The sequence below is a fragment of the Pleurodeles waltl genome, chromosome 2_1 (genome assembly GCF_031143425.1).
Source record: "Pleurodeles waltl isolate 20211129_DDA chromosome 2_1, aPleWal1.hap1.20221129, whole genome shotgun sequence".
Classification (NCBI taxonomy): Eukaryota; Metazoa; Chordata; class Amphibia; order Caudata; family Salamandridae; genus Pleurodeles; species Pleurodeles waltl.
Window position 1 is genome coordinate 557,731,885 of NC_090438.1, and position 72,089 is coordinate 557,803,973.

Sequence of the window (72,089 nt, forward strand, 5' to 3'; positions counted from 1 at the left end):
CTCCACTCCCAACCCCCCTCCATCTACCCGTCCCAGTGTGTCTAAAAAACTTTTCCTGGCTAACATCGACCTCTTCCCTACACCTCCCCCCATCCTTCCTCTAGGGCCAGGCTTTCCAGGTTCCAGCCCAGCACCTCAGCCACCACATCCCCAGGCACAGTGGTGCCAGCAACTGCAGGGTCATGGAGTGCTCCAACCATCAGGGCTGCCAGTGTGCCACGGAGCGAGGGCAAGGACATTCCGCCACCTGCCAAGGTGAAAAAGGTGCCCACATCCCAGAGGCAGAAGCTGAAAACACCTGCCACCAAGGGGTCAGGGAAAACGAAAGGGGATAGTGACAAGACAGCTGCGCCACCATCAAAGGAGGGGAAGGGCCAGCAACTGAAGGGCAGCTCAGGAGAGGGCATGGTGGCACCGACTGAGGGACCAGTGTCACACCTTTTGTCCACGTCAACGCCACCCTGTACGGCGGAGAACACTGCCACCTACACCGCCACCTGCACCGCCACAGACCCCGTGCCAGCACCGCTGCCACAGACCCTGCAGCCAACACTGTCACCACAGGCCCCGCCACCAGCACCGCCGCCACAGACCCCGCAGACAGCACTGCCGCCACAGACCCCCGCCGAGACTGACACCACCACAAGCACCACCAGCGGCCCTCGACATCCTCAGACAGTGGCACCACCGCAGACATGGCTACCATCCCCAGTGGTCAGTCGTCCGATGCTGGTGGTGAGTTCCAGGACCCTGGGCAGCTTCCATGAAGCATCACTGTCATCACAGTTGTCACCTGCATCTGGAATGCAAAGCCGCAGCAGTGTGGGGTATGTCTCTGCCTCCATGGCGTATCATGCTACCTGTACCTCAGCAATCTCAGGCACACACACCCAGGCGAGTGTATTGTTCCAGCCACACTGCACTTGGAGCACTCTGGTCACCAAGCCCCCTCCAGAACCAGTGGAGAGATACATCCACTACCTCAGTCCTTGGCAGGATGAAGCACTCTGGGCACCATGCCCCCTCCAGAACCAGTGGAGTATCACATCCTCTACCTCAGTCCTTGGCAGGATGAAGCACTCTGGGCACCATGCCCCCTCCAGAACCAGTGGAGTATCACATCCACTACCTCAGTCCTTGGCAGGATGAAGCACTCTGAGCACCATGCCCCCTCCAGAACCAGTGGAGAGATACATCCACTACCTCAGTCCTTGGCAGGATGAAGCACTCTGGGCACCATGCCCCCTCCAAAACCAGTGGAGAGATTCATCCACTACCTCAGTCCTTGGCAGGATGGAGCACTCTGGGCACCATGCCCCCTCCAGAACCAGGGGAGATTCACATCCACTACCTCAGTTCTTTGCAGGATGAAGCACTCTGGGCACCATGCCCTCTCCAGAACCAGTGGAGACTGTTATCCACTACAGAGACTGTGGCTTTGCACTCCCCAGCAGTGGGCAACCCACCCACTGGAAAGACTTGAGAGACTGTGGCTTAGCACTCCCCAGGATAAAGCAGTGGGCAAACCACCCACTGGAAAGACTTGAGAGACTGTGGCTTTGCACTCCCCAGGATAAAGCATTTGGCAAACCACCCACTTGTAAGACTTGAGAGACTGTGGCTTTGCACTCCCCAGGACCACACTGTGGGCATAGAGCACCCTTGTGGAGCAGTGGCGTTGTGTGTTCATCAGGCTGAGGTGTCCCCCTCCCCCTGAGGTGCCTGTATATTTTCTATGTGATGCCCCTCCAGTGTTCTCTCCGTTTGGAGTCAGGTATCTAGTGTGGGCCTCGCCCATGCATTTTGGGCCCGGTGGTCCTCGGACAATGATTGGTGCACTATCTGGACTTGTGTATTTGGTGTACATAATTGTATATGCTGGATTTTGCATTTTGATAATGATATTTCACATGATTACATTTGTTCAAATCATTTCCTTTTGTCCTTGCGTTCTTCCAGGGGGGTGGTGGGGTGTATATATGTAATGTTGCAGCATGTGTTTGTGTGTATGGTGTTGTGGGTGAGGGTGGGGGTGTTGCGTGTGTGTGTCACTCTCTTTTCCCTTCCCCCTCCCCTGTGTTGTAGGTGCAGTACTCACCGTGGTCGTCGCTGCTGTCGTTGGAGCTCCTGATAGAGGAGCAGGAAGACCATCGCAGGCAGTATCTGCAATTCGGGCTCCATGGCGTCCTCATTCCTTGTGGGGTGTGGAGAGGTGAGTGTTTTCCATTCTGTGTACTGTTTCCGCCGTGTTTTTATTCGTGTTGGTTTCTCCCCGGAAAATGTGGCGGATAGGCCTGTTGTGATAGGCTGGGCGGTATATTGTCTCCCACCTGTCTGTTGGCGGTGTCCGCCGCGCTGTTTGTTTGTACCGCCGTGGCGGTCAGAGTGTTAAAGTGGCTGTCTATGTTGGCGGTTTCCGCCATGGTCGTAATCCCATTTTTTTTTTCTGCCGGCCTTTTGGCGGTATTACCGCCGCTTTAACACCGACCGCCAGGGTTGTAATGAGGGCCGTAATGTAGCCTACGTTTCGACCCTATATCAAGACATAAATCATTGGTGAGTCATCCTCAGGACTGAATAATTCTTCTAGCCGGAAACACAATTTTTTTAAAATGCCATGGGAGTTTAGGCATATACTTCCCCCAAGTTGACCTAATTTGTGTTTATTAGTATTTAAATTACCCAGGTCTAAGGGTTGTATGGGTTTGCCTCATTTGTTATAATAATTGCCCTGATAGATTAGGACAGTGGAGGGAAACTGGCAGTGCTGGCGGTCTGACCAAGGTAGAGCCACCATGGTCATAATGTTGCAGTCTGAAATGTTGGGACCACTGCTTTGGCAGCGGTCATACGGCCACCGCAGCCCTGGTGGTTTGAAGACTGCCAGGCTCGTAATTAGGCCCTTTGTCTTGATGGCACCATGCTAATCCTATGCTTAAAAATCTTTGTTAGAAAAAAAGACGTTTGAGGTGAGCAAATATAGGGGCAGATTTATACTTTTTGACCCAGAAGGGCACGCTAAAGCAGTTTTGCGTCAAAAAGGTTAGCACTGACTATCGCCATTTTTTAACGCCACCCGGGCGTCATATTTATGCCATGACGCTGGGTGGCACTAACAATTGGTTAGAGTCATTTTTTCCAACGTTAACCATTGCACCTTGTCTGAAAGCAAAATGATGTTAATGGAGATAAAATGACTCTAATCCGGTTTACAACATGTAAGTACGTCGCAAAATTAAAATGTACCATTTTTTACCACAATAGCATCAAAAAGAGATGCTAACGGAGAGAACAGGGCAAAGGAGACCCAAAATGGAGCCAGGAAGCCAGGAGAGACCTCAGGGAGACCCCATTCAACCAGGAAACAGCCAGGAGGAGACAGAAAAGACCCATGGGAGGGAGAAGAAAAAGAGGAAGTGTCCCTTCAGCGCAGAGGAGCATGAAATACTGGTGAGAGAGGTGACAGACCATCAAAATCAACTCTTCGTCACCTTTAAATTGCCAACTGGAAGGAGAGAGGCAATCTGGCAGCAGATTGTGGATGAGATGAACAGTGTGGCAGAGGTCAGGAGAACTGCTGGCGTGACTGCAAGCAAAGGACAAAGATAAAAATGGCATGGAACAGGAAGGCAGCACTGCAAACTGGAGGTGAGAGTCCAGCACCACAAGAGGACTTGGACGATATGGAGGAGATGGTTGCAGCAGTCATCCTAGAGGAAATCATCACAGGAATACAAGGACAGGACAGCGCAGAATACTAGGAAACACCAGAAATTCAGAGTAAGTTGCATGGGGGAAATATATGCTAAAATGTTGAGTGCATGAAGGGGGAGGCACATAGGACTCATACAATGCATGTCAAAGGAGCACAGCGGGACACAATGCACATTAAGCAAGTTACACCATGCTGACGTAAGCTACACATTTACCTAAGCCTTGGTAGAGCAATACACCATGACACATACACAATCTGGACATATTTTGAACACCATGTCTAAATACCTACATGTACCTATGCAGCACATGGGCTGGATTGCATGTATAATCACTGTGCCACTGGTAGTGACATCACAGTATCCCTTGCATGTAGTCACATCAACACCACCAACTCGACCAGGACCTCGGAGAGCAGGTAGTCAGTCAACGCCATTCCTGGGGGTACTTCATAGAGGTGTCCCTTGCAGTAATACCTTGCAACTGCCTTACCTCATTGCCCAAACATATGTGTGCTGCATCTCACAGCACACAAGTCATTGCAACTGTCCCAACAGTACCCAGGCATGTGCCAGTAGCACCACCACACCACACAACGATAACACATTCACATGAGGCAGCCAACCCTACATCATGCAGTCAGGGTGTCTCCTGGGTGCATGGAACAACGAACTGAACAGGCTCTGGGGAAATAGCAGCTGGGCCAGCATCATTGGTAACATGCCACTACACAGATCAACTAAAATGAAGTAGCGAAGTCACAGGCAGAACCCACAACTACTCTGACACAACCATGTCAGATACACGGAAATAGGGAAATAAACACACATATACAACACATCAGGTCTGACTGTAAACATTATGGCGGATAATTCCACATGGACAACCGGGGGATGGTGCATGGGCAAGTCGGGTGTTGGTAAGACTGCCAGTGTAGTGTACCCTTTGTATTTGGCAGTATAAGCCACACGTTGGGATGGCACAGGGAATCTGTCTGTTCATGGTAGCTCTGTGGGGCACTTAGTAAACATTGTTGATGGATCAAATAGAGTCAGTGCCAGTTTTGGGCTGCATTGGGAGTAAAAGGACACGCTGCATTCAGCCCTGCAAATCAGGCAGGGGAAAGGGCAAAGGGTCAGGGTAGGGGAGCCCATGCAATGCCCTTGCCAAGTGCATGGGTTGTGCAGGGGCACCCAGGGCCACATCACATCAGATCACATCACCAACAACCATTTCATGGGGGTTACACCAACATGAAAAGGCTGGTGGAAATGCGGAAACAGACCTGGAGGGTAGTGTTGAACGTAACACTGGTCTGGTGTCACAGGACAGATGCCATAGCCAGTCTGTAAGCTGCTGGAAACCTGCCATGTCCAGGCCATTGGCCCATGGGGCTTTCCACATTGACAACAGTTCCAACTACCAGCTATGCTATTGTGGGTGGTCAAATACACAATGACAGTCAAGTGCCCCTTGGACCAATGCACATGAAATGAGAACTTGCTTCAGGCTCTGACCTAAGTACAACTCCTGTTAAATGGTTATGTCCATAGACTAATTTACCATCAGGCACTGTCACATACAGAATGATGTACACATTCAAAATGTCATACCCATACTGCCCATCCCTTGGTTCAACCCTGTGCTTCTGTCAAATGAGCTGTACTGTCACCATGCTGTACACATATATCATAGTGCAAGGAGGGCTGCATTGATGGGGAGGACATAGGTGTTTAGTAAGGCAAACACACCTACACAGTCAGGAGATGAAACTGAACTCTGCCAGGTCCATGAGTGCCATGCAATGTAGCACACAAACACAAACAACAACATGAGGAACCACCGATGGCAACAAGATCATAGTGTCCTGGCAATGCCATCCCTGGGGCAAGGTCTCAGCACAGCATGGGTGTATGTGAAACATGTAAGATTGTGACAGGTGAAAATTGCCATGTGTGGTGCTGTGGCATGAGCACAGCAACACCCATTGCAAGGCCTCACTATTCAAATGGTTGCAAAGGGAGGGTAGAACATGAAAAGATGGAGTCAAGCCACAAAAAGGATAGACAACACACTTAGAAGAGATGATGCAGCCAATTGTGGCAACTGGCTTCCATTCATGTGACATGCAGGCGGGGCATAGGGCTGTAGACTGCATCTATGATGTATGGGAACGATACTTTGGAACTAAGGGGCGCATCAGTGATGCTCCTGTGGTGCTAAGCACTGCACCGTATTGACAAGGTGGTGTGAAGCCACTTTTTGTGGCTGAATGTCACCTTGTAAATACGGCCCCTTCCTGACCATCACTTTGCGTGGAAGGTGGTGCAATGGGTGTTGCTGTGGGCGTGCATTTTGATGCTGCCTCAGATAAATGGAATTTTGTCAACTTGATGGAGGGCCAAAACTCTTATGCCAGCCCCAAGGTGTTCCTTCCTGCACATAAACAATCATTTGTAAATTACGTTTTGGCTCTTCTGTGTGTGCTGCATTCTACAGCTCACACAGAAGTGCCAAAGCGCCATTAGTGATTGTTACTGTGCAGGAAGGGACACCTTCACGCAAATTAACAATCACAACCCCTCAACGCATACATCCTTGCATGATGGTGCAAGGATGCCTGCGTTGGTGCTGGCAGCTGACTTTTGCACCAGCACAGGGGTGCCCCGTATTCACTTACATATGCCACATCCTTGTGTTACCAAAGTGATGCAGTGGGGCACTGCGCTGCACCTTTTTTGTATAAATATGGTCCTAATATGACAATGAGGCTCAAATATCAAGTCAGTGACGTGGCTTGTCAACCACCACAATACAGATAGATTGATTTTACACCATCTCATTGCAGAGGATGATGGCTCTTCTGCGGATCTGCCTGTCCTGGAGTACCATGATGACTTGGCTGACCAGCTGGCAACTATCAGCAAAGAGACCCTTTAAGAAGTCCTTATAAACCTCCAAACATTACCTCCAGTCGCAAGGAAGAGTATATATGTAGCAGACATCCCACAGGCCCCACTTAGCACCCCAAAAGTAGGACCTGCCAGCACCGACACAGCAGAGGACTCCAAGGACCCAGGCACCAGCTTTGAGGGGACAGTTGTTCGGAGCCTAGCAGGAGCTGGTCAAGGAGGTGTTGGTGGGGATGCAAACTATGGCAGCCAGCCTTGATGGGATGTGGAAGTGCATGGTAATGGCAACAGAACAGGCTGTAGCCAGCCGACGTACACACTCCCCAATGCGTAGAGTCCAGGAGTGTCTGGGGGACATAGCTGCTGTCATGAGGGAGAGGCCACAACAACTGCCTTCCCAAACTGGCATCATCGTGCTTGAGGACAAAATGGACTCCATGCACAGGGAAATTGTCTCCCTCAGGGCAGACATGGCTTCCTACCACAAGGTTGTTGCAGCTATACTTGAAACTCAGCAGCTCCTTCATGCTGCTGTGATGCCATATGTAGTGCCATAGATGGCAGATGCCGGGAATTGGGAGTTCGCATCTCCAACCACTGAAGCGTGTGTGGCCTCTCTACCTCTCCACTACCACCATCAAGGGTAGAGGAGGCACCACCCACATCGGAGGATGAAGATGTGGAACAGATCATCTTCACCCGTAGGAGATCCAAGAGCACCAGCCCATGCCACATGGGCAGTGTTTTCCTTTGTCCTGTGCTTCACATCATGCCCTTGTTAGCACTGCTGCAGATATGCACTCTTCATCAACACATTGATTGCCTTTCTGCTATGGACTGTAATTGCCTCTACCTTTCAATTGGCAATTTATGTTTGCCTGCACTGAAAGACACTTTACCCAAACATGTCCCATGACATGTCCCTCCACCCTGGACTTGTGTTGTGTCACAATTGGATGGATTCCACAAATGGGGTCACAATCCTGGACATTGTAAATATTGCACTATTACACTTATTAATAACAGCACCAACGCAACCAGCATATTTTTGTGTGGTGACACATCTACTACGCCTGGGAATTGAGATGTGTGTAACATGTCTCAAGTCACAGAGTGTCAGTACAAGAGTGCATGAATATGTGGGCACATATCTATGCACATGGTTACTACATGATGAACATCGATGCTGGTCTCATCCCCTACAAGCAATTCACTGAGTATGTAAAACATGTTGAACACATTGATGCTACACCCACTAGATACGGCAGGAATGGCTGTGAAACTGTTCTTGGGCAATATCGTCAGCTGAGAGTGCCATTAGAACACATTGGTAGGAAACAGAGGGACTCAACCTCATCTGTAATTGCCACTGGTCAGTTTAGCAGGATAAGAATGAAATGTAGGCTGTAGTGAAATGTCCCACAGTGCCCAACAATCCGACACAAAACCCATACAATGACAGCTGAATTACCACACTTACCCATCCTAAACATGGTCAACATAGTCACCTTGAGTGGTGGGTACACTAGATGGCAGATGCGCAGACAAATAGATGTGTTGTAGTTGCCAATGTGAGAGCTCAGTTATAAGACAGTGATGAACAAGAGAGGGATCTGGAGGCAGGACGGAATCCCTAGGACAACACACAGGGGGTCATTCTGACCCTGGCGGTAATTACCGCCATGGCGGAGGTCGGCGGTAGCACCGCCAACAGGCTGGCGGTGCACCGCTGGGCATTCTGACCGCAGCGGTTCAGCCGCGGCCAGAAACGGAAAGTCGGCGGTGTACCGCTGACTTCCCGCTGCCCTTGAGAATCCTCCATGGCGGCGGAGCGCGCTCCGCCGCCATGGGGATTCTGACACCCCCTACCGCCATCCTGTTCCTGGCGGGTCTCCCGCCAGGAACAGGATGGCGGTAGGGGGTGCCGCGGGGCCCCCGTAAGAGGGCCCCACGAAGAATTTCAGTGTCTGCTTTGCAGACACTGAAATTCGCGACGGGTGCAACTGCACCCGTCGCACCTTCCCACTCCGCCGGCTCCATTCTGAGCCGGCGTCCTTGTGGGAAGGGTGTTTCCCGCTGGGCTGGCAGGCGGACTTTCGGCGGTCGCCCGCCAGCCCAGTGGGAAAGCCAGAATGACCGCCGCGGTCTTTTGACCGCGGAGCGGTCTTTCGGCGGGAACCGCTTGGCGGGCGGCGACCGCCGTCCGCCGCGGTCAGAATCACCCCCACAATGTTCAATGTACACCTGTGGGAAGACCTTGAGACCCAAGCATATGACACATGAAGTAAGGGAGTACCCAAAATGTTTTAATTAGATTTAAAAAATAATTAGGAACACCTATCCTAACCTAACCTATCCTATACTAACTATACATAACCCACAACAGACCCTAACTACACTATGCTACACTTACCTAACACATTTAATGACACACCCTAAATATTCGCCCCCAGCCCTCTTATATCACAAGAAGCAGGCAGGACAAAATAAACTAAACTACACATTTACTGCCTATTACTAAACAATTACATTTTTTTTTTTTTTTCCATTTTTTATATATTTCTTTTGTAAAACACATAAAAGCCTCAACATCACCACACACCCACATAGTAAAATGTAAAAAGTAGAAACCCCGCTCCCCAAACCTACTTATCCTAACCAACCCACTAACCTAATCTAACCTACAACTGACCCTCTAATACCCAATAAAAACCTAGAAAAAATAAGGAGAGAGGGGACTGAACTTGGGAAGAGAGACATCATGCCATTCAGAGGTTGGCCCTCTTGAGTTTCCTCTTAATGTATTTCAGTGTCTTTGTGTTCTTGGCCACCTCCTTCTCAATTGAGTCCAACTTATTGAGGACCTGTGTCACATCCCTCTGTAAGTCTCTGATGGCACTCATGTCAATGGCAGTAAGTGTGGTACAGATGTTGAGGGAGCAGCAGCTGGAGCAATTGTGATGCAGCTGTGGCCCCCATGCCCGGCTCTGGTGCTTGGTCCACCCAGTGTGGGCAGTGTGGGTCTCTTTTGGCTGAATGCCCACCACTCACAGGTGGATCGCTCCGAGCGATAGTGGCGTGCCATCCTCCTGAACCCAGATCCCACTGCCAATATGAGCCGATAGTGCACTGCCCTCTTCTGAAAGGCACGGAGTTCCTCAATTTTCAGGTTGGCAGCTGTTAAAATGAGACAGGCAACCATTGTGTGGAGTATATACAGATAATCAGCTTACTATCTACATTGATGTGCACATGCACTCCTACTCACATTCTGGATGATGCAATGGTCCTGATGGATGAAACGACAATGCTGTCTGAGCACCATATCCATGAAACCATAGCCACCCACAACAAGATTAGGAAACAAATAAAATGAGATGTGCTTTGATTTTGTACCATATGTAACAATGCAAAGGCAGCGTCAACTTCACATAGATCAGGGCCATTATTCCTCATCATCTGTGTTTATTTTCAAACATACATCACCACGAATTTGTATCTGTTATTGGCAATATGGGAGTATGGGATGCAGTTGGTAACCATAAGCGGTCAGTGTTGATAGGTACACATGCAAGCCTGATAAAAATTACTGTCACCGACACTGTGAGCATCACATCTACCTACAAATTTGTTGTTCCCACCCACTGTGCCTCAGGGGGGATGCCCATGCAGATCATCATCTCATCTGTTCAGGTCATCTACCAAGGCTTGCCCACTTATACATGGAGTCAGGGAGTTGACCATATGTTAGGTGATGACAACTAGGAAGCTGGTATCCATAGGTCTATCACATCTACATTCATGTGTCCAGGTGTAGACACCCATCAATACCTGATCAGTCAATGCCATTCCTCACACACCCATATCCATGCCAGCACACAATTGGACTTGACCTGCATGCACGCCTATTTCATTCCCTACAAGTGTCATATAAGTGGAGTACAATATATGTGGTACCATGCTGGGGGACAATTGCTCACTTAGTCCTACATGTACATTACAATGCAGGGATGCACCAATTTGTCTACAAAAATGGTGCATCACTGTGTTGTCAGAATGACAGTGTGTCCCAGTGCCATTATTATCACAACGTTCCACATGTAAGTCACATGTGGGCCTACGTGTGGCTCGTCATCACCTTGTTTACACAGTGCTGCCCACTGAGCGCCACAAGCCTCACAAGATATGACTCTCTGCATGTGCATGGGGAAAACTTAAATGTGACACAGTGTCACTATCCAGCCCACTTTCTGATCATTTGACAGCTTATTTCTTCTAGCATAGCGTGCAACACACATGAATCACTTACACAAAACACTTAGTGGGGCATTCTGACCCCGGCGGTTGGCGATAATATGGCTGTAAGTACTGCCAACAAGCTGGCGGTACTTACCGCCATAATATGACATTGGTGGGTTGGCTGAAGCCAATCCACCAATGTAACACTTCGACTGCCACGGTAGTAACAGCCACCGGGCTGGAGATATCGATCTCCAGCCCGGAGGCCGTCACTCTCCCGCCTGCAGGATTATGACCCCACCTACCGCCATGGTTTTCATGGCTTCCTTAACGCCACAAAAACCATGGTGGTAGGTACTATAAGTGACAGGGAATGTGGTCTTCCACCCCGCCCCCTCCAGTTAGTCTCCCCCACACCTACCTCTATAAAGCCTCCCCACCCCTGTACATTCATGGCCACCCTTCACAGAGATGCATTCACACTCTCATTCCCATATCCATCCACGCATGCATACATCCATTCACACACACATCTGCACACACCTTCATACATACACGCAGACATGAATTCACATAATACAACAAACACGCATGCACACTTCCATACATGCACCCACACATTCAGATCACAACACACACCTGTATCCATGCACACACAAACATTCACACACACACCCACACACAACACCACCCACCTCTCCTCCCCTGTCGGAGACTCGACTTACCTGTGTGCAGGGGGTCCTCCGGAAGGAGACGGGAAGGGGTGCTGATTCCACCAGCCATATTATGGGTCTACTGGTGTGGCGCTGTTGTTGGCAGCAACACCACCTTACCGCCATCCGCCGGCATGGCCACAGACAGATTCCCGCAATTCTTCTTGCCGAAATCCGGCTGTGGTCATAATACGGAAGATGGCTGGTAACCGCGGTGATGGTCTTTTGGCGGCCGTCACCATGGCTGTAGGCAGTTTTTACCCCAATTGTCATAATGAGGGCCTTAATCACTACAAAGAACAGACAAAATCACACTTACTGGATACATCTGGGTCCTCAAATCTTGCTACTTCGCCTATGGTGTAGGGGGCAGGTCCACCTGAAAAATATGGATGGAAAACCATGGTTAGTATTCATGTCATGCATATGTATGTATGTGTGACAACAGTGTATCCACATATGTATGGCAGTCAGTACTATGCATTAGTCATGGTATGTGATTGTGAATTGTGTTCACTTATGTGCTGTGTGTAGTTGTCTTACTGAGCATCACATTTCAGACAACATACATAGCTCAGGCATTGTTGATGATAGCTGATAAATGCTATCTGGAAAATGTTACCTGGCAACTGTCTCCGTATGTTGATCTTGACTATATGGATGACTTGTGTATGGACTACACACATGTCTGACATGTGTACATATTTGGTACATACTGTGATTTACATACTCTACCTACATTCTAACCATATCATGTATTGAACACAATAGACAGTTGAAAGTCATTACATTTTGCAGTGTAGTAATAATTTTTGTGTGGTGGACCTGCAGCCCTAGCTGCATATTTTCTCATCCATTCTGACGTGCATTCCACAGATGTGTGAGGTCATGTGTACCCTGTGATAGGATTGTGCCCCATGGCAGTGGCAGGAGTGATTTCCATGGATGTACTGCACAGAATCCATTTCTCCCATTGCTTGTCATACCTGGGCTAATCATGTAGACCATTGTCACCATTGATGTCCTCCCCTCGTCACACATGCTCCATGCAGGCATTGCAAATCTCATACTGAGTTGTGTTAATGATCTGTTCAAACATTACAGTCTCACCACATTTGACATCCACTGCCTCATGTGTGGGCCTCTTGTTTACCTCCTATTTGGACATGTTGTAGTTGTGTGTGATGAGCTATTGTTGTACAAATTGGCAACATGGATGTAATTAATAGGTTGTGGTCCATAGATTATGTCCTTCAGTTGTCACAGTCAAGTGATGAGGCTAATTGTGATGTGTGTGATGTTAGCAGTTCACTCTTACACTTCACATGTCATGTTGCTACAGTACTCTTCAGATTTGTGTTTGTGACATGCTCCTTGAGGTTTGACTCACAATCCTGAGTTAAATGTTTTAGAGATTGAAGACACCAAAGCCAGATTGTGTGAATAAGTGAGTTGTTTATTGACAAAACCTACAAGGTGAGTTACGTGATTATTCAGTGAAGAAGTGTTCAACAATGTGCAGTCTACAGTGTATCCCAGCAGCTGTGTTGTGCTATCCTCCCTCATTTTCTTCTCCACCACCCTCCTCCTCTTCCTCAGGCAGGTCATCAGCCTGCTCATAAAAGGAGACATTCATCCGCACACAAATGTTGTGAAGGATGGCACATATCATGATTATCTTGCAGACGATGTCTGTGGCATATAATAGGCTGCATCCTGGGATGTCCGGATACCTGAATATGGACTTCAGGATGCCAAATGTCCTCTCCACAATAGTCTGTGTCCTACGATGGCCTGCATTATATGCACGCTCTTCACGCTCTGCTGCTGTGCTTAGGTTGGGAAATGGGGTCATTATCCATGGCTGTTTGCCATAACTCTGATGCGCTGCAAAATATTGAAAGGAGTAAGTTTTTGTTAGGGCTTGCAACAGGTATGTCATTTAGCATGGCAGTTGGTATTTAGAGCTTTCTGTGGCTCATATTTATTTGTGCTATGGTGTGAGTCCTATCCTTGTGTAACGTTTCCTCAGCACTAGGTTGTTGGACATGACAATCTTGCGTTTGGCTCAAGTACCTGTGATATATGATTTGTATTCCACACTGATGGTCATTATGTATGTACCATGCGTTGTGTAGTGCACCTTTGTATCTGTGTGCTATCACTTGAGGGGACATGACACATCATCACAACACAATGGGGTCAGATGTGGTGGCAACATGGTAGCACTACAGAGCCTGGATATCCCATCCCTTTTGACAAGTGTCATTGCAGATGATGTGTGGCACTTAGGGCCTTTGAAATTGGCCAGTGAGAATGCACATCATGTCTCCAAGATTGGCTGCACTGTCCTACAACATTTTGATTATGCGAAAATGCCCCATGTGTGAATGTTACTTGGCAACCCTTTGTTGTCCCCTGCTCCAGTTGCTCACGTGCAGCTGGGCACCAACACTACATACCTTGCACCAGGGTACCTGCTAGATGCCTTGTGGGGGTGGATGTATCTGTGCAGGACGGTCCACCACCCTGTACATATGCTATTTTGATTGCCAATTGGCTCTTTCTGTGTGTGTAGCAGTATGCAGCATGCAGTGGTGCCACATTCATCTGAATTTATAGCACAGTCTACTTCCTTTTTGCAACCTGCATACAGCACCCCTGGGGTGGTGTTCATTGTTGACACTTCCTCAGGTTTTAGGTGACTGCTACATGTGAGTCAGCATCCTCATGCTATGTATCTTGTTGTGACAGACCTGCAGCAAGAAACTTTACACACACCCTCCACACTACATACAGCATGGGAGGGTGGCCAATTTACAATGTGTCTTCAAGCCATTATGAGATGGTCATCTGCCAAGTTGTATATAAGGTGCAGGCCATGACAATGGAACTGTGGGCTATTACATAGGCCCCTTGGTGTTCCAGAGTGGCAGCTAATGTTTGTGGCAGCCATGAGGTGTCCAAGGGTGTGCATCTCATTGTCACAGGACGATCAACATAACTATCAGTGTCTCTCTTATCTTCCAAAACATCAATGTGCATTTATTGTGCCAACACATATACAGTGCTGCCTATGGGATGGAGCTCAGCTACTTAGTGAATGTATCCCCTGGCACAGTCCATGTGAGCTCAGTGATGTCCTGTTTTCTCCCTCTGGGTCCCACTATGACATCCAGGATCTGCACTGTGTGATAGTGGCTCTGCCCCCTGTTGGGCCATTTATTGTATCTGGTACAGATATGATGGTGTTGTGAGTCAGTGATTGTTGCATGTGAGGTTGCACTACAGTAGGGGTGGTATCACTTCTCACACATATGGCACATGGTATGTGATGGGCATTAATCTTGTATTCCTATGTGTGTGAGCCAATGCATCAGGCAGATGTCTCTGCACACTACAGGTAAGTTAGGTATGTGTTGATGAGATGCAGTTGATATAGGTGTAAGTTGTGTGGGTTTGATATTTGTTCTGGCAGTGATTTGCATGGCATGACTTGATGCATTTGTGCCTATTTGGAAGGTACATGACATGGGCATGGTGTATGCCATTGACATGTCTGTGCTATTCTTTGTTTGGTGTACTGTGTGTGAAGTGTACGTAGTAGGTAAACCGGTGGGCACTTGTAGTGGTCTGTGTAGTTCTGCTAATAGCAAAGGGTACATGTCTATACCTGTCCTTCTTGTGGTGTGCCTGTCAAGTTGTAGATATGTTACATACATGTGGGTGTATGTATTTGTGTTGTGCACTGATTGTGCTGTACGCAGCATGGTGCATATGTGTTATCACCTGCAGATGTGTGTTTCCCTGGCCATGTGTTACGGTAGTGGTGTATGTCTTGTGCATCCGACAGGGTTGGTTTGTTGTGTGTACATTGCTAGATCTGTCCATCCTGGAATTGTTCATTGATCCTGCTGTGCTGGAATATGTAGGCATAGACAATCCCAGAATACTTGACCAAAATGTTTATGAATAGTCCCCAGTGGTCCACTATGCACTGCACATTAATGGAATGCGTGTGCTTGCAAATCCGGTATAAGTGCTCTGTTGTTGCAGGTGGTACAAGCTGGACATGGGTGCAATCAATTGCACCGAGCACATGCAGGAAGCCATGGATTTGATAGAACCCCTGTTTGTTCTCCTACTGCTTTTGCTGGATGTTGGGGAAGCTGATGTGGTGGGGTGTCAGGGAGATGATAGCGACTAACACCTTTTAGCAGGAATACGGAGAACAACAGCTTTGAGACACCAGCAACCAGTGCACCCATTGTTTGGAAGAAAACACTTGTCAGCATGTGCAGGACAGCGAACAGCTTTGTCATAGGTGGTATGTTGTGTGGGGTCTGCAGGCTGGCTGTAATTTGTGACTCAATACGGTGCAGCAGGTGAAGAATGGCTTGCCAGTTCAGTCTGTGGGTCCTAATGATGTCCAGGTCTCTGAAGCCAAGGAGGGTTGTACTGGTTCCGAAGACCCTCTCATGCCTTCTGCAGTGCCTTTGCGGGCCGAGTTGTCATGGTGGAGAGTGCAGGAGTTGTTGCTGTCCTCCGCACCATCTAGCTAGCTGGATGATGATCACCTCCATCTTCTCCTGTGGGTTGTAATGTTGCTTCTGTGTGTTTTCCTTAAGTAGTGGTGTGTTTGCCTAGTTTTAACTGACCCAGGCATTAAAATTTGATGCAAATCAGTGTTAACATCCTTTTTGGGGTCTACCTCCCTCCCGTGCGTCTTTTTGCCCGGGTGGATAAATACAGCGCTAGGGTGTTTGAGCCATTTTTTGGACAGGAACGCCTACCACGCATCTCATTGACGCAAGGAGGGTTCACACATCCGAAAAATGACAGTAACACCAATATTTTGACGCTAGACGTGTCTAGCATCAAAATATAAATATGGCATTGAGTTTGCGCTGAATAGGTGTAAAAAAATGATGTTAATTTAGTGCAAACAGAGTATAAATATGCCCGTTAGTGTGTTTCGCCGGTGTTGCAGGGTGCTTCTTACTGGAGCTGCTCTCCACCTAAACTTGAGAACTTCCCAGAGCTCTCCCTTCTTTTTTGCATAATAATTGCTCTAACCTTCAAAGTTTTTTTTAATTAACTTATACTAGGTGCTGCCTTGTGTATAGACAAAGCTAAACTTCTCTTATGAGCTAAAGTAATAGTGAAACAGCTGTAAGGGGTGACCTTTGCTCGTTCCAGGTTGGCTTGGGTGGTATTGTAGCAATCCAAAGTTGTAATACTGTGCCTTAGAGTGGTGAAAGGCTTTTGTCGTTTCACAGCTCGGCAAGGATGGCTCTGAGCCAATCCTATGCTTAAAGATTTTGCTCTATAAATGGCAAAAGCCTTTGTCCCTTTTTAGCTTGGCATGGATGACACTGTGATAATCCTATGCCTAAAAACTTTGCAAGAAAAAAAGACCTTTGAGGTGAGCAAATCTAGTGGGAACTACCCAGAGTTCTTCCTTCTTCTTTGCATATATATAGCTATTATTTTTTTTGATAAACATCTTTATTGATTTTTTTCTTGTAACACCTTAATAAAAGGTCCCATCTAAACCATCAATATGTAATCATTGCTTTATTCTAGACAGGGCTCCGATAAACCATTCCCTTAATACATTGTATCTCCCAAGGAATTCCACGCAGAGCTATCAACTCCGTGCTCGAAAGGCTGTTCATTATCAGACGTCACAAACCCCTTTCCATCTACCCCACACTTTATTATATTTGGCTGGAAACACTCTCATCTCATAGACCAGCTTTTCATGTTGGGCACACCAGTCCACCCCCAGCCTCCACCAAGCAAGCGTTGGCACTGCCTCTGAATTCCAGCTGGCAGCTATGTAACGTTTGGCCAACAGGCATGCTATTCCCAGAAAGTCATGGTCCGTTCTGCTATTCCCTAGTCCCTCAAGGACACCGAAAAGGATTGGCAAAGGGACCATCTCTATCGCTACCTCTATCACTTTAGAAAGTTTAGCGGTCACTGCCCACCATTAGGCTTCTATAGGTGGGCAAGCCCACACCATGTGATAAAGGTCTAAATTGAGTAGTGAGCAACGGGGGCAGGCAGAGTTGGGCTGTAGACCCACCCTTTGAATTCTATCGGGGGTGGGGTATGCAGCATGCAATGGCTGTCGGAGCTGCAGGGATTTGTGAAACTGGGTCTTTGAGCTGGAGTAATGTTGTTGCAATTCCTGAAAGGACAGCATGTGAGAGCCCGTCCAGACATCTCCCAGGAGTGAAATGCCTATGTTATCCCACTTGTGGAACCCCTCCAAAGTGGAGACTTCATGGAGCCACATCCCTCACCTCAGTGGGATCTGCTGGGTGAGGTGTGCCCACCACCCCATTTCTTGCTGTGCCACCCTCTACCCCATAAGCACCATCCTTCCCACTTCATGAAGCTTTTTGGGTAGGGGGCATCATACAGCAGCCCGATGAGCTTTGGGAAGCCCATTGTCTGGAGTTTGTGCTGGTATGCTGGGTGTGTTCACCCGCCTCCTAGCCAGTCCTTAAGTACCAGAAGGTGTCTGGCTAAATAATAGAGGTATCAGTTGGACATTCCAAGCCCCCCTCCATAAACGCCGTGCTGGTGGGAGTTATACCACATAAATTGCTGTGACGTGGAGTCCATTTCACTGGGGAACTGATAGGGAAAGTTCTGGAGAAGATAAAGGAAACGGGGAAGGATCATCATCTTATACAGAGCAATTCTGCCCAGGACATTAAGGGTAGGGTCTGCCATCTCTTAAGGTCTTCTTTGATTTTCTGGGTAAGCAGTGAGAGGATAAGACACCATGCCAACTGAGGCAATAGGGCAACAGTGATACCTAGATACCCAAAACTATTATGCCAGATTGGGATATTATATTGCCAATCATAACAGTCCCTCGAGGGGTGCAACAGGAGCAGTACTGATTTGTCTGGGTGAAGCACTAGGCCCGAGCCCTTAGGGAACAGTTTCATTAACTGCAGAAACCGGGGTCCACTACTGGCTGGGTAAGTCAAGTAAACAATGATCTTATCTTATGATTTTCTGGCAGTGGTTCCATCACCAGGGCAAAAAGAAGTGGGGATAACAGGCATCCATGGCGGGTCCCCTGGCAGATGGGGAAGGGGTCTGAAACCACTCCAGTATCCTGCACTCGCGCAGTCGGGTTAGAATAGAGGAGCTGGACCAACCTCCGGTATCCAGGGCCAATCCCTGCTTTTCTGAGGACTTGGAAGAAATTCAACCAATTGACTGTACCATAGTGTTGGAAAATGGGTTATTGGTAAGGGCAGGTAAGTACCTACACTTAGCAATAGGCCACTAACCTCCACTTAGGTCCAGTCAGGTATCAGTAAATTAAACCTAGCTCAACCCTTGGTAGCTTACCAATAAGCGACATGGCTTAACTTAGGAGACAAAGGGGGTCATTCTGACCTCGGCGGTAAAATGCCCTTACCGCCGGTCAGAAGACCGCCATAACACCGCCGCGGCCGCGGTCAACCGCCACGGTCATTCTGACCCATAACGGCCAAACCTCCAAAAATCCGTCCTCCACTGCAGCCAGCCACATCGGCGGGCAGCGATAAACTGGAGATGACCAAACCTCCACCGTCACGCCAACAGAAATACGCCCATGCCATTACGACCCACGAATCCACACGGCGGTCATTCAAACGCGGTATTCCATTGGCGCTACACACCGCCGCGGTCAGAATACACACACATCACCAAAACACAGCCACATTGGACAATTTGAAAAACACACACCTGATACACATACACACACCACTCCCACACAATCAACCAACTATAAAACACACAGCCACATCACCCACAAACCCCTGCGACCCCAAATACTGAGAGAAGGAGAGAGAGACACAGCAGACAATCCAAAGGAAGACACACTGAGGCACACTACACCATCACACACACCACATAGTAGCACAAAGCACCACTCACCAACACACTCCTCATCACATACACCACCCCACACCTCACCCACACCACCCCATGGCACCCCAAAGGCATCCACGATTTTCGGACCAAGAACTCCGGGTCATGGTGGAGGAAATCCTAAGAGTGGAACCCCAGCTCTTCGGCTCGCAGGTGCAGCACACCAGTATAGCCAGGAAGGCGGAGCTATGGCAGCGGATCGTGGACAGGGTCAACGCGGTGGGACAGCATCCCAGGAATAGGGAGGACATCCGCAAAAGATGGAACGACCTACGGGGGAAGGTCCGGTCGATGGTCTCGAGGCACAACATCGCGGTCCAGAAGACTGGCGGCGGACCCCCACCCACCCCTCCCGAATTTACATCGTGGGAACAAGACGTCTTGACCATCCTGCATCCTCAGGGCCTCGCAGGAGTAGCCGGAGGAATGGACTCTGGTAAGTCCCATCTCAACTACTATATCCCCCACATCCCACCAGCATGCCAACCCACACCCCCACCCTCACCCCCCAACCCCCCAGCACACATCCTTCCTGACAATGTCTCACCAGCACAACCCACCCATCCCAACACCAACTCCTGCATGCCAACACAAACCATGGGCACCCATCACCTAAGCATGACCACTGCACTAACCTCTCCCCCCCACTAAATACCCTCACAACACCTCCCTCCAGGGAATGCCTGCACTGGGGGACAAGGGCACCCACAACACGCATGCTATTGCACACACAGAAACAATAACCAAACTCTCTTACCCCATGCAGGACCCGAACGACAACACACCAGCCAGGAGGGTCCAGAAGTGTCCATCCCACCACCGGAACAGGCCCACACTGAGGATAGCAGCTCTGTCGACAGTGAACCTGATGACCAGCCCGGACCATCGGGGACCTCTGGGCAGTCGGTTCCCCTCACCCAGACACAGGCCACACCAGACCCGACCCCCTCTGCCGACACCAGCACAGCTCCCACCCAGCGGGCCCATGCCTCTGTCTCTAGGACAGCTCAATCAGCGGTGTGTCTGCCACTACAGGGCACCCAGGCTAACCCGACACCCCAACAACAACAGGGACCTGGGGGCAGTGGGAGCGGGCACACCGGCCAGGGGACAGAGGCCGGGGGAAACCGGGCAGCTCGGAGGGCTGCTGTGCGACAGGGGGGGGGAGGAGAGGCCCAGGGAACCCACTCTCCAAGAGGCCCTCACCACCCTCATGGGGGCCTACCACCACTCCCAAGAAACGATGGCGACGGTACTGGCCAGGTTCACTGAGATCCAGGCACAGCAGGAGGAACGCTACATGGGCTTCAGGGAGGAGCTGAGAATCATCGGGACCGCAATGGGGACCATCGTCCTGGCCCTCCACAGGATAGAGGACGCGTTGCGGGACCATGGTGCACCACACAGGGCCCCTGTCACTAGGCCGGACCAGGAACAGCCTACCACCTCCGCCGGCGCTAGTGGACAGGAGGTCCCAACACCTCGACAGCCCCCCAGAACCCCACCTCCTGCTGAAGAACAACCACCCCGTAAGAGGAGCCTGAGACCAAAGAAAAAGACAGAGTAGGATGTCAAGACCCCCGCCAGCAGGACATACCCCCTCAAGTCTTCCCACTGTCCCACATTGCCACCCTGTCCAACCATGAACTGCCTATGCTCCATCCTTCCACAGGCAAAAGAACAATGCACCTGTGAGACTGAGAACTGGACTCTGCCATGGATATTCCTCCACCCCCACCCATCACCCTTAGAATCACATGTACCGGTATCTAGCACTGTAAATAAATCACTTTTTGCACACAAACCTGTTTTGAGTCATGCTGTATTATTAACAAAGGGATAACATATTACTGTTCAATTTCTGTCCTGTCAATTAGTCATGACAACATACCAATGTCAATACGCTGTATTTCATGGGCGAACCAAGCAGAAGTCAGGTACTGAGTCAGACAGCACTGAGAAGGGAAGGGAAAGGCATAAATTAATAAAAAACATCTGTGGGGAACTACAGAAAGTATAGATGCAGGAGGCTAGAAGCAATTGTGAAATGGCGTGGGTGATTCTTACCTGGGTGTTACTGGAAATACTGTTGTATCACTCTGTCCCTATTGTCTGTGTCGTCCTCAGAGTCTTCCTCCTCTTCACTCTCCACAGGCTCCACGGCTTCTACAACACCACCATCTGGACCATCCTCCTGCAGGAAAGGCACCTGGCGTCGCAAAGCCAGGTTGTGAAGCATACAGCACGCCACGATGATATGGCACACCTTCTTTGGTGAGTACATTAGGGATCCACCAGTCATATGCAGGCACCTAAACCTGGCCTTCAGGAGGCCAAAGGTTCGCTCAATCACTCTCCTTGTACGCCCATGGGCCTCATTGTAGCGTTCCTCTGCCCTTGTCCGGGGATTCCTTACTGGGGTCAGTAGCCACAGCAGGTTGGGGTAACCAGAGTCACCTATTAGCCACACACGTTGTCTCTGTAGCTGCTCCATCACATAGGGGATGCTGCTATTTCGCATCACATACGCGTCATGCACTGACCCTGGGAACTTGGCATTTACATGGGAGATGTACTGGTCAGCCAAACAGACCACCTGGACATTCATCGAATGATAATTCTTTCTGTTTCGGTACACCTGCTCATCGTCTTTTGGGGGTACCAAAGCCACATGGGTCCCATCAATGGCACCAATGATGTTGGGGATATGTCCAAGGGCATAGAAATCACCCTTCACTGTGGGCAAGTCACCCTCCTCGGGGAAAATGATGTAGCTCCGCATGAGTTTCATCAGGGCAGACAACACTCTGCTCAAAATCTTAGAAAACATAGGCTGAGACATTCCAGATGACATGGCCACTGTGGTCTGGAATGACCCACTGGCCAAAAAATGGAGGACTGACAAAACCTGCACCAGAGGGGGAATCCCTGTGGGTTGGCGGATGGGGGACATCAGGGCTGGCTCCAGCTGGGCACACAGTTCATGGATAGTGGCACGGTCTAGTCGGTATCGAAGGATTATATGGCGTTCTTCCATTGTCGACAGGTCCACCAGCGGTCGGTACACGCGAGGATTCCTCCTTCTCATCCCAAGTCCCAGCGGACGGTGCCTAGGAAGGACAACATGGAGCACAGAGTCAGCCAAACCACAGGTACGTACAGACAGCTTGCACAGTTAAAGAATGGCAATGGGTTGAAAGGCGTGTATGTGTGGCAATGCAAGGCCTAGGCCTGTGTGTCGCAGTCAAAATTAAGCCATGTGGGCCCTTGAAATGGCGGCTGCCTGACCTGTGAAGTGGGACAATGGGATGTGAGGTCACTGCGCTGGCGGGGCACACCGTGGCGGTAGGCGGTCGAAGACCGCGGCGCAAAGCCGCATTTGTTAACATTGAAGCCTATGGGTTTCAGGAGCCAATAACGAAGTGCGCCGGCGGTCGCGGTACGCACCGCCGCGGCACGCACCGCCGCGGACGTGACCGCCATTTTCTATCTGCTTAATCACTCGAGACCTGATCATCCACAGGAGAGGACCTATACTGCAAGTGCTGCTGTGACCTCGGTCTGGAAGATACAATGGCTGCTGTGACTGGGGAAAGGGCCCCTGCCTTCACGTCTGAAGAATTGGACAAGCTCGTGGATGGGGTCCTCCCCCAGTATGCGCTACTCTACGGTCCTCCAGACCAACAAGTGAGTACCCCGGGTGCTAATGGAATGGGCTATGCCTGTGTGGATTGGGGTGGATGTAAGTTGGTGGGGTGGGGTGGGGGGCGAATGAGGAGTGCAACGCCCGACAGATGAGAGCATGTGCCATATGGCAAAGTGGGTGGGGGGGGGGCAATTACATCTAACATGCAGGCCATTGATGATTTCCTCCTTTCCACCCTGTACATGTCTAATAGGTCAGCGCCCATCAGAAGATCGATATTTGGCGTGCCATCGCCAAGGAAGTCCGGACCTTGGGGGTCCACAACAGACGGGGCACCCACTGCCGCAAGAGGTGGGAGGACATCCGCCGCGGGACAAGGAAGACCGCAGAAACACTGCTGGGGATGGCCTCCCAACCTAGGAGGGGTGCCAGTCGCACCATGACCCCCCTGATGTCCCGGATCCTGGCGGTGGCCTACCCTGAATTGGATGGGCGCTTTAAGACATCACAGCAGACACAAGGGGGTGAGTATCAGCACATTCTCCTATCTTTCTGCGCAGTGGAGGCGTCTGGGTGGGGGAGGAGGGCTGTGGGTGACATTAGGCCAGGGCGCTTTCTGTAGTGTAGTCCTCTCCCTTAGGCATGGCCCTGTGCCCCCGGCCCCCACCTCTGTAGGGTGACAAGTACAGCCATTGAAGGTCCAGCATCTCCCATGTGCGCGTTTGACGTCTCTTGGCCTGTTGTCTTAGTCAGTAGTACTGAGTAGTGTACCCCGAATGCGCGGCTTAGTGCATTAGGCACCTGTGTCTGTCCTCTTCGCCAACGGTGTTGACATTGCATGCACTCAACCTGGTCTTCTTTTTTCTCCCACCACCCTTTCTCTTCATCTTCTTGTGCATGTGTGCATTAGCATCATCAGGCGGAGGAGATATGGCATCGGAGCACGAGGGAGCTGCAGGACACAAGGCCCCGGTGGGCCCAGGAACAGACACCGAGGGCACCAGTGATCCGGAGGGCGAGGGGAGCACCACGACGGGGACCGCTGGTGAGAGCAGCGAAAGCGACACGTCCTCGGATGGGAGCTCCCTAGGGGTGGCGGCAACATCCGTGCCCCCCGCCTCTACAGGTACAGCCGCCACCCAGCGCACCAGCCCCGCCCTCCTAGCAGCCCCTCAGTCTTCGCTCCGTGCCGCTTCGCCCAGGAAGGCGCGCGTCTCCTTCGCCCCAGGCACCTCAGCCCCTGCCCCTGTTGCCCCTGCTGCCCTCAGTGCGGAGATCATTGACATGGTAAGGACGCTCATTGTTGGGCAGACGACCCTTCTGAATGCCATCCAGGGTGTGCAAAGGGAGGTGCAACAGAGCAATGCGTACCTGGAGGGCATTCATTCGGGTCAGGCTGCCCATCAACGAGCGTTCACTGCTCTGGCCTCAGCACTGACGGCAGCCATTGTCCCTGTTTCCAGCCTCCCTCTTCTGACTGCCTCCAGCCTGTCTCTGTCTCCTGTTCCTCAGCCTATCCCATCCACACCATCAGACCAGCCTGCACACACCTCAACACCCAAGAGCAGCTCATCCAAACACAAGCACCACAGATCCCGCAAACACTCACCCGAGCAACACCCAGATGCAGACATGCCAACAGCCACTGCCACCCCTGTGTCCCCCTCCTCCTCGTCTCCCTCCTCCCTCCCTGTGACGTCTACACTCACACCTGCATGCACCCCAACATCAGCCAGTGCTTCCATCACCACCTCACCCTCCAGTACAGTCCACACTCGTGCAGTCACCACCCCCACTGCCATGTACACGTCCCCTGTGTCCTCTCCCACTGTGTCTGTCACCCCCTCTTCCAAGACACACAAACGCAGGCAGCCACCCACCCAACAGCCATCCACCTCACGACAGCCTACAGCACCAGCACCTTCACCCAATGACAGCACACCTGACTCTCCTACAACCACCTCCTCTACCTCCACTTCCATCTCCACTACTCCTACCCTTTACCTTGGCCCTAAAAAACTTTTCCTGGCTAACCTTAACCTCTTTCCCCCCGATGACCCCCCCCATCCATCTTTAAAGAGTCCCAAGAGCACCGCAGCCACCACCAGCCCAGCTTCGGGTGTCACTGTTGTGCCTGGGTTCTGGAGCCCACCCTTTGCCAGCAGTGACACATCGAGCTGCAGCAAGGACACGTCCAGCCCCCCCCCCCGGCAAGAGGACCCGCAAAACCAAGGACCGCCGTGCGAGGACTGACAGGGCTGCCCCCAAGGAGCAATGTGCGGCCACTTCACCACCCACACCATCTGGGGGAGGCAAGGGCCCGAGAGCCCGATCAAAGGAGCGGAAGGGCAGCAGGAGCGCGGAGAAGGTGGACCCCACATGCCACATCCCAGCTAGGAAGGAGGACACTAAGGAGGCCAGGAGTCCGTCCCCGAAGGGTCCAGATACGTCACGGTCCGAGGGCGACTGAACAGGGAGTCCAGGCCAGGTCTGGCTCCCTTGACCTGCTGGATGGGCACCGCTGAACAGGGCCCGCGGTGCAGACGAGCACCGCTGAACAGGGCCCCGCCGTGGAGATAGGCACCGCTGAACAGGGCCCGCGGTGCAGAAGAGCCCCGCTGAACAGGGCCCCGCCGTGGAGATAGGCACCGCTGAACAGGGCCCGCGGTGCAGAAGAGCACCGCTGAACAGGGCCCCGCCGTGGAGATAGGCACCGCTGAACAGGGCCCGCGGTGCAGAAGAGCACCGCTCAACAGGGCCCCGCCGTGGAGATAGGCACCGCTGAACAGGGCCCGCGGTGCAGAAGAGCACCGCTGAACAGGGCCCCGCCGTCTCAAGCACCGCTCCGCTGGGCCCTTCCTCTCAAGCACCGCTCCGCTGGGCCCCGCCGTCTCAAGCACCGCTCCGCTGGGCCCTTCCTCTCAAGCACCGCTCCGCTGGGCCCTTCCTCTCAAGCACCGCTCCGCTGGGCCCTTCCTCTCAAGCACCGCTCCGCTGGGCCCCGCCGTCTCAAGCACCGCTCCGCTGGGCCCTTCCTGTCAAGCACCGCTCCGCTGGGCCCTTCCTCTCAAGCACCGCTCCGCTGGGCCCCGCCGTCTCAAGCACCGCTCCGCTGGGCCCTTCCTCTCAAGCACCGCTCCGCTGGGCCCCGCCGTCTCAAGCACCGCTCCGCTGGGCCCTTCCTCTCAAGCACCGCTCCGCTGGGCCCCGCCGTCTCAAGCACCGGTCCGCTGGGCCCTTCCTCTCAAGCACCGCTCCGCTGGGCCCCGCCGTCTCAAGCACCGCTCCGCTGGGCCCCGCCGTCTCAAGCACCGCTCCGCTGGGCCCTTCCTGTCAAGCACCGCTCCGCCCTTCCTCTCAAGCACCGCTCCGCTGGGCCCCGCCGTCTCAAGCACCGCTCCGCTGGGCCCTTCCTCTCAAGCACCGCTCTGCTGGGCCCCGCCGTCTCAAACACCGCTCCGCTGGGCCCCGCCGTCTCAAGCACCGCTCCGCTGGGCCCTTCCTCTCAAGCACCGCTCCTCTGGGCCCTTCCTCTCAAGCACCGCTCCGCTGGGCCCCGCTGTCTCAAGCACCGCTCCGCTGGGCCCTTCCTGTCAAGCACCGCTCCGCTGGGCCCTTCCTCTCAAGCACCGCTCCGCTGGGCCCCGCCGTCTCAAGCACCACTCCGCTGGGCCCTTCCTCTCAAGCACCGCTCCGCTGGGCCCCGCCGTCTCAAGCACCGCTCCGCTGGGCCCTTCCTGTCAAGCACCGCTCCGCTGGGCCCTTCCTCTCAAGCACCGCTCCGCTGGGCCCCGCCGTCTCAAGCACCGCTCCGCTGGGCCCTTCCTGTCAAGCACCGCTCCGCTGGGCCCTTCCTCTCAAGCACTGCTCCGCTGGGCCCCGCCGTCTCAAGCACCGCTCCGCTGGGCCCTTCCTCTCAAGCACCGCTCCGCTGGGCCCCGCCGTCTCAAGCACCGCTCCGCTGGGCCCCGCCGTCTCAAGCACCGCTCCGCTAGGCCCTTCCTGTCAAGCACCGCTCCGCTGGGCCCTTCCTCTCAAGCACCGCTCCGCTGGGCCCCGCCGTCTCAAGCACCGTTCCGCTGGGCCCTTCCTCTCAAGCACCGCTCCGCTGGGCCCCGCCGTCTCAAGCACCGCTCCGCTGGGCCCTTCCTCTCAAGCACCGCTCCGCTGGGCCCGCCGTCTCAAGCACCGCTCCGCTGGGCCCCGCCGTCTCAAGCACCGCTCCGCTGGGCCCTTCCTGTCAAGCACCGCTCCGCTGGGCCCTTCCTCTCAAGCACCGCTCCGCTGGGCCCCGCCGTCTCAAGCACTGCTCCGCTGGGCCCTTCCTCTCAAGCACCGCTCCGCTGGGCCCCGCCGTCTCAAGCACCGCTCCGCTGGGCCCCGCTGTCTCAAGCACCGCTCCGCTGGGCCCTTCCTCTCAAGCACCGCTCCGCTGGGCCCTTCCTCTCAAGCACCGCTCCGCTGGGCCCTTCCTCTCAAGCACCGCTCCGCTGGGCCCCGCCGTCTCAAGCACCGCTCCGCTGGGCCCTTCCTCTCAAGCACCGCTCCGCTGGGCCCTTCCTCTCAAGCACCGCTCCGCTGGGCCCCGCCGTCTCAAGCACCGCTCCGCTGGGCCCTTCCTCTCAAGCACCGCTCCGCTGGGCCCTTCCTCTCAAGCACCGCTCCGCTGGGCCCCACCGTCTCAAGCACCGCTCCGCTGGGCCCTTCCTCTCAAGCACCGCTCCGCTGGGCCCTTCCTCTCAAGCACCGCTCCGCTGGGCCCCGCCGTCTCAAGCACCGCTCCGCTGGGCCCTTCCTCTCAAGCACCGCTCCGCTGGGCCCTTCCTCTCAAGCACCGCTCCGCTGGGCCCCGCCGTCTCAAGCACCGCTCCGCTGGGCCCTTCCTCTCAAGCACCGCTCCGCTGGGCCCTTCCTCTCAAGCACCGCTCCGCTGGGCCCCCCCGTCTCAAGCACCGCTCCGCTGGGCCCTTCCTCTCAAGCACCGCTCCGCTGGGCCCCGCCGTCTCAAGCACCGCTCCGCTGGGCCCCGCTGTCTCAAGCACCGCTCCGCTGGGCCCTTCCTCTCAAGCACCGCTCCGCTGGGCCCTTCCTCTCAAGCACCGCTCCGCTGGGCCCTTCCTCTCAAGCACCGCTCCGCTGGGCCCCGCCGTCTCAAGCACCGCTCCGCTGGGCCCTTCCTCTCAAGCACCGCTCCGCTGGGCCCTTCCTCTCAAGCACCGCTCCGCTGGGCCCCGCCGTCTCAAGCACCGCTCCGCTGGGCCCTTCCTCTCAAGCACCGCTCCGCTGGGCCCTTCCTCTCAAGCACCGCTCCGCTGGGCCCCACCGTCTCAAGCACCGCTCCGCTGGGCCCTTCCTCTCAAGCACCGCTCCGCTGGGCCCTTCCTCTCAAGCACCGCTCCGCTGGGCCCCGCCGTCTCAAGCACCGCTCCGCTGGGCCCTTCCTCTCAAGCACCGCTCCGCTGGGCCCTTCCTCTCAAGCACCGCTCCGCTGGGCCCCGCCGTCTCAAGCACCGCTCCGCTGGGCCCTTCCTCTCAAGCACCGCTCCGCTGGGCCCTTCCTCTCAAGCACCGCTCCGCTGGGCCCCCCCGTCTCAAGCACCGCTCCGCTGGGCCCTTCCTCTCAAGCACCGCTCCGCTGGGCCCCGCCGCCTCAAGCACCGTTGATGGTTCATTGTGCCCACCATGCCTCCTCCTTGACCAGTGGAGACTGTCATCCACATGATGGACTGTGGCTTTGCACTCCCCAGGATGGTGCAGTGGGCAATCCACCCACTGCAGAGACTTGAGAGACTGTGGCTTTGCACTCCCCAGGATGGCACAGTGGGCAGCCCACCAACTGTAGAGACATTGAGAGACTGTGGCTTTGCACTCCCCAGGATGGCACAGTGGGCAGGCCACCCACTGTAGAGACATTGAGAGACTGTGGCTTTGCACTCCCCAGGATTGAACAGTGGGCAGCCCACCCACTGTAGAGACATTGAGAGACTGTGGCTTTGCACTCCCCAGGTTTGAACAGTGGGCAGCCCACCCACTGTAGAGACACTGAGAGACTGTGGCTTTGCACTCCCCAGGATGGCACAGTGGGCAGCCCACCAACTGTAGAGACATTGAGAGACTGTGGCTTTGCACTCCCCAGGATGGCACAGTGGGCAGGCCACCCACTGTAGAGACATTGAGAGACTGTGGCTTTGCACTCCCCAGGATTGAACAGTGGGCAGCCCACCCACTGTAGAGACATTGAGAGACTGTGGCTTTGCACTCCCCAGGATTGAACAGTGGGCAGCCCACCCACTGTAGAGACATTGAGAGACTGTGGCTTTGCACTCCCCAGGATTGAAAGGTGGGCATGGTGGCTCCTCGTGGATCTGGCGTCGTGGACTCATGTGGCTGTGGTGCCCCCCCATTCCCTTCCCCCTGAGGTGCCTGTAGTTTTTACATCTGATGCCCCTGCAGTGTTCTCTCCAAAGGACTCAGGTCTCCTGTGTGGGCTTTGCCCTTGTTTCTCAAGACTTTGGCCCACGGACATGCTGAATTGGTAGGATGTGCAGGACTTGGTACTTCAGTCATACACTGATGTGTATGTCATTAGTTTTGTTGTGGATATCTTTCATGGTTGTACGCTAATTTTCTGGAGCTTTTTGGTACATAAATATTTATTCCAAATATGATTATGTCCTAGCATTTTTCAGGGGTGTTTGGGTGGTGTCACTGTGACTTGGTGCTCTGCATTGGTGAGTACATGATTGGGGGGGGGGGGTCGCATATGTGTGTGCCCGTAACCTTTCGTCCTCCCCCTCCCGTGTGTCGTAGGTGCAGTACTCACCGTTGTCGTCTGCGCCGGACTTCGTACTCGTGGTAGATGAGAAGGTAGACGAGAGCAGGTATGATGTTCAATTCGGGTTCCATGCTGTCCTCCGTCCTCGTGGAGTGCGTAGAGGTGAGCGTTTTCCCGTCCGTAGTCTGTTTCCGCCGTGTTTTTATCGGCGGTGCTCCCGCCCCGGAAAAGGTGGCGGATTGGTGAGTTATGATAGTGTGGGCGGTACATTGTCTGCCGCCTGCCTGTTGGCGGTGACCGCCGCGCTGTTTGTCTGTACCGCCGCGGCGGTCGGAGTGTTAAGTTGGCGGGCTGTGTTGGCGGTTCCCGCCAGGGTCAGAATTCCATTTTTTGGACCGCCAGCCTGTTGGCGGGTTGGCCGCCGCTTTAACACCGACCGCCAGGGTTAGAATCACCCCCAAAGTGTAAAGCATTCAAATATCACAAAACAGTAATCAAATAAAACACAGGAAACAGTTTAAAAATCCAAAATCAATGTATAAAACTAGATTATATTTTTATCTTTAAAATAACACCAAAACAAATAAAATCCAATAAGTGGAACTAGAGATATGATTTTTTAAAGAATGATTGCTTTCTAGCGCATAGAAACAAAAAGAGCCATCTGGTTGCACCTCGACCGGGGCAAAGTCAAAGTTTAAGACCGACCGCGATGGAGCCTGGCTGGGCTGCAGCCCGCGGGAGGCCTCAGTCAAAAGTTTACCTTAGGACTTAGTCGTTTTTCTGAAGGTTTTCTTCAGTGGGATGAACCTGCTAGTACAATCCGACCTCCTGGAACTCTTCCTCGGATACGCGTCGCGGGAGCCCTCGTGGAGATTTTTACCTTTGGACTTAGTCATTTTTTCGAGGTCAAAATCCTTCAACAGGGGCAAACCTGGATCTTGATCGACCATCCTTGGAGCCCTCCTCGGATATGCTGGCTGGGAGGTCCCGGTCAACTTCCTACATTCGGACTTAGGCGGTCATTACAACATTGGCGGTAAAAGTTGCTTACCGCTGTGCAGAAGACCGCCAACACACCGCTGTGGTCGCGGAAAACCGCCACAGCTATTATGACCCACATTTCGCAATTTGCCAAAATTCAGACACCCACACAAGTCCACCAGTGATAAACTGGCGAAAACAAAACCTCCACTGTCACACAAACAAAAATATGGCCACACTATCACGACACACGAATCCACGCGGCGGTCTTTCAACCGCTGTATTCCATTGGCGGTACACACCGCCGCGCTCAAAATACACACACCTTTACAAAACACTACCACATTTGACAATTTCAAATACACACACCTGATACACATACACACACCACTCCCACACACCCATTACAATATAAAACACACACCCATATCACCCACAAACCCCTACGACAAAAAATCCAGAATGAAGGCCAGAAAGAGACACCACCAGCAAGAACAACAGCATCCACAAGCACACAATACCATCACCCACACAGCTTCCACGCACCTCACACAACACACCACTACATATCAGCACACTGATCACCACACACACAACCCCACACATCACCTACACCACACCATCGCACGGCAAAGACACCCCAGGTGCTCGGACGAGGAGCTCAGGGTCATGGTAGAGGAAATCGTCTGGGTAGAGCCACAGCTATTCGGAGCACAGGTGCAGCACACCTCAATTGCAAGGAAGATGGAGCTATGGCAAAGAATAGTGGACAGGTTCAATGCAGTGGGACAGCAACCAAGAAATAGGGATGACATCAGGAAGAGGTGGAACGACCTACGGGGGAAGGTGCGTTCCGTGGTCTCAAGACACCACCAGGCGGTTCAGCGGACTGGCAGCGTACCCCCACCTCCTCACCCACAACTAACAACATGGGAGGAGCAGGTCTTGGCGATTATGCATCCTGAGGGAGCCCTCGTGGAGATTTTTACCTTTGGACTTAGTCATTTTTTCGAGGTCAAAATCCTTCAACCGGGGCAAACCTGGATCTTGATCGACCATCCTTGGAGCCCTCCTCGGATATGCTGGCTGGGAGGTCCCGGTCAACTTCCTACATTCGGACTTAGGCGGTCATTACAACATTGGCGGTAAAAGTTGCTTACCGCTGTGCAGAAGACCGCCAACACACCGCTGTGGTCGCGGAAAACCGCCACAGCTATTATGACCCACATTTCGCATCAGGAAGAGGTGGAACGACCTACGGGGGAAGGTGCGTTCCGTGGTCTCAAGACACCACCAGGCGGTTCAGCGGACTGGCAGCGTACCCCCACCTCCTCACCCACAACTAACAACATGGGAGGAGCAGGTCTTGGCGATTATGCATCCTGAGGGCCTCGCAGGAGTAGGCGGAGGAATGGACTCTGGTAAGTCAAATCTTAGCTATTACATCCCCCACCCTACCTGCATGCTATCACATACCCCCAACCTCACCCCCAGCACCCTAACTCCTCACATATGTCCCAACATCATAAACCACCCATCCCAACACCAAGCCCTGCATGCAACAACAGAGCATGGACACCCATCACTAAAGCATGCCCACTGCACATACCCATACCACCCCCTAAACCACCATCACACAAGCTCCCACACAGGAATGCAAGCACTGGGGTACACGCTTACCCACCCATTGCACACAATGACACATACAGATGTAATAACCATCCTTTTATACCCCTGCAGGACCCCTACCCAATGTCACCGGACAGGAGGGTCCACACATGTCCACACCACCAACAGAAGAGGCCCACAGTGATGACAGCACCTCTGTCCAACTGGATCTAGATGACCAGCCCGGCCCGTCGGGGACCTCTGGACAGTCGGTTCCTCTCAAACTGGCACAGGCCACCACAGACCTTCCCCCCTCTGGAAACACCAGCACAGCACCCATCCAGCGGGCCCCTACCTCCATCCCCAGGTCACGTCAATCAGCAGTGTGTCCACCACTACAGGGAACCCAGGATAACCCACCACCCCAACAACAACAGGGACCTGGGGGCAGTGGTAGTGGGCACACAGTCCAGGGGACGGAGGCCCAGGAACACAGGGGAACTGGGAGGGCTGCTGTGTGACAGGGGGCGGACAGGCCAAGGGAACCCAATCTCCACGAGGCCCTCTCCTCCATCATGGGAGCCTACCACCACTCCCAGGAGACAATGGCAACGGTACTGGCCAAGTTTCAGGAGACCCAGCGCCTGCAGGTGGAACAGTATATGGGCTTCAGGGAGGAACTCAGAACGATCAGCTCCACCCTGGGCACCATCGTAGGGGTGCTGAAGGAACTACTCAACACCAGGAGGGACACTGTGGCACTACAAGGGGCCACTGACACTAGCATGGACGATGAACTGCCCACCACCTCCGCTAGTGGACAGGACGCCCCGCCACAGGACCACCACACCAGCACCCCACCCCCTGCAGAGGGAGAACCACCCCGCAAATGGTCCCTTAGATCCAGTACAAAGACAGAGCACAATGCCAAGACCCCCGCCAAGAAATGAGACCACCCTGATTGTCATCCTACTGTCCCACTTTGTCACCCTGTCCATACTTAAACTGCCCCAGCTCCACTTCCTATGCCCATTTGGGCAATGCACCTGTGAGACTAATAGACTAGACTCTGCCATGGACATTCCTCCGCCATCACCCCTCACCATCTCACTACCCCCTTCAATATTGAGCACTAAAATAAATACACTTTAAACACAAAACAATCTGCAGTCTGTCTGTGATTTCAAAATAGTGTATTAGCAATTACAGTGACAAAATGCTCTTTCAATTGTAATGTCAACATACCTATGTCACACAGCTCAAGTCCATGAGGAATCTAAGCAGATGACACACAGTGGGACCCACATCTGTGAAATCGTAAGGGAAAGTGACAACTCAGTGACCATACACTGGGTGAAAAGGACAGACAGTAGAGAGGTAGTAGTGTCTAAGTACATGTAGTAGGCAGGTCTGTACTCTTACCTGTGTCTCACTGGAAATATTGATGGATCACTGAGTCCCTGTTGTTCATGTCCTCTTCCTCTGCTTCCTTGTCTTCACCATCCACAGGCTCCACAGCTGCAAAAACATCGCCATCTGGACCATCCTACTGCAGAAAAGGCACCTGTCGTCGCAATGCCAAGTTATGAAGCATACAGCAGGCCACGGTGATCTGGTACACCTTCTTTGGTGAATAGAAGAGGGATCCACCTGTCATATGGAGGCACCGGAACCAGGCCTTCAGGAGGCCGAAGGTCCCCTCGATCACCCTCCTAGTCCGCCCATGGGCCTCATTGTAGCGTTCCTCTGCCCTTGTCGTGGGATTCCTCATTGGGGTCAGTAGCCATGACAGGTTGGGGTAACCAGAGTCACCTGCAAATGGCGAGGGACAAGTATTAGACACACACTAACCTGTAGGGTAACCCCAGACAACCATTTCCACTGTCTTGCTTCCAGGTGCTCACCTAATAGCCACACACGGTGCCTCTGGAGTTGACCCATCTCATAAGGGATGCTGCTATTCCGCAGGATGTAGGCATCATGCACTGAGCCAGGGAACTTGGCATTCACATGGGAGATGTACTGGTCTGCCAAACATACCATCTGTACATTCATAGAATGATAACTCCTCCGGTTTCTGTACACCTGTTCACTCCTGCGGGGGGACCAAGGCCACATGGGTCCCATCAATGGCACCTATGATGTTGGGGATATGTCCCAGGGCATAGAAATCATTTTTCACTATAGGCAAATCCTCCACCTGAGGGAAAACAATGTAGCTCCGCATGTGTTTCAGAAGGGCAGACAACACTCTGGACAATACGTTGGAAAACATAGGCTGGGACATCCATGATGCTATGACCCACTTGCTAGGAAATGGAGCAGTGACAGCACCTGCACTTGAAGGGGGATTCCTGTGGGATGGCGGATTGCTGACATCAGGTCTGGCTCCAACTGGGTGCACAGTTCCTGGATTGTGGCACGGTCAAGCCTGTATGTGATTATGACATGTCGCTCCTCCATTGTCGACAGGTCCACCAACGGTCGGTGCACCGGAGGATGCTGCCATCTCCTCACATGTCCCAGCAGATGGTGCCTATGGAGGACAACAGCGAGCACAGAGTCAATCAACTAACACACAGTTTACACAGAACACCTATCATACACAAAAGGTGGCCTGTATGTGTGTTGAGTCTAGGCCTAGGTATGTGTGACGCAGTTGGAAATGAAACCATGTGGGCCCCTGAAATGGCGGCTGCCTGACCTCTAAAGTGGGACAATGGTATGTGACGTAACTGTGCTGGATTTGTACACCGTCGCGGTAGGCGGTCGAAGACCGCGGCGCAAGGCTGCATTGGTTAACATTGGACCCTATGGGTCCCAGGAGCCAATGACGATGTGCGCCGGCGGTGACGGTATGCACTGCCGCGGACGTGACCGCCATTTTCTATCTGTTCAATCACTCGATACCTGATCTTTGACAGGAGAGGACCTACACTGCAAGTGCTGCTGTGACCTCGGTCTGGAAGAGACAATGGCTCGAGTGTCTGGGGAAAGGGCCCCTGCCTTCACATTGGAGGAGTTGGAGAAGCTCGTGAATGGGGTCCTCCCCCAGTACACGCTACTCTACGGTCCTCCAGACAAACAGGTAAATACACTGTGAGCATGCTGTATGGGCTATGTGTAACGTCGCGCTCTGACGCGGCGTCTCTTTCTGTCCTCGCGGGTGGAACGCGCTACTGATATTCGGAGCGCCGTTGCCCGCGTTTTTTGACTATGCTTTCTGGGAAGCATATATTTCGCTCCCGGTTGCGCTACACTTACTTGTAGCCTTTTTTCTTCTTTTGTTGTTGGTGGTGGGTTTTTTGTTGGTCCTTTTGCCTGTCTCTATCCATGTTGTGTCCATCTTGTCTTCTTCGTGTTTTTGTCCCAGCATGCTCTGTTTTTCTTTTATACTACTTCCTTTTTTCTATACTGGTCTATGGGCTTTTTCCAATCCAAGATGGTGTTACTTCCCTTTCCTGTGATGTCACTTCCCTTTTCTCAGTATATAAGTCAGTCAGTCTTGTTCCTCCTTGCGTTGCAAACACTTCCTTCTGGTTGTGCTGTTCGCTCCTGTTCTTTGCTCCTGCTTTTTGCCTTGGGAGATTTTTTGCCTGTTCTTTGTTCCTGCCTTTGCCTTGGGATATTTTTGCCTGTTCCTTTTTTCCTGCCTTTTACCCTGGAAATTGCCTATTTTTGTTTCCTGTTGTCAAGTCCTGTTTTTTCTTGTTTTCCTTCAGGAGTTCCTGTTAGAGGTTTTTTTCTCAGTGTTGTTTTTTTTTTCCTCTGGGACTCCTTCTGGAGGGTACGGTCTGCTTTGGCGTAGCCTGTCAAGCGGCAAAGTGGCTACTAGAAGGGGTCGCCCTTATCTGGGAGTATCCAGGACCTGTAGAAGACTTGGTACCTCATTCTGAGGCTGGCGGGAACTGCCAGGGAGGCCATTCTGGTTTTCCCGCTGGGCTGGCGGGCGACCGCCAGAAGGCCGCCCGTCAGCCCAGCGGGAAACCCCTTCCCACGAGGAAGCCGGCTCCGAATGGAGCCGGCGGAGTGGGAAGGTGCGACGGGTGCAGTTGCACCCGTCGCGGATTTCAGTGTCTGCACAGCAGACACTGACATCCTTTGTGGGGCCCTCTTACGGGGGCCCCTGCAGTGCCCATGCCATTGGCATGGGCACTGCAGGGGCCCCCAGGGGCCCCACGACACCCCATACTGCCATCCTGTTCCTGGCGGGCGAACCACCAGGAACAGGATGGCGGTATGGGGTGTCGGAATCCCCATGGCAGCCAGCAAGATGCGCCACCATGGAGGATTCCGTCGGGCAGCGGAAAACCGGCTGGAGACCGCCGGTTTTCCTCTTCTGACCGCGGCCAAACCACCGCGGTCAGAATGCCCTGCGGGGCACCGCCAGCCTGTTGGCGGTGCTCCCGCATCCCCGGCGGTCCTTGACCGCCGGGGTCGGAATGAGCCCCTTGGTGTATTCGCCAATCCGAAATCCAGAGGTGAGAAGTCCAGCACAGTACGTGACACTATGAGTGTGTGGAGTGGGGTGGATGAAAGATGGGGGGGTAGATTGAGGCGACGGTGAGTGCATGTGCATCATGGCAAGGGTAGGGATGGGGGCCAATCACTTTGACTGTGCAGTTGGTAATAACTACCCTTTTTCCCCTCTACATTTTATGTAGATCAGCGCCCACCAGAAAAAAGATATTTGGTGTGCCATCGCCAAGGACTACTGGACCCTGGGGGTCTACCACAGACGGAGCACCCACTGCCAGAAAAGATGGGAGGACATTCGCCGCTGGAGCAAGAAGACAGTGGAGGCTCAGCTGGGGATGGCCTCCCAACGTGGGAGGGGTGCCCGTCGCACCATGACCCCCCTGATGTTCCGGATCCTGGAGGTGGCGTACCCGGAGTTGGATGGGCGCTTGAGGGCATCACAGCAGACACAAGGGGGTTAGTACACTCTCATTCTGCTGACTTTGCGCGCAGTGGAGGTGTCTGGGTGGGGGAGGTGGGCTGTGGGTTTCCCTAGGCCAGGGCGAGTTCCGTAGGCAAGGCCCCTCTGTAAGGCAGGCCATGTAGCACCCCAGCTCACCTCTGTAGAGTGCCAAGCACCCCTAGTCATGCCCCTGTGTCATCTATGTGTGCAGATGTCGTCCATAGCCTTGTAGGCCATTTCCCAGGAATTGAACAGTGGAGCCCAAGAGCGCGGCGTAGTGCAGGGGGCTTCTGTGTCTGTCGTGTCCGCCAACGGTAGCGGTAATGCATGCACTCAACATGTCTCTCTTCTGTCTTCCCCCCCCTTTTTGTGGTCTCCCTGTTCTTGTGTGCATTAGCATCATCAGGCGGAGGATCAGTGGCACTGGAGCACAAGGGAGCTGCATCCCACATGACCCTGGAGGGCGACACTACAGAGTCTGAATTCACCAGTGGGACAGAGGGCGAGGGGAGCTCCACGGCAGGGACAGGAGCTGAGACCAGCGACACGGACTCGTCCTCTGATGTGAGCTTGCTTGTGGTGGCGGCAACATCTGTGCCCCCCGCATCTACAGGTACAGCCGCCACCCCCCCTACCAGTGCCGCCCTCCGAGCAGCCCCTCAGCCTTTGACCCGTGCCCGCTTACCCAGGAGGGTGGGCATCACCTTCGCCCCAGGCACCTCAGTTACCCCTGCTGCCCTCAGTGAGGAGGCCATTGACCTCCTCAGGTCCCTCATTGTTGGGCAGTCTACCATTGTGAATGCCATCCAGGGTGTAGAGAGGCAGTTGCAACAAAAAAATGCATTCCTGGAGGGCATTCATTCTGATCAGGCGGCCCTTCACCGAGCTCTTCAGACTCTGGCCTCAGCACTGATGGCAGCCATTGTCCCCGTCTCTAGCCTCCCCCTCCAACTTCCTCCACCCCGACCCAATCCCCTGTACCTCAGCCTATCCCAAACACACCTACAGACCAACATGCACACACGTCAACACCCAAGGGTAGCTCAGGCAAACATAAGCACCACACATCCCACAGGCATTCACGCAAGCTTCACACACATGCAGACACACCAACATCCACTGCCTCCACTGTGTCCCCCTCCTGCTTGTCTCCCTCCTCCCTCCCAGTGACGTCTACACTCACACCTGCATGCACTACCTCTCCAGCCACTACGTCCCTCTCCAGCACACCTGTTGAAGTAAGCCTCAGCAAGGCCTACTAGTGCAAGAGGTTCACCTTTCTCTGCACAAAGTCCTCCGACCATGTAGGAAGAAGTTGGCACAGAAACTGAAATAAAAGACAAAGTTTATTAACCTCATGAGGTGGTACTACAGTTCAAACAGCACCCTTCGGTAATGTTTGAAGTAGCACACTGAACTGAGAGAGCATGGTCCTTTTATACCCACGCAGGGGCTAAAAGGAGGTGGTACAATTATAGAAGCAAGACTTGCATACATGTAAGGTCATGGGGAAATGCACAGTCGACAGGTAGGAGGAGCTGACAGTTTTCAAGGACTTACAGCTGCAGACCTTACTGAGCATGTGCGAAGTGGGAGATGCTAAATATAACTTGTCACTAGGCAGATTTTTAAGAGTAGTTAACAGAAAGGTAGGACAGAGCACATGGTGAGCACATGGCAGCATGTGGCAGAGAAAATGGCTGCCATGAATACAAAATGGATTCCGCGAAATGTTCACAATAGTTACTAAATACAAGATGCCTTCTGCTAATGCTTAATCTAATCACTGCTAAACTACAAGACACCCACCACCACACCCCGCTCACGTGCAGTCACCACCCCCACTACCATTCACACGTCCCCTGTATCCTCTCCCAGTGTGTCTGTGACACCCCCTCCGAAGATACACAAACGCAGGCACACACCCACCCAACAGTGATCCACCTCACAACAGCCTCCAGCGCATGCACCTTCACCCAAAATCACCAAACGTACACCTCCTACAACCACCACCTCTTCCTCCATTCCCAATCCCCCTCCAGCTACTCGTCCCACTGTGTCCAAAAAACTTTTCCTGTCCACCCTTGACCTCTTTCCCACACCTCCCCCACCCCATCCATCTCATAGGTCCCGAACTAGCACCTCAGCCACAACATCTCTGGGACCAGTGGAGCCTGTAGTCACTGGAATCTGGAGTGCACCGGCAACCAGGGCAGCCAGTGTGGCACGGAGCCAAAGCACAGACAGTCCCTCACCTGTGAAGCATCAGAAGTTGGCCAGTGCCCGGTGGGAGAGAGGGAAGACTCCAGCCACCAAAGCCACTCCCAGGGGTCCCGGTGGGAGTGTGGAGTCAGCTGTGCCACCTTCCAAGGTGGGGAAGGGCCACAAGAAACCCGGCAAGTCTGGGAAGAGCAGCACGGCGGAGAGGACCGCCATCATCCGCGCTGCCTAGGAGGCCACCGCCAGCACCAGCCCAGCTGCCCAGGAGGCCACCGCCAGCAAAAGCCCCGTTGGTCCATGAAGGACCACCAGCAAAAGCCCCGTTGGGCCATGAAGGACCACCAGCAAAAGCCCCGTTGGGCCATGAAGGACCGCCAGCAAAAGCCCCGTTTGGCCATGAAGGACCGCCAGCAAAAGCCCCGTTGGGCCATGAAGGACCGCCAGCAAATGCCTCATTGGGCCATGAAGGACCGCCAGCAAAAGCCCCGTTGGGCCATGAAGGACTGCCAGCAAATGCCCCGTTGGGCCATGAAGGACTGCCAGCAAAAGCCCCGTTGGGCCATGAAGGACTGCCAGCAGCTGAGACCCTGCAATGGAGACCGCCATCTCAAGCACCGCTGCACAGGGCACCGCCATCTCAAGCACCGCTGAACAGGGCACCGCCATCTCAAGCACTGCTGCACAGGGCACCGCCATCTCAAGCACCGCTGAACAGGGCACCGCCATCTCAAGCACCACTGAACAGGGCACCGCTATCTCAAACACCGCTGCACAGGGCACCGCCATCTCAAGCACCGCTGGCCCATGTGCCGCAAGGGCACTGACGAAACTGAGTCCGTCACAGGATGAATGTAGCACTCTGGGCACATAGCCCCCTCCAGAACCAGTGGAGAAAAGCATCCACTCCCTCTGTCCTTAGCAGGATGAAGCACTCTGGGCACAAAGCCCCCTCCAGAACCAGTGGAGAAAGGCATCCACTCCCTCTGTCCCTAGCAGGATGAAGCACTCTGGGCACAAAGCCCCCTCCAGAACCAGGGGAGAAAGGCAACCACTCCCTCTGTCCTTAGCAGCATGAAGCACTCTGGGCACAAAGTCCCCTCCAGAACCAGTGGAGAGATACATCCACTCCTTCTGTCCTTAGCAGGATGAAGCACTCTGGGCACAAAGCCCCCTCCAGAACCAGTGGAGAAGGCATCCACTTGAGAGACTGTGGCTTTGCACTCCCCAGGATTGAACAGTGGGCAAACCACCCACTGTAGAGACTTGAGAGACTGTGGCTTTGCACTCCCCAGGATGTAACAGTGGGCAAACCACCCACTGTATAGACTTGAGAGACTGTGGCTTTGCACTCCCCAGGATGTAACAGTGGGCAAACCACCCACTGTAGAAACTTGAGAGACTGTGGCTTTGCACTCCCCAGGATGTTACAGTGGGCAACCCACCCACTGTAGAGACTTGAGAGACTGTGGCTTTGCACTCCCCAGGATGTAACAGTGGGCAAACCACCCACTGTATAGACTTGAGAGACTGTGGCTTTGCACTCCCCAGGATGTAACAGTGGGCAAACCACCCACTGTAGAAACTTGAGAGACTGTGGCTTTGCACTCCCCAGGATGGAACAGTGGGCATGTGGCCCCCTCGTGGATTTGGCATCGTGCACTCAAGTGGCTGAGGTGCTTCCCCCTTTTCCTCCCCCTGAGGTGCCTGTTTAGTTGCTGTCTGATGCCCCTGCAGAGTTCTCTCCTTCATGGTCGGGGATCTTGTGTGGGCCTCGCCCATACCGTGTGGTCCCAGTGTTCCACGGACTTTCTTAGAACACTACCTGGACTACTATGCTTGGTATATATTATGTACATGGTGTATATATCAATTTCTGCCTACTTGCATTTAAAATATTACAATGCTTGCACTCATTTTCTATTGTCTTTGCATTCTTCCAGGGGGATTGGAGGGTGTAACAGTGATGTATTGATACACATTACTGTGTGTGGTGTTGTGGGTGAGGGTGGGGGTGGGGGTGTTGTGTGTGTGTGTCCCTGTTTTTTGTCTCATCCCTACCCTGTGTCATAGGTGCAGTACTCACCGTGGTCTTCGTCACCGGCGTTCGTGCTCCTGGTAGAGGAGCAAGAAGACGAGGGCTGGAAAATTGTGAAGCTCTGGTTCCATGGCGTCCTCGTTCCTCGTGGAGTGTGTAGAGGTGAGCGTTTTCCCTTCGGGATTCCTATTTCCGTCATGTTTTTATCTGCAATAAATCCGCCCCGGAAAAGGTGGCGGATTGGCCTGTGATAATAGTGTGGTCGACACATTGTCTCCCGCCTGTCTGTTGGCGGTGACCGCCGCGCTGTTTGTTTGTACCGCCGTGGCGGTCAGAGTGTTAAAGTGGCTGTCTTTGTTGGCGGTTTCCGCCACGGTCGTGATTCCAAATGATTTACCGCCGGCCTGTTGGCGGTCTTACCGCCGCTTTAACACCGACCGCCAGTGTTGTAATGACCACCTTAGTCTCTGTTTTTGAGATTTTCTTCACCGGGACGAACCTGCAAGCCAGCTAGAGTTGCCACGGCGGGTCGGTCCCTCTATGGAGCTTTTTTTCAAAAGTTTTCCAAAGTTCTCCAAACTTCTGGATCTTCTTCCAGATGTACTTTTAAGGTTCTGTTGGGTTCCACAGCTCACCCCAAGGTTCCAGAAGCACTGAGATGCTCCTTAGGGGTGTGGACTACAACTCCAAGAAAGCACCTGGCGCAAACTCCTTTCTGGCCACTGGGCAGTGGTCAGCTGGTTGGTTTCTTCAGGAGTTGGTGCAGGGGACTCTGGTTAACATTTTCTCACCTGTAGCAAGCAGGGAGTCCCTCCTTGAACCAGTTGAAGCCAGGCAAAGTCCTTCTTGTGGTGAAGCCAAGGTGTGAAGCTAGTGCAGTCATTTAGAGTGCAGTGTCCAGTTGCAGGTCAGGGATCCAGCAGGGCAGCCCTTCTTTTTCTGTAGTTCTTCCTTTTAGGGATCTGGTAGGGATCTGAAGTATGGGTGCAGGTCTGCCAGTTTTATCCTTGCTCCTGGGTGAAAAACAGGAGGGTCCTGGTTCTCCCCCTGTGATGACAACTTCCTGGGAAGTGAGGCAAAGTGAGGCAAAAATCAATCCCAGGGAGCAACATTCCTCAATTCCCAGGGAGCAACATTCCTCAAAAATCCATCATGGCTGAAAGTGATTTTTGGAGGTTACATCTGGCTGAGCCCACCCACTGGTGTGGCTACAAATCCTAAACACACCCCTCTCCTGCCCTCTTCTAATCTAATCAAGGGGGCACCTAATTGTCTGGGTTTGAAGGATGTGAGGGTGTTGTTGGGTTGCTCCAAATGTCCTTCTCTGCCTTTGGAGACCAGTTTGGAAGCCCTCCCCCTTCCTGCTTCGCCATCTGCTAAGGGGAGATCTCCTCCCACAGGCACATCTCTTTGTGCTGAGCCAGGCCACTTCACACCCCATCAAGGCAGCCTGGCCAGTCAGAGCACAGCAGCAAAAACACTGCAGGGCTGAAGTTGGCAACTCTTTACCTGAACAAGTTATGTTAAATCCCACAACTGGAAGTTGTGGGATTTATTATAACAATTAATTTGATACCAAACGTCTGGTATCTGTTACTTAAGGGGATTTTTAAAATTAAAATAAAGTCTCCCCATTCTAGCCTATGGAGGCCATTCACTACAATGAGGAATAAACAAATTTGGCTGTTTTCATTCAATCAATCAATCAAAGAAATTTGTAGAGTGCGCTACTCACCCGTGAGGGTTTCAAGGTGCTAGGGGGGGAGGAACTGGGGGGGAGGGGGTGGGCCAGGGAGGGTCACTGGTCGAACAGCCAAGTCTTGAGGTTCTTTATGAAGACCAGTAGGTCTTTGGTTTTGCGAAGGTCGGTGGGGAGGGAGTTCCAGGTTTTGAGGGCGAGGTAGGAGAAAGACCTGCCTCCTGTGGTGGTGTGCTGGATGCGGGGGACTGTAGCTAGGGCGAGGTCGGCTGATCAGAGGTTGTGTGTGGGAGTGTGGAAGTTTACTCTTTCATTGAGGTAGGTTGGGTCGGAGTTGTGGAGGGATTTGTGTGCATGGATGAGGATCTTGAATGTGATTCTCTTGTCTATGGGGAGCCAGTGTAGGGATTTGAGGTGTGGTGAGATTCGTTCGTGACGGGGGAGGCCAAGGACGAGGCGCGCGGCTGTGTTCTGGATTCTTTTGAGTTTGCGTTGCCGTAGTCCAGTCTGCTGCTGATGAGTGCGTGGGTGACTGTCTTTCTGATCTCTGGGGGGATCCATTTGAAGGATTTTTTTAGGGTGCAGATTGTGTGGAAGCAGGAGGAGGTTAGAGCATTGATTTGCTGTGTCATGGAGAGGGCGGGGTCGAGGATGATGCCAAGGTTGCGTGCGTGGGTTGTGGGGGTGGGTGCGGGGCCTAGGGCGGTGGCCCACGAGGCGGCGTCCCATGTGGTTTTGTTGGGGCCGAAGATGATGACTTCGGTTTTGTTTGAGTTGAGCTTGAGATGGTTAGTGGTCATCCAGTTGGCGGTGTCTAGGAGAGCGGCGTGTAGGTTGGTTTTGGTGGTGGTGGGGTTGCGGGTGATGGAGAGGATGAGTTGAGTGTCATCTGCTTATGACAGGACGGTGATTCCGTGTGCTCGGAGAATGTTGGCTAGGGAGATCATGTAGATGTTGAAGAGTGTGGGGCTGAGAGAGGACCCTTGGGAGACTCCGCAGGTGATCTTAGTAGTGTTGGAGTGGAAGGGCGGGAGGTGGACTCTCTGGGTTCGGTCGGTGAGGAAGGAGGAGAGCCAGTCTAAGGCTTTGTGGCTGATTCCTATATTGTGGAGGCGTGTGCGGAGTGTGTGGTGGCAGACGGTGTCAAATTCTGCAGAGAGGTCTAGGAGGATGAGTGTGACGGTTTCGCCTTTGTCGACTTTGGTCCTGATGTCGTCAGTGCATGCGATGAGGGCGGTTTCTGTGCTGTGGTTCTTGCGGAACCCAGATTGTGAGGAGTCGAGGGTGTTGGTCTCTTCGAGGAAGTGGGATAGGCGAGTGTTGACTAATTTCTCTGCAACCTTGGCGGGGAACGGGAGGAGGGAGATGGGGCGGTAGTTGGAGAGGATCTCCGGGTCGGCTTGTTTTTTTTTTAGGAGAGCTGTAATTTCCGCGTGCTTCCAGGGGTCTGGGTAGGTGGCAGAGTCAAAAGAGGAGTTGATTATGTTGTAGAGTATGGAGGTGATGGTAGGGATAGCTTTGTTGTAGATGCAGTGTGGACAGGGGCTGGAGGGGGAGCCGGAGTGGATGGAGTTCATGTTTTTTTCGGTTTCTTCGTGTGTGGTAGGGGTCCATGTGGATAGTGTGTTGGGGGGGTCTTGAGTGGGGGTTGAGTTGAGTTCTCTCACACATAGACTTTTTTGAAGTCTATAGGGAGCAGTGTGAGGGCAGATAATGGCAGTAGGCCAATGCTGTATGAAGCCGTCGGAGGCAGTGGCGAGTGCCTCTGCTTGGCATGAATCCTCATTGATCTGAGTGGATCAGGGAAGGCAGCACCTTCTTTAGTCTAGCGGCGAGTATTGTTGAGAGAATTTTTATTTCAGTAGTGAAATGGGACGGTAGGCAGAACAATGCACCGACGGTGGGTGGGACGTTGGACTCACTACAATAGTGGCATGGTCAAGGTCAAAGGGGAAGTTTCCTACTCACTCAGCCTCAGCATTTAGACTCAACAAATGTGGGGCTAAAGGATCCCCGCACTTGCTGTAGAGTTCCGGCAGGAACCCTTTGGGACCCGGAGTCTAGCCTCCTTAATTTCCTCCAGTTTTATTGTTTCATCAAGGTCCTTTTTTCTTGTGGTAGAGATGTGGGGGAGGGACACATTGCACAGTAGCAGCACCTCCCACTCTGACTGTGGTTGCGGACGTTCCTGCATAAAGCACAGTATAATGGGCGACAAACCTCTGGGCGATAGATTGGCCCGTCATATAAGAGATGCCCAAGTCGTCAGTGATTTCAAGGATAATTCTACCATTTAGGGGTCGGGACACCAACCAGTGCAGCAGCTTACCATTTTTGTCCCCCCACCCATATGTTCGGGCAATCGAGGCAAGCTACATGTGTTTTGCGGTTTCAAGGGTAAGATGGCCGATTTCTTCTCTAATTAACCCCAGTTGTCTGGTTTGTGGGGGAGATTTGCGGTTCCAGACGTAGTGTCTGTGCCTCAAGTCTCACCACCTGCTGGCTCTTCGTGCACTCTCTCACCCTAAGGAGTTGCCTAGCATGCCTGATTCTTTGCATAATTTATATGTCACTCTAACCCATAAAGGGTTAGTTATACCTATATATCAATATCAAAGCAAAACCCTATATGTTAGGTAGTTATATTTAGGAATATGTTTCCATAGAAAAAGCATTTTTTGACTTGCCTATACCTTTGGCACCATCTGAAAAATCTTCATGAAATTTCCCCAAAAAATTAGCCCAGTGATTCTTCTTGCGCACAGGAAGTTTCGAGATGACCTATCAAGCAGGGGTTGAGAAAAATGGGCCTCAAAAAACATTGACACCGTTGCACCATGACCCCCCTGATATTCCGGATCCTGGCGGTGGCGTATCCGGAGTTGGATGGGCACTTGAGGGCATCACAACAGCCACAAGGGGGTGAGTACACTCTCATTCAGCTGACTCTGCGCGCATTACGAGGAGTCTGGGTGGGGGAGGTGGGCAGTTGGTTCCCCTAGACCAGGGTGATCTTGGTAGGCAAGGTCCCTTGTGAGGCAGGATCTGTGGCACCCCAACCCGACTAGCGGTTAGTGCCATCTACGCCTAGTCAGGCTCCTGTGACTTCCAGGTGTGTAGCTATCGGTCTTAGGCCTTGTACCCCATAGGCATGTGATCAATCTAGGAACTATAAGTGCATGTCGTAGTGCAGACGGCTGCTGTGTCTGTTGTGTCTGCCAACCGTAGTGGTGTTGAATGCACTGAGCATGTCTTTCTCCTGTCTCCCCCCCCTTTTTGTGGTCTCCCTGTTCTTGTGTGCAATAGCATCATCAGGTGGAGGAGCATTGGCACCGGAGCAGGAGGGAGCTGCATCCCACTTGGCCCTGGAGGGTGAAACAACAGAGTCTGAAGCCACCAGTGGGACGGAGGGCAAAGGGAGCTCCATGGCAGTGGCAGGAGCAGAGACCAGCGTCAGCGACTCCTCCTCTGATGGGAGCTCCCTAGCGGTGGCGGGCACCTCTGTGCCCACCGTATCAACAGGTACAGCAGCCACCCCACCTGCCAGCAGCCCCTCGGCGTGTGTCCTGTGCCCGCTCTCCCAGGAGGGTACGCATCTCCTTCGCCCCAGGCACCTCAGGCCCTGCCCCAGTCAGCCCTGCTGCCCTCAGTGAGGAGGCTATTGACCTCCTGAGATCCCTAACTGTTGGGCAGTCTACCATTCTGAATGCCATCCAGGGTGTTGAGAGGCATTTGCAACAAACAAATGCATACCTGGAGGGCATTCATTCTGGCCAGGAAGCCCAACAGAGAGCATTTCAGGCTCTGGTCTCAGCACTGATGGCAGCCACTCTCCCTGTGTCCAGCCTAACTTCCTCCACCCAGACCCAATCCCCTGTCCCTCAGCCTATCCCAAGCACACCATCAGACCAGCATGCACACACATCAACACACAAGAGTGGCTCAGGCAAACATAAGCACCACACATCTCACAGGCACTCACACAAGCATCATACCCATGCACACATACCAACATCCACTGCCTCCACTGTGTCCCCCTGCTCCACATCTCCCTCCTCCCTCCCAGTCTAATCTCCACTCACACCTGCATGCACTACATCCTCAGCCACTACCTCCATCACCAGCACGCCCCTCACCACACACCGCTCACGTGCACTCTCCACTACCATTCACACATCCCCAGTGTCCTTTACCAGTGTGTCTGTGAGCCCTCCTCCCAAAGTACACAACTACAGACACACACCCACCCAACTGCCATCCACCTCATAACAGCCTCCAGCCCATGCACCTTCACCCAAATGCAGCAGACGTACCCCTCCTACAACCACTACCTCTACCTCCACTCCCAAACCCCCTCCATATACCCGTCCCAGTGTGTCTAAAAAACTTTTCCTGGCTATCATTGACCTCTTCCCTACACCTCCCCCCTGTCCTTCCCCTAGGGCCAGGCTTTCCAGGTCCCTGCCCAGCACCTCAGCCACCACATCCCCAGGCACAGTGGTGCCAGCAACTGCGGGGTCATGGAGTGCGCCAACCATCAGGTCTGCCAGTGTGCCACAGAGCGAGGGAAAGGACAATCTGACACCTGCCAAGGTGAAAAAGGTGCTCACATCCCGGAGGAAGAAGCCAAACACACCTGCCACCAAGGGGTCAGGAAAAACAAAAGGGGATAGTGGCAAGACAGCTGTGCCACCATCAAAGCACCAGCAAAGGTGGGGAAGGGCCAAAAACTGAAGGGCAGGTCAGGAGAGGGCATGTTGGCATTGACTGAGGGACCAGTGTCACACCTTCTGTCCACGTCAATGCCAACCTGTACGGCGGAGAACACTGCCACCTACACCGCCACCTGCACGACCACAGACCCCTCTGCCAGCACCACCGCCACAGATCATGCAACCAGCACTGCTACCACAGACCCTGCCGCCAGCACTGCCCCCACAGACCCCGCAGCCAGCACCGCCGCCACAGACCCTGCTGCCAGCAACGCCGCCACAGGCCCCGCAGCCAGCACCACAGACCCCGCTGCCAGCTCCGCCGCCACGGACCCCGCAGCCAGCACCGCCGCCACAGACCCTGCCGCAAGCACCACCGTGACTGACACCGCCGCAAGCACCGCCAGTGGCCCCGCAACGTCCTCAGACAGTGGCACCACCGCAGACATGGCTACCATCCCCAGTGGTCAGTTGTCCGAGGCTGGTGGTGAGTTTCAGGGCCCTGGGCAGCTTCCATGAAGCATCACTGTCATCATAGTTGCCACCTGCATATGGAATGCAAAGCCTCAGCAGTGTGGGGTATGTCTCTGCCTCCATGGCTTATCATGCTACCTGTACTTCGGCAATCTTGTGGCACACACACCCAGGCGAGTGTATTGTTCCGAACACACTGCACGTGGAGCACCCTGGGCACCAAGCCCCCTCCAGAACCAGTGGAGAGATACATCCACTACCTCAGTCCTTGGCAGGATGAAGCACTGGGCACCATGCCCCCTCCAGAACCAGTGGAGTATTGCATCCACTACCTCAGTCTTTGGCAGGATGAAGCAATCTGGGCACCATGCCCCCTCCAGAACCAGTGGAGAGATACATCCACTATCTCAGTCCTTGGCAGGATGAAGCACTCTGGGCACCATGTCCCCTCCAGAACCAGTGGAGTATCACATCCACTACCTCAGTCTTTGGCAGGATGAAGCACTCGGGGCACCATGCCCCTTCCAGAACCAATGGAGAGATACATCCGCTACCCCAGTCCTTGGCAGGATGAAACACCCTGGGCACCCTGCCCCCTTCAGAACCAGTGGAGTATCACATCCACTACCTCAGTCCTTGGCAGGATGAAGCACTCTGGGCACCATGCCCCCTCCAGAACCAGCGGAGAGATACATCCACTTCCTCAGTCCTTGGCAGGGTGAAGCACTCTGGGCATCCAGGCCCCCTCCAGAACCAGTGGAGTATCACATCCACTACCTCAGTCCTTGGCAGGATGAAGCACTCTGGGCATCATGCCCCCTCCAGAACCAGTGGAGAGATACATCCACTACTTCAGTCCTCCTTGGCAGGCTGAAGCACTCTGGGCACCATGCCCCCTCCAGAACCAGTGGATTATCACATCCATTACCTCAGTCCTTGGCAGGATGTAGCACTCTGGGCACCATGCCCTCTCCAGAACCAGTGCAGACTTTTAGCCACTAGAGAGACTGTGGCTTTGCACTCCCCAGGATGCAGCAGTGGGCAACCCACCCACTGGAAAGACTTGAGAGACTGTGGCTTTGCACTCCCCAGGATAAAGCAGTGGGAAACCCACCCACTGGAAAGACTTGAGAGACTGTGGCTTTGCACTCCCCAGGATAAAGCAGTGGGCAAACCACCCACTGGAAAGACTTGAGAGACTGTGGCTTTGCACTCCCCAGGATAAAACAGTGGGCCAACCACCCACTGGACAGACTTGAGAGACTGTGGCTTTGCACTCCCCAGGACCAAACTGTGGCATGGAGCCCCCTTCGTGAAGCAGTGGCGTCAAGCATTCATCAGGCTGAGGTGCCCCCCTCCCCTTCCCCCTGAGGTGCCTGTATATTTTCTATGTGATGCCCCTCCAGTGTTCTCTCCTTTTGGAGTCAGGTATCATGTGTGGGCCTGCCCATGCATTTTGGGCCCAGTGGTCCACAGACAATGATTGGTGCATTATCCGGACTTGTGTATTTGGTGTACATAATTTTATATACTGGATTTTGTATTTTTATAATGATATTTCACATGACTACATTTGTTCAAATCATTTCCTGTTGTCCTTGCGTTCTTCCAGGGGGGTGGGTGGGTGTATATGTAATGTTGCAGCATGTGTTTGTGTGTATGGTTTTGTGGTGAGGGTGGGGGTGTTGCGTGTATGTGTGTCACTCTCTTCCCCCCCCCCTGTGTTGTAGATGCAGTACTCACCGTGGTCGTCGCCGCCGTCGTTGGAGCTCCTGATATAGGGGCAGGAAGACCATCGCCGGCAGTATCTGCAATTCGGGCTCCATGGCATCCTGGTTTCTCGTGGGGTTTGGAGAGGTGAGTGTTTTCCCTTCTGTGTACTGCTTCCGCCGTGTTTTATGTGCATTGGTTCCGCCTCGGAAAAGGTGGCGGATAGGCCTGTTGTGATAGAGTGGGCGGTACATTGTCTCCCGCCTGTCTGTTGGCGGTGTCCGCCCCGCTGTTTGTTTGTACCACCATGGTGGTCAGAGGGTTAAAGTGGCTGTCTATGTTGGCGGTTTCCGCCATGGTCGTAATCCCATTTTTTTCCTGCCGGTCTGTTGGTGGTATTACCGCCGCTTTAACACAGACCGCCAGGGTTGTAATGAGGGCCTAAATGTACTGAGAAAATAAAACAAAAACAATGTTATTTACCCTCAAAAGTTTAAATGTTAGTTAAATCAACAGAAGGTGGATGTATGGTTAATTAGCAACAGTGGAGGAATGACTCTGAATGGAGGCAACTTGTACTATAATTCCCAGAATGCCCCTAAGATAATAAAATGCATCATAATGAGAACAATGTTTGCCTACAAACTGAAACCACGTGAGAAAGACGGAAAGTTGAAATGGGTTGTGGCGTTTGTAATGCTGCTTTGTGAACAAATGGAATTTAGTGCAGCACCATTTGTTTGGAATATATATATATATATATATATATATATATATATATATATATACACATATATGTTAGCAATAACTCACGCCCCATCAATAATTCTAGTTCAAATGTTGCATTGATGTTATGTATGATGTCATCAAAAATGTGGGGATTGGTCTCAGGTTGGCTGTACCCTCTATAACTACCCAACCCCACACCACTCATGAAGTGCTTCTTTGTTTGGTGAAGATGTGATCAAAATACTGTGCATCAAGAATGTCTCTCCAAAATTGGTGAGAAATGTGCTCTTGGCGTCCTTTTAATAACCTGGAAAATGTCGGGAAGACATTGCATGCCACTTATGTATATGGGGTGAGGCCAAAAGGTCAGGGCTTCTATCCCATTTTACATACTTGTAGTTTTGAGAAGCAAAAACTCGATCTATAGTCTCAGCAGCAGATGACATAAAATAACCCACTCTTCACAGTCACTACATGAGATATTGCATTTGAAAAAAGCAAGGATGGAAACACCTCTATCAAAGTTTACAGATAACATTTCAAGGTGGAAATGCAGAGAAAAAAAGTTGCTTTACCTTGACCATGTGCAAGAAACTAGGGTGATTAATACTGTATGGAAAAGGAGCTTCAAATCGGGCACCTGCTTTGTTTATATCTGTAAATGCTTCCTGTTGAGGTTTAGTTTCTGTGAAATGAGCATCATTCCAGAATTAATCCTTCCCTGCATATTTATCCAAGAAGAGGCCAGAGTTTTGTGCAGAATGTCTACCCAAATGGAATACTTTCTACTGGCTAATTAGTAAGTACTACCTCATTGGTTAATGTATAGTGCATCTCCTACACTACAGCTACGTAAATTAATATTCCTTCTCATGAAGAATGCAGGACCGTGGAGGACCCTCAAGGCCCCAGCGGTCCCAGCTGGTTCTCCAACTCCTGCAGCAGCTGGCATTGCTCCCACATGCAGGGAGCTGCTGGAAAGGAAGCTCCTAACATGCAGGAGCAATACTTTAATATTTTTCCCTGTGGGCAGGGAAAGAGTTGAAAATTCTGCTTCCATCAATCAGGAGCCTTTTGAAAGCTCCTGATTACTGGAAATGTAGCTAGTGTTTGGTTTTGCTTGGCGCGAGCTGTTACAGCTCTTGCACAGCAAAAGCAAACAGCTATATCCCAAGGGTGGGCACCTCGGAAAATAGCAGGAGGTGGCCCCTTTGGGGTGCCCGTCCCCAGAGACATTAAAAACTCTAGCAGGGGGCAGCCTGGCCCACTCTTCTCTTTTGCACAGACCTGGCTCCTGGAAGGTGGTTGTCCCCAGAGCCATATATGGTCCAGGAGCAGAGCTGCGCGGGCCCCTCCTTTTTCTAAAAATGTTCATGGCCCTAAACTTAGTTTTATTGTCTTACACCCAATTGGCATTAGTAATCTACTTGTAAGTCCCTTGTATAGAGGTATTCTATATACATAGGGTCTGTAAATGCTACTAATGAGTCTGCAGCACTTGTTGTGCCACCCATTTAGGTAGCACATGAAAACATGTCCCAGGCCTGTCACTGCAGCCTGAATGCAGTTTTAAACTGCCATGTCCACTTGGCATTTAAACCCCTGTGCCAAGCCTTAAACTCCCCCTGTATTACATATATCACCTCTAAAGTAGGCCCTAAGCAGCCCATAGGGCAAGGTGTTGTGCAATTAATATATTGGACATATACGTTTAGGTTTTGCATGCCCTAGTAATGAAAAACTCCTAACTTATTTTTCGCCTCTGTGAGACCTACCCCTTCAAAATGATAATATTGGGGATTTCTTATTATATTTAATAAGCTGTACTTTCTAATCGGGAGCTGGTAGCTATATCATGTTTGGGGTCTTTGGAATTGTGGTGAAGATCCATATTTAATGGCAAAGCCGGGTCTTTGATCACAATTATAAAACTGCTACTTTTAGAAGGTTGCCATTTTTCGGGCCATAGTCCTTTTGTGCCTATAGCGTGGCCTCACTCAGGGGACTGGATGTAACTGACAGACAATGGAGGCATAAGGCGTGCCTGGATGGGCCATCTGCTGGCAAGATGGGGCAGAGCTAAGCACAGCCCCGCTTACAACTGAATGGCTTGTGCCCTGGTTTCACAGAAAGGGCCTAAGAACCCTGCATTTTCACTTCAGTCAGCTTGGAGCTAGAGGACGGGTGGCAGGAACTTCCATGCATTTCAAAGCCACTGTCAGAACCAGGGCACCAGTATAAAAGTAGGACATCAGATACCAACTGTTCAGTAGACTTCTGGATCTGTGGATACTCCTCCAGAAAGAAGGACTGCTGTGTTGCTAAATGGCCTGCCACTCTGCTGGACTGCTGCTCTGAACTCCAGCCTCACTGTACTGACCTTCCCTCTTGCCTGGGGAAGGAGAACTGGGCCTGCAACTTCATCTTGAACCCAGGGCCCTAGAGTGACCCAAAGGGCTAATCTGCTGGCCTTCTGATCTGAATCTCAAGGACATAAAAGGTTCCCCAAATAGCTCCTGGACCCAACTGCGGTAAGTTCCAGCCCTCCAAGTGGTAACTCTTAGGTCCTGGCTCAACAAGCTTAAACCAAGCTTTTGGCTCTGTGTGATTACAAACGAACTTGTTCACACTGAGACCACACCTCTCGTACTTAAAATTGGTGTGGAGCACCACCAGTCCATCTATTTGCTTTACAGCATTGACCACTCATAGGGGACTGCCACAGTGAAGCTCCAGTCCACTCGTCCCCGACACCAGGCCTGTTCTTTGTATCACCCCAACAGCCTTCTGCAGCGCTCGCCTTGCCCCTCGCAGCCCTCTCCAACATGAACGGGACTCTTGGTACAAAACTTTTTTTTTCAGTTTCTTTATTGCAATTTAAATCTTGGGAGTAAAAAGCCAATCAATGAAGCAGCAGGTTGAAACCATTGAGAGGCAAAATACAAAGAACAAACAATGGAACAGTTCGCGCATATGACCCCTCCCCTTCTGTGTAGCAAGTACAGCCCATGAGCTACAATGATACTTGACAATTCAATACAACTTACAGGTCTTAGGACATGTCACATTGGATCTCTATTCAGGGAAGCCTCTCACCATTCTAGGTTTTCAGTGTCAGTACCCCTCTCAGTGACCACATGGCCCCTCCAGCTATGCAGCTGGGCCCACATCATGGCATCTAATTTTGCCTAGGCCCATTTCAAAAACTCACCCACAATGTACTTCACAGTAGGTGCCACAGTGGCCTTCTACAACATCACTAGCTGTTGTTTGAAAAGCACCAATGATAGATCAATGAACCTGCACTCAAGCTTGCCCCCCTTGGTCATTTAGTGTATGCCTAAAAGACAGAACTCCAGCGTAGGTGGAACTGCATTGCCCAATATATCATATATTAATTTGTGACTCCTAACCAAACCTGCTGCAACATAACACAGTCCCAGACCATGTGCATGAAACCAGCATCTGGTGCATGACATCAGAGGCAGTCCGAAGATGTATCTGCGAACATGTGGCCAAAGTGATGTGGTGTTAGGTAGGTCTGGTATGAGTAATTAAATTGGGTGTGTCAAAATATGGGCTTTCTTGGGATTCCCTTGAATGTTGCTATGCCCCTGCCCATAATCTGTCAGTTATTACTGTGCGTAATGTTACCACCCACCTATCCGTTCTTGCCAGGTCTGCCTCATACCTTTGTGAGTATTGAGCCATGTATAAAACCATTATGGCTTTGCCGGAGTCATTGTGCATCAAAAAGTCCTGCAGGGCACGATAGGTTAAAAACTGCTTGGTGTGGTACCCCATACTCATCATGCATAGCCTGAAAGGTTTGCAAGCCACCCTCCGTATACACTTCCGCAGCACAACTCACTCTGGCCTCTGTCCATTTCTGGGCTTTATGGCAAGACATAGTATCTGCAATGGTCGGCAGCAACTAAATAGGCAGCTGGGGGGCATACAGGGAGCACACCCTTGCTGTACAGACATACTTTCCACTGCATTTTGTAGCAATTTTCAACAATAGAGTCTCTGTGGATCGTGTCGGGGTGCCCTGCATCAACCACAAGAGGATGTGTTTCACACTCAGTGCACATTCAACCTCCCTCTCTCTGCATTTGGAGCCATCCTCAGCCACCACATCGGCCACATAACATAGTTTGCACTTGGGGGCATCTGACTCCCTTCAAGTAGGGCCTGCTGTGTGAGAGCCAGTGCAGTCCTCCTCCTGCAAGTCCCCCAATTGAGCTCTGACAGAAGCTCATGGAGCTCAACAAAGAACTGCTTAAGGAGGAACACTGGTATGGCAGCTAATAGGTATGACAATTGTGGCAATACCAACATTTTGGCTATTTCCAAGCAGTCCAGCGATGACAGCGGCAGTGATGTCAAGATGGGAAGAGATTGTTTAATTGAAGCAAGAGCCCAATAGAGGTTACTGAAAATCAAATCTGCTTCAGAGTGGTAGATTTACAATGCTAAGTACTTTTTCATCTCAAAGTGCCAGGATATTCTTGCTTGCAGTGCCTCTTCCCGCCGGTATTCCAGCATCCGAAATAATGGAAACAAAATGGATTTGCTCTAGGTAATTCTTAAATGTGACACCTCTCCAAATTTTTTCACTAGTGCCATCAAGGGCAGGAGGGACATAGGTAATTGAGAGTGTCATCTACATACAAGGACACCACATTCCAGCTCCCCGTCTCCTTCACCCACCACTGCAGCAGGATTAATCTGAGACTGAAGCTGACCTTCGCTCCATCGCGGTGAGCCTGAAATTTTGACTTTGACCCAGTCCAGCACAGCCAGATAGCTGCAGTTGACGCTTTGTGCTTTTAGGTGCTTTACACTTTAATCTTTAAAAATTCATAACTCTGGTTCTACTGATTGGATTTTTGTCATTATGGTGGTACGTGTTTTTCTATCCTAGTGTGGGATCCTTTATCTGTGGTGTTTTCACTGTATTACTGTTTAAAGTGTTGCACAAATACTTCACACATTGCCTCTAAGTTAAACCTGTCTGTAAGCGGGTTGAGCACTAATTAATTTGGGGTTTGCTTGTGTGTTAGCCTGACAAGGACTGTGGTTGCTGCTTGACCAGGGCTCACTCAATAATCAACCAAAAACCCAATTTCTGTAACATATGTGTTGGAGGAAATTCACTGCAGTGCATTGGTATTTGTTATCCGCAGATGTCTTTTGAGTTGTTTTTACTGGCAGGCTATGGGAAAGTCAAAACCTGAAGAAAGTTCAGGAGCACAACATATAAAAAATAACCACTAATACAGCAGTCTTCATTTAAAATTGTGCACCAGCGTTTTGTGACCTAATTTTGTGATGCAACCAATAAACTATCCCTCATTTTCATGGGGTCACCAAATGACTCACTTAATGACTTGCTTTCATGGGGTCACCAAATGACTCGCTTAATTAGTCAGGCCTCTCAATTTGTGACCCCTGTGACTGACTGTGAAAGCAAATAGGGACCTTCCTCCCTGTATTTCCATTCCCAAACAATCACCAGATGAGTAGGGACTACCAAAAAAGCTTGTGAAGGCAGCATCAAAGAGAGCATGGCACAGCCCGAGGGAAGAACTGCTGGTCCCTAAGAACTGCCCCAGAGAGGCCCCCTGACATATGTGATTACACATAACCTCAAAGACAATAGAGTAAAGTCCATTCCCTAAAGGAATTGGAAAATGTTGACACCATTAGATATACCTAAACCCCTGTTCTCTTTCAAAAGAGGTTGCAACCTATGGGACCTCTTGGTGAAAGCCTCCTTTCTGGCCTTAAAGAAAAAAGGTCTCAGGGCAATGCTCCAATTACCTCCATTGAGTGGACACTACAGTTGCAACAATTGCACAGCCTGCAGTTTTAAGGATGATACAAAACCATTTCGGTGAAAAGCAAGGAACAGAAACAACGTATATTTTCAAACATAGTATATTGCACAAGATGCCCATGCACATTAACAGAGGTCCAGAATTAGATGTGCTGTACGTGGTGCTCTCCTCATGAAGCATTATGTTAGCCATAATCACACATAAGATGACATATGGTGGTCATCAAATTCTGTATCTCAGACTAATGACAGAGGGTCTTCTATTTCAGAAATGTTGAATGAGTAATTGAAAAATATGGCACAGCTCACTATGGCCTTAATGACATGAACGAAATGTGGTTTCTCATTCAATGATGGTATATTACAGGGGGATGTGGTGGTGTCTTTTCCACCCCTTGTTCTCTGTTCTATCGAAAGGTATCATTGACTGCATACCATCAGTCAGTCTAGGACACAGGTATAGGTTCTCACATTCTCCTGTGCCAATTGTTATCCATATATCATGAGACCACAGAGTCAGACTCATGGAGATGCATACGGACACATTTAATTGGGACACATTTTCAATAGCCTCCCTTTGGCTAGATAGAACACAGCGCTTTGCATTGTAGCTTTCAGCTGTATGCCTCACGTTTGTTCCTTTTAGTAATGCTATTGGCTTTTGATATATGCTGCAACTATATTTATGGCATGTTTCCTTTGTTGGCAGTAATATATTTATTGCGTTTTGCAAATGTACTCTTGATGTATCCCTGAGACACCCCACTGTTTATTTTGCTTTTTGTTTGCAACTTAGGTTCTCCTGTAGACCAGCAGCTAGCCCCCCTTTGCGGCTTGCACCATCTCCCCCCTTTGTGAAGATTTGGTTTGATTCAGTTAGGCGCTGTAACTTAATTTATGGAGTATTACCTTTGTTCCCAGTATAGGGCCCGATTCACAAAGGTAAACTTGAACAAAAAGTCTAAGTTTACACTAAAGGTCTAAGTTTAAATCTAAGGTCTAAACTTACACCAAAAGTCTACCTTTACTGTGAGTAAAGTCAGACTTTTGGTCTAAGTTTAGACTTGTGGTCTAAAGTTACACGAAAAGTCTAACTTTACTCTGAGTATAGTTAGACTTAAGGTCTAAGCTTGGACTTCTGGTGTAAATTTAGACCAAAAGTCTAATTTTACTATGAGTAAAGTTAGACTTTAGGTCTAAACTTTGACTTTTGGTGTAAATTTAGACTTTTGGTCTAAGGGGGTCATTACAACATTGGCGGTAAAAGCCACTTACCGCCGTGCAGAAGACCGCCAACACACCGTTGTGGCCGCGGAAATCCGCCACAGCTATTATGACCCACATCCCGAAATCCGACAAAATTCAGACACCCACACAAGTCCACCACACCAAAGGTCAGTGATAAACTGGCGAAAACAAATCCTCCACCGTCACGCCAACAGAAATACGACCGTGCTATCACGACCCATGAATCCACGAGGCGGTCTTTCAACCGCGGTATTCCATTGGCGGTACACACCGCTGCGCTCAAAATACACACACATCTCCAAAACACCACCACATTGGACAATTCGAAAGACACACACCTGATACACATACACACACCACTCCCACACACTCAATACTATATAAAACACACATCCACATCACCCACAAACCCCTACGACAAAAAATCTGAAAGAAGGCCAGAGAGAGACACCACCATCCACAAACTAGCAGCCACAGGCACTCAACACCATCACCCACACTACTTCCACGCACAAAACACCACACACAAGTACATATCACCACACTTATCACCACATACACCACCCCACACATCACCTACACCACCCCATGGCACGGCAAAGACACCCCAGGTTCTCAGAGGAGGAGCTCAGGGTCATGGTGGAGGAAATCGTACGGGTAGAGCCACAGCTATTTGGATCACAGGTGCAGCACACCTCCATAGCTAGGAAGATGGAGCTATGGCGAAGAATAGTCGACAGGGTCAACACAGTGGGACAGCACCCAAGAAATAGGGACGACATTAGGAAGAGGTGGAACGACCTACGGGGAAGGTGCATTCGGGGGTCTACAGACACAACATCGCGGTACAGCGGACTGGCGGCGGACCCCTACCTCCTCCCCCACAACTAACAACATGGGAGGAGCAGGTCTTGGCTATTCTGCATCCTGAGGGCCTCGCAGGAATCGGTGGAGGAATGGACTCTGGTAAGTTAAACCTTTAACTACCATATCCCCTAACCTATCTGCATGCTATCACAGACCCCCACCCTCACCCCCTCTCCTATCACTCCAACTCCTCACAAATGTCCCAACATCACAAACCACACATCCCAACACCAAGCCCTGCATGCAGCAACAAAGCATGGACACCCATCACTAAAGCATGCCCACTGCACATACCCACACAACCCCCTAAACCATCATCACACAAGGTCCCACACAGGAATGCTAGCACTGGGGTACAAGGTCACCCACCCATTGCACACTATGACACACACAGATGCAATAATCATGCCTTTACACCCCTGCAGGACCACTACCCAATGTCAACAGACAGGAGGGTCCAGACATCTCCACCCCACCCACAGAAGAGGCCCACAGTGATGACAGCAGCTCTGTCCAACTGGATCTAGATGACCAGCCCGGACCATCGTGGGCCTCGGGACAGTCGGTTCCCCACACCCAGTCACAGGCCACCACAGACCTTCCACCCTCTGGTAACACCAGCACAGCACCCACCCAGCGGGCCCATACCTCCGTACCCAGGACACATCAATCAGCTGTGTGTCCACCACTACAGGGAACCCAGGATAACCCACCACCCCAACAACAACAGGGACCTGGGTGCAGTGGCAGTGGGCACACGGTCCAGGGGACGGAGGCCCAGGAACACAGGGGAACTGGGAGGGCTGCTGTGCAACAGGGGGCGGACAGGCCTAGGGAACCCACTCTCCACGAGGCCCTCTCCTCCATCATGGGAGCATACCACCACTCCCAGGAGACGATGGCAACGGTCCTGGCCAAGTTTCAGGAGACCCAGCGCATGCAGGAGGAACAGTATTTGGGGTTCAGGGAGGAACTGAGAACCATCAGCACCGCCCTAGGCACCATTGTAGGGGTGCTGAAGGAGATACTTAACACCAGGAGGGACACTGTGGCACTCCAAGGGGCCCCTGAAACTAGCATGGACGAAGAACTGCCCACCACCTCTGCCGGTGCTAGTGGACAGGACGACCGCCACAGGACCACCACACCAGCACCCCACCCCCTGCAGAGGGAGAACCACCCCTCAAACAGTCCCTGAGATCCAGGAACAAGACAGAGCATGATGCCAAGACCCCCGCCAAGAAATGAGACCACCCTGATTGTCATCCTACTGTCCCACTTTGTAACCCTGTCCATATTGGAACTGCCCCAGCTCCACTTCCTATGCCCATATTGGCAATGCACCTGTGAGACTAATAGACTGGACTCTGCCACGGACATTCCTCCACCATCACCCCTCACCATTTTACAACCCCCCTCCAATATTTAGCACTGCAATAAACACCCTTGAAGCACAAAACAATCTGGAGCCAGTCTGTGATTTTGAAAATGTGTATTAGCAATGACAGTGACAAAAAGCCTTCTCAAATGTAATGTCAACATACCTATGTCACACATCTCACTACCTCTGTCCTTCACAGGATGAAGCACTCTGGGCACCAGTCCCCCTCCAGAACCAGTGGAGACATGCATCCACTACCTCTGTCCTTCACAGCATGAAGCACTCTGGGCACCAGTCCCCCTCCAGAACCTGTGGAGACTGTTATCCACTTGAGAGACTGTGGCTTTGCACTCCCCAGGATGGTACAGTGGGCAAGCCACCCACTGTAGAGATTTGAGAGACTGTGGCTTTGCACTCCCCAGGATGGTACAGTGGGCAAGCCACCCACTGTAGAGACTTGAGAGACTGTGGCTTTGCACTCCCCAGGATGGTACAGTGGGCAAGCCACCCACTGTAGAGACTTGAGAGACTGTGGCTTTGCACTCCTCAGGATGGTACAGTGGGCAAGCCATCCACTGTAGAGACTTGAGAGACTGTGGCTTTGCACTCCTCAGGATGGTACAGTGGGCAACCCACCCACTGTAGAGACTTGAGAGACTGTGGCTTTGCACTCACCAGGATACATCAATGGGCATGGAGCCCCCTCATGGATCTGGCGTTGTGCACTCATCTGGCTGAGGTGCCCCCCCTTCCCTTCCCCCTGAGATGCCTGCTGTATTTCTATCTGATGCCCCAGCAGTGTTCTCTCCGTTTTGATCAGGTATCTAGTGTGGGCCTCGCCCATGCATTTAGGGCCCAGTGGTCCACGGACAATGAATGGTGCATTACCTGCACTACTAATCGTGGTATATATTTTGTTTAATGTGTGTATATATATATATATATATATATATATATATATATATATATATATATATATATATATATATATATGTATATATTTGCTTCCTGTATTTTTATATATTACAATGGTTCCACTCATTTCCTTTTGTCTTTGCATTCTTCCGGGGGGGTTGGGGGTTGTTACTGTAATGTTTGGATATGCATTGGTGTGTGTGTTGTAGTGGGTGAGGGTCGGGATGGGAGTGGGGGTGTTGCGTGTGTGTGTCCCTGTCTTTTGCCTCCCCCTATCCTATGTCGTAGGTGCAGTACTCACCGTTGTCTTCGCTGCCGGCGTTGATGATCGTCTTATAGGAGCAGGAAGACTAGTGCTGGCAGAATATGGAGTTCCGGCTCCATGGTGTCGTTGTTCTTCGTGGAGTGTGTAGAGGTGAGCGTTTTCCCTTTGAAATGGCTGTTTCCGCCGTGTTTTTATGTGCGGTGAATCTGCCCCGGAAAAGGTGAGGGATTGGTAGGTTGTGATACTGTGGGCAGTACAGACCTCCGCTCTGTTTGTCTGTACCGCCGTGGCGGTCGGAGTGTTAAAGTGGCTGTCTTTGTTGGCGGTTTCCGCCATGGTCATAATTCCCATTTTTTTACCGCCGGCCTGTTGGCGGTCTTACCGCCGCTTTACCACCGTCCGCCCGGGTTGTAATGACCCCCTAAGTGTACCTTTGTGAATCAGGGCCATTTTGTAAAAGTACTCTTGATGTGTCCGTGAGGCACCACTCTTCATTCTTTTATTTAATTTTTTTGTTTGCACCTTTGGTGCTTTGTAGACCAGTGAGTTGCCCCCTACGAAGTTTGCACCAGCCCCCCATTAACAAGACTTGGGTAGATGGGCACATAGCTAATTTCCTCCTCTGCAGATAGGGAGGGTATGTCCACATTTAGGCATCAGATTCAGATAAGGCAATTGTCAGATATGTTTAAAATGGAAGCCTATTCAGTCACCCAATAGTTATCCTTCCTGGGACCAATCTCTAGCATGGCTACCCTTTGATAGGATCCAATATGGCCACCACATCAGCTCCTGTACAGGTCTTTGTGCCCGGAACCGCTCTAGTTGCTCAGAGCTATCCACATGACTCCCCAAGATTGTATCTGCGCACGCCTTTTGTTTGGCTTATGGCACCACTTCAGGCAATCGGCCTGTGCCGCCTCCCTGGCCCATTCAATTTCACTCCAGACACACTCCTAATAATGATGCTGGCACGTCTTGGGTAAGTGCACCATGGGACGCACCAGTGTATCATGCCAAGCCCTTTGCTACTGGAATATTTTTTTTGATATGTCAATGTCTTGCTTTCTACCCAGCCTTGACTAGTGTAGAACCAAGCGAGCGCCATTCTGTTATAGGTATTTGTCTCTGCCTAGTACCGTACTGGCTACGAGATTGTAGGCTTCAAGCACCCCCTGAGAGAAGCTGTTACTTTGTCAGTGCAATACCCACGCCACGCCACACCACACTCTTTCAATGTATGAGCTGTAGGATGCCTCTTTGTTCTTAGAAGCACTGTTCAGTTTTTTGTGCCTATTTGCTGCATGGTTGATCACCACAATCTACCTTCATTGGGCCACTCAAGGGCCATGGTGCAAACTGTAACATTTATGTTTTGGGTGTCCCTTTTGGTCTTTTTTCCTATTTTTATTTCTCCTATTTTTACTTCTGTCCATTTTCAAGGCTCTGACGTCACACAATTTTTTCTATTTTTTAAGCACTTATTTTTGGCAAGAATCCCTAAAAAGTTGTTTAACATTCTTATATATGCATATATACATAGATTTATTATTTGCTTCCCAGGTGCTTTTCGCTTCCCATGACCTGAGAAGGCCCATAATCCTCAGGGGCTGAAACCGATCAACACCTTTTTCGGAGGTGTTTGTGAACTCAAAAACAAGGTTTACTGAACATAGACTACTAGCAGTGAATCATTGTGGACAATAGTATCCCACCTTTTTGTGGGTTTCTGCATAGCTACCTCTTCTGTGGACTGTGCTCTTAAACTTAGACTTACAGTCACACTATATACAATAATTTGGAAGATCAAAGTCAGAATTTTTTTTCTGCCACATTTTACTGTTACAGCTAGCATTCACCCGCCATTCGACTGCCAGTGCTGGCGATCATCAGACCACCATATTACGAGTGGTGGCTGCTCACAGACATTTTTGAGGTGGAGAGCAGCCATCATTTGTTCTGGTGGTCGGTGGTGCAGAGGCTGTTCCCTGGCCAGCACCGCCACACCAGCATGACTCTGCCCTCCGTATCATGAGCCGTGATATGGCTCAGCATTGTGCTGCTGGCATGGTGGTGGTGGAGAGGGAAGACCGTCAGGTCCCATCACCACCCAGTTGTCCTCCTCGATGGAAGAGGTAAGTGGGCGTCCGAAAATGGGGAGAGGGGGGTCTGTGGTGTGCTTGGGTGCATGTGTGTGTGTTTGTGGAGAGGGTGCTGAATGTGTGTGTGTCTGTGAGTGTATGTGTGTGTGCGTGTATGTGCGCGTGTATGGGGGTTTCTGTATGGATGAGTGCGAGTGAGTGGGTGTGTCTGAGTGCATGTCTGTGTATGCTGAAGGGGTGTGTATGTTAATGCATGCGTGCTTGAAGGGGTGCCTGTGAGTGTATGGATTGGTGGGGGGAATGTGTGCATGTGTGGTGACACATGTGTGTGTGCCAGCAACAGGAATGAAGATTCCTGTCACTGGGTGCGTGACCCCCAGGCTTTTCCTGGTTGGGTGACCGCCACGTAAAGCCTGGTGGTGTGCAACCTTGTAATCCAGACGGCAGCCTGAGGCCTGCTGCCAGATTGGAGGAGATCACCGCACCGGCGGGCCAGGTGGATTTGTGGAGGTTTGGCTTCAGCCAAACTCCACAACTCGTAATACGGAGGTCTTCAACGCCAGCTCCGCAGTGGTGAGACCGCCACGTCAAGTCTGGGGGTCTCAAGACTGTCAGACTCGTAATGAGGACCTATATGTTTTGTGAATGACATTTGTGATTTGTTAAGTATGTGATGTTTTGTTGAAATCCCATATGTTTAATCACAATGTTTGATGCTACTTTAAAAAGGGACGGGGCTTTGTGTGACATGAATAAATTAGGAATACGGCTTTTGTTGAAAGCAATATATGACATTTCCAGGGATTCTTTTTGTCTTTACTGTTACTTTAAGTGGTTCTACATCTTTCCCTAATAAACAGCACCTTTGTATGGTTATAATTATTTGTGATAAGTCTGGGCAACATTTACATTGTGCTGGCATAATTCTCATAATTTTGTGATTTTTGTGTTACCCTAGCTACACAACGTTCCTGAGTTCACATCATTATGGTAGTTTGCATAATTAGACACCATTTGCACTCGATATTTACTGTTAACCATGCCATTGGCAGCAAAAAATTACAGAAAATGCGTGGAAAAAAAAAGAACACACATATTCACATTTTGCATGATCCCATCTAGCTGTGCTGAAATTGTTTATAATTACATAAAAGCAAATTACTGAAATATTGCACACCTCTAATTTGTGGTCACAACTGCAGCCACTTGCCATTGATTCATAGCTTTGTAAACTGTAAATAGGAGGGAGACATCCCTTTTAAACCACCCCCTATTTGTGAATCAGAAAGGCTGGCAAGAGCTGGTCCAAGTGTGAAAAAGTACTTTTTTGACTCATAGAAGGGCTTCTATACATTGTAAACATTTTGTAAAAATACTTTAGAGGCAACCATAAAACGATTTTGTGCATCAGACCTTAAATTTAAGCTAACAATAGAGATCAGAGTTTTGAACTGAAATGCTGCAGAAGTACCTTAAGGTCAACACTACAGTAAATTAGAAGAAAAAAGCATGTTTTGTTAAGAAACAGTACAATTGTAGTTCCTGAAATCATATCAGTGAACAGCAGCTACAATCCTGGATATTTATTCATTTGTCAATTGCTACTGCAAACAAGCATTGAAAACCTTAGTGGGTCTCGACTCTGTGAAATTTATTGGCTTTGTCAAATTTTGTTTTTGTTTTTAGACATGTTGCAGAGCAGAACCAACAGCTCTGTAAGATGGCTAAAAGTCAAGGAAAAAAGGTGTTATAATTCAGTTGATTATTGTGCTTTTTTTAGCCATGTTGCACAGCCACCTGTACTACTGTGCCATATGTTAAAACATCAGGTGAGTGATAGAGTGATAACAACAACAACAGGAGATGGGCAAAGCAACATAAGGTTGGTGTGGGATGGGAGAGAGAACTTTAATAGCAAACAGTAGGAGGAGAAGGATATGGGGAAAACAAATGAAGAGTGGTGTGGGGGATTAGGGAGGGAGCATCAGACGGGGCGTTAACATGGAGAAAGGATGGTTGGGAGTGGAAGAAGCACCATGCGCAAGGGGAAGAGGAAACACCACCTCGCTCATGTCAGGAGCAGTGGACGGGCACTAACTAGATTGAATCAATCTGTGCGTGGTCCATGCTTACAGAAAGGGACAGAAGTGATGCCTGATATCCACTGGCCAATTAAGAGGCAGCAAAGAAGGGTAAAACTGATGCCAACAAATGGTGAGCAATTGCCAGGCTCCAAGTTTTTTATTGTAAACAATATGTCTTGCAAGCAAGAGCACATGCAGCTCTTGAGCTGTTACAGGCTCAACCTAAAAAACATACTTAGGCGGTCATTCTGACCGCGGCGGGCGGCGGTCACCGCCCGCCATGCGGTTACTGCCGAATGACCGCCCGCGGTCAAAAGACCGCGGCGGCCATTCCAACTTTCCCGCTGGGCCGGCGGGCGACTGCCAAAAGGCCGCCCGCCGGCCCAGCGGGAAAGCCCCTGCAACGAGGAAGCAGGCTCCGAATGGAGCCGACGGAGTTGCAGGGGTGCGACGGGTGCAGTGGCACCCGTCACGATTTTCACTGTCTGCAAAGCAGACAGTGAAAATCTGTATGGGGCCCTGTTAGGGGGCCCCTGCACTGCCCATGCCAGTGGCATGGGCAGTGCAGCGGCCCCCAGGGGCCCCCAGGGTCCCCATGACACCCGTTCCCGCCATCCTGGTTCTGGCGGTGAAAACCACCAGAAACAGGCTGGCGGAAAGGGGGTCGGAATCCCCATGGCGGCGCTGCAAGCAGCGCCGCCATGGAGGATTCCCTGGGCCAGGGGAAAACCGGCGGGAAACCGCCGGTTCCCCTTTTCTGACCGCGGCTTTACCGCCGCGGTCAGAATAGCCCAGGAAGCACCGCCAGCCTGTTGGCGGTGCTTCCGCTGCCCTCCGCCCTGGCGGTCAGAGACCGCCAGGGTTGGAATGAGGGCCTTAGTGCTTCTGAGGTTTGTTTGAAAATATGAATGACTGAAAGAGGCTTACCTACAACCTTTTGCCTTCATGCACATGGCAAAAGGTGTTCAAATCACCTGACCTAAATGTTTTTTCTGTACGTTGCTGAAGTGGGCATAAGAGGAAATTTGCTAACATCACTATTGATCTGGTGGCACTACTCTCCACCTATTACAATGTCAGATCACTGGATTTGTTGTCCAAGACCTAACCCTGTGGATCGGTTGCACTCTAGCCTTGTAACTCTCAGAAAATGTAATATGAAATTAAGTTTCTTCTCTGACCATTTACTATCCCTACTTCGCTTAATATGAATGGCTTTGAGTCATTAATTGATTCACATATCCCCTCCTTATGGGACATTGAACAGCTCAAAGGAAGAACTGTGTAGTTGTGATCCTTTGTTCTTTTGTTGTATTCTTTGGGACAGGATACATCTGCTCATTGTGCAATGTCTCTAAATCAGACTGCACTTTTGTGCAGCCTAGCTACCGGAGGGAGATAACAGCTCCTTTTCATCTTGCTCCATTGCCAGTTTCCCCACCAATCAGCAGAGTTACTGCAGTGTCAGGATTGACTGGGGAAGAGGGCTAGACTAAAGAAATGAAAGAAAATAGCACAAAGTAGGAGGTGGGTGCCCATTTAATCTGGGAGATGGCTGATGATAGTAAAGGAACTGTAGAATATCACTAAATGAATGCTGGACATCCTGTCACACTGTGGCAGGGGCTAATGAGAATTAGGGGATCAGACTGATAAGGAAGGATCAGAAGTCCACAGTGTCAGTGTCATAATGTAATATCCGGTGACCAGAGTGAGCGTGGAAAATACAAGAGCAAAGAAGGGAAAGGTGAAACCAGGAACACTGTGGCTGGGGGTGAATAGAGTGAAGGGAGAGTGGGACTAAGGAAAGAGAGCAAAGGAGAATGCCTTGTGAAACTGTGGTAGTGGATGTGGTGTGAGGATGGATAGGTGAGAAGGGGAGAGCAGGGGGAGAAGATATACTATCAAATTGTGTCAGGAATTAAGAGAATGAGGGGAGAGGAAGCATAGAAGAAGAGAAGGAGAGAAATGAGTTGAGGCCAATAGGAAGGGACTAGGAATAGGAAGTTAAGAAAGCAAGAAGAGGATATATATAGAAAATTACCAATAAAGCTTGTACTATCAAAGTTTGATAGGGGTTGAAGAAAGTGAGAGCGAGGAAGGGTGGAGAATATTTGGGAGTGGAAGGAGAGAGTTCCGCTACATGATGATAGAGAGAAAGTGAGAGTCTGAATTGATGAGGAGAAAGGAAAGTCCACATACCTTCAAAGGATAATGGGACATGAAGAGTCTGAGGGTGGCAGAATACCTTAACTGCATACAAAATTCTGGTGGCCAGTCAAACTGTGCCATGGGACAAAGAAAGCACAAGAGAGATAGTACAGGTTCAGATCTCTTAGTTCCACTCTGCCCCATTACCAACCGACTTGTCCTTCTTCACTTGATAAAGGGCCTTCAACAATAACTGATTTTATTCTTCACTGACAGTAACCAGCCACAGGTAGTAGCATTCAATGTTCATCTCAGTGAGTAACTGTTAGGAGAGGCAGGTGGTGACTGTGGAGCAGCTGCGCAGTGTTCAAATTCAACTGAGTCCAGCAATGTGCAGTGTCTATAATTAGGGAGATGTGCATGGCAGACTGCACCACGGAGTATGTGGCTATATGGAAGATTGGGAGCCAGACAGTCAGAGCTATGGTCTCAACCAATGAGACATTTTACAGCCCTGGAGTCCTCTAACAATGAGATGAAGGACTTTGAGAGCAACCACCTAAAAACTATGTAGCTAAATTAGCATGAGAAGATCTATCTGCTGAACTAAGTGCTGTGCTGTGGTGTTTTGTTGTGCTGCTTCTAAAGAAGACACTCTCTATATGGATCTTCAAACGATTTCAACATCAAATAATGTCTGCCACAAACCAACCAATAGATGATGTGCACTAACCACAAATAATTGACACAGTTAAATAATACAAGACTGAATTAGTTATGTTGTTTAGCTTGCACTGTAAGATTTATAAAATGCAACGTTTTGTGTTCGAGATGCTCCTGGACATGATGGATTTTAGAACTGTATACAAATTGGTCATCAAGTCCTTAATTCTTTGGTCAAACTGCAATGATGTTTATATTCAGAATGTGGTATTGTTTTCTGTGTAAGACATAATACAGCATATTCTTTAGATTTAGGGCTAAGGTAAATAATACCATGTGATTTGTTTTCTATTTACTTATTGCTTGAGATCTGTAACTACAGAATCTGATTTTTGGAGGTTACATCTGGCTGAGCCCACCCACTGGTGTGGCTAAAAATCATAAACACATCCCTCTCCTGCCCTCTCCTAATCTAATCAAGGGGGCACCTAGTTGTCTGGGGTTGCAGGATGTGGGGATGGTGCTGGTTGCTCCAAATGTCCTTCTCTGCCTCTGAAGACCGGTTTGGCAGCCCTCCCCCTTCCTGCCTCACCATCTGCTGAGGGGAGATTCCCTCCCACAGGCACATTTCTTTCTGTGAAGTCAGTGGTTGCAGGCAACCCTCTTTCAGTACACAACCCCCTAAGCTGGACTACTGTCAGTGTGGGTAGGCTAGCCAGATCAAAGTCCATGGTTCCCTAGTTTTGTGTCAACAAAAACGTTTTGCAAAAATTGGAAAGAAGAATTTAGAAAAATCACCAAAATTCAATAATTGAAATTAATCCAAATTAAAAATTAAAAACAATTTTTGCACTAGGACAATTTAAAGGATTTTTAATTTGTTTTACTTAAAACTGTAACGTGATACTGAACACAAGTACAGGATCCCACCACTGCTCACCAAAAATTTTGGAAAATGGGTTATGGGTAAGGGCAGGTAGGTACCTACACTTAGCAATAGGCCACTAACCTCCACTAAGGTCCAGTTAGGTCTCAGTAAATTAAACCCAGCTCAACCCTTGGTAGCTTGGCAACAAGCGTCAAGGCTTAACTTAGGAGACAGAGTGTAAAGAATTCAAATATCACAAAACAGTAATTAAATTAAACACAGGAAACAGTTTAAAAATCCACAACCAATTTATAATAATAGATTATATTTTTATCTTCAAAATGACACAAAAATGAATAAAATCAGATAAGGGGAACCGGAGATGTGAATTTTTAAAGAATAATTGTTTTTTAGCGCTTATAAACAAAAAGCACCAATCGGGTCATCTTGTTGCACCTCGACCGGGGTAAAGTCAAAGTTTCAGGCCGACTGCGATGGAGCCCATGGGAGGCCTCGGTTAAAATTTTACCTTCACACTTAGGGGGTCATTCTGACCCTGGCAGTCAACGACCGCCAGGGCCAACGTCCGCGGAAGCACCGCCAACAGGCTGGCGGTGCTTCCTGGCCAATTCTGACCGCGGCGGTAAAGCCGCGGTCAGAAAAGGGAAACCGGCGGTCTCCCGCCGGTTCTCCCCTGGCCAAAGGAATCCTCCATGGCGGCGCTGCTTGCAGCGCTGCCATGGGGATTCCGACCCCCTTCCCGCCATCCTGTTCCTGGCGGTTCTTACTGCCAGGAACAGGATGGCGGGAACGGGTGTCGTGGGCCCCCTAACAGGACTCCATAAAGATTTTCAGTGTCTGCTATGCAGACACTGAAAATCGCGACGGGTGCCACTGCACCCGTCGCACCCCTTCAACTCCGCCGGCTCCATTCGGAGCCGGCTTCATTGTTGAAGGGGCTTTCCCGCTGGGCCGGCGGGCGCCCGCCGGCCCAGCGGGAAAGTCAGAATGACTGCTGCGGTCATTTGACCGCGGTACGGTCTTTTGGCGGTTCCCGCCAGGCGGGGTCGGAATGACCCCCTTAGTCTCTTTTTTGAAGATTTTCTTCAGCGGGACGAACCTGCCGGTCCAATCTGACCTCCTGGAGCCCTTCTCCGGATACGCATTGCGGGAATCCTCAGTGGAGATTTTTACCTTCGTACTTAGTTGTTTTTTCGAGGTGAAAATCCTTCGACGGGGGTAAACCTGGCTCTTGATCTGACGTCCCTGGAGCCCTCCTCGGATACGCTGCCTAGGAGGTCCCGGTCAACTTTTTACCTTCGGACTTAGTCTCTTTTTCGGAGATTTTCTTTACCGGGACGAACCAGCAAATCAGGCCGGGTCGCGGTTGAGGCAAGCCGGCTAGAGTTGCAGCGGCGGGTCGGTCCCTCTATGGAGCTTTTTTCCAAAAGTTCTCCAAACTTCTCCAAACTTCTGGGTCTTCTCCCAGATGTCCTTTTAAGTTTTTTTTGAGGTCCACAGCTCACCCCAAGGGTCCAAAAGTTCTGAGATGGTCCTTGGGGGTGCGGACTACAACACCCAGAATGCACCTGGCATAAACTCCTTTTTGGCCACTGGACAGTGGTCAGCTGGTCACTTTCTTCAGGATTTGGTACAGGGGACTCTGGTTAGCAATTTTCACCTGTAGCAAACAGGGAGTCCCTCCTTGAACCAGTTGAAGCCAGGCAAAGTCCATCTTGTGATGAAGCCCAGGTGTGCAGCTGGTGCAGTCCTTCTGAGTGCAGGTTCCAGGTGCAGGCCAGGGGTCCAGCAGGGCAGTCCTTCTTCTTCTGTAGTTCTTCCTTGTTGGATGTGGTAGGGAACTGAGGTGTGGGTGCAGGTCTGCCAGTTTTATCCTTGCTCCTGGGTGAAAAGCAGGGGGGTCCTGGTTCTCCAATCAGGTGCAGGGTCCTTCCCCTGTGATGACCACTTCCATGGAAGTGTGGCAAAAATCAATCCCAGGAGGCAACATTCTCCAAAAATCCATCATGGCTGAATCTGATTTTTGGAGGTTACATCTGGCTGAGCCCACCCCCTGGTGTGGCAAAAAATCATACACACACCCCTCTCCTAATCTAATCAAGGGGGCACCTAGTTGTCTGGGGTTGCAGGATTTGGGGATGTTGCTGGTTGCTCCAAATGTCCTTCTCTGCCTTTGAAGACCAGTTTGGCAGCCCTCCCCCTTCCTGCCTCACCATCTGCTGAGGGGAGATTCCCTCCCACAGGCACATTTCTTTGTGTGAAGCCAGGCCACTTCACACCTCATCAAGGCAGCCTGGCCAGGCTGCTAGAGGCTGGCCAATCAGAGCACAGCAGCAAAAACAATGCAGGGCTTAAATTTGCAACGTTTCAGGTAAAGTTTAAAACTCTACCTGAACAAGTTATATTAAATACCACAACTGGAAGTTGTGGGATTTATTATAACAATTAATTTGATACCAAACTCTTTGTATCCATCATTTAAGGGGACTTTAATAATTAAAATAAAGTTTCCCCATTCTAGCCCATGAAGGCCATTTACTACAATGAGGGAAAAATGAACGTGGCTGTTTTTACCTCACCAGGGCTTATAAAACTATTTTTATAAGCTCCCTGCTTATAGTTACATGGCACCCAGCCCTAGGGG